The sequence below is a fragment of the Antechinus flavipes genome, chromosome 1 (genome assembly GCF_016432865.1).
Source record: "Antechinus flavipes isolate AdamAnt ecotype Samford, QLD, Australia chromosome 1, AdamAnt_v2, whole genome shotgun sequence".
Classification (NCBI taxonomy): domain Eukaryota; kingdom Metazoa; phylum Chordata; class Mammalia; order Dasyuromorphia; family Dasyuridae; genus Antechinus; species Antechinus flavipes.
In genome coordinates, this window is record NC_067398.1 from 620,684,132 (window position 1) to 620,756,220 (window position 72,089).

Consider the following 72,089-nt stretch of genomic DNA (forward strand, 5'->3'; position numbering starts at 1 on the left):
ATTATGTCATATTTAGATCCTTCTCATCTTAACCTACTTCCTCTACTCCCTCACTGCTTGCTGAGTTTCTTTCTTTCTTTCTTCCTTTTCCTTTCATTGAGTTGTTTCTTGTTTATTGCTTTAAACCATAATAGTCTGCCCTACATTCATGTTTTCTTTCCATGTTTGGAAGACACACCCCTGTTTTGAATTGGACAGTAAAATGCTTTGTCACATTTTCCTTTGAAGTCAAGTTTGTAATGGAAATAAGCCAGAGCATCCTTTAACATCATATCCTTACTTCTAAGTCCCAAGAAAATATGAACTGGCACTAATGCAACATTAGTGGGACCATGAATTGGTCCAACCATTGTGCAAATCAATTAAGAATTGTGCACAAATAAAATGGTTAAAATGTCAATAATAATAAAAATAATAGCATGTATATACTAAGGCCTACAGAATACTCTATATTTATTTCCTTGTTTGATCTTCACAAAAATCCTGTGAGGTAAATGCTAAAATTCTACCTTTTTGCAGAGAAGTAAACTGAGGTTAGATGACTTACCCAGAATAATACAACAAGTGCTTCAAATATTATTTCAACTCAGATCTAGTACTCTGCCCACTGTCACCTAGCTGTCTGTCTCATTGCCTCATAGATCCCATTGCTGGGCATACAAACCAAAAAGTTCAATGACAAAAATAAAGATTCTGTATACTCCAAAATAGTTTTTGTCAATTCTTTTTATAGTAGCAAAAAACAAAACCAAAATAGATGTCTGACAATTGGGAAATAGCTAAACAAATAAGTTGTTATATATACATATAATGGACCATTATGTAGCAATAAGAAATTATGTTCATATTCATCTTTCATTTCAGGAGAGTATCAGTGACATAACGAAATGATGGGATTATATTTAAGTGAGGCAGAATTGCACAAAGTCCCCGGCTTCTCTCTCTATTCTAAAATCTTCAAAGTCCAATGACAGGACAAAAGTCAAGATACTGATGATGGCCTGAAACTAAGTGAGTGACCTTGGTGTCTTATGTCTGACCAAGCTAAGTGCCCCATAGTGCTTGTTTCAGCTATATCCGTGGCTGTTGGAACAAATTGTCCTTATGCATTCATTCTACTGAGAGAGGTCTTCACATGCTTGGGTTTTTTTAACTCATTCATGATCCCTGTAAATTATCTTTGACATAGTTTTTAGCCTGGCTGTTGAAACAGTTTACCAGAATGCAGCCTCTGTGAACACTGCAGTTTTTGGGAGCCATAGGTGAGAGTTAGATGTAGGTAGATAAGTAACTCTAAAAAGGGCTCAGCAGACCCTCACATCTCTCTGAACTCCTCAGCAATAAGAAATTATTAATATAATAAAAACAAATATGAAAAGACATAAATTAATGTGAGATAAAATAAAGAGAATCAGGCAAACAATATACACAATGACTACAGCAACATAAAAAAGGGCAACTACAACAAACTAATGGAAATACAATGTTGTGAAATGCAAATAATCAAGATTGATTTCAGAGGGGGAAAAAAAAGATGGTTACTTCTTCCCAGAGGTGGGAGGCCTTTGGGTGTGGAATATTCCTGATAATATCATCATTCATATTCCACTTAGTTTTGCTGAAATCTTTTTCTCTCTTTTTTGGTCTTTGTTATAAAAGTTGGCTCTCTGGAAATGAATGAAACAAGTGCCATGGTGAGAAATATAAGTGACATAAAAGCAAAACCATCAATGAAATTTATTTCAAAAATATTGTAGTAAAATTTAAAAATCAAGAAATTGTGGTCATCTTAGATTGGAAGGCAAAAGAAAAATGGGATGGCAGAAAATGAGATGGAAAGACAGTGTCATGGAAAGACAAACATGAACTTGGAAATGTGTAAACAAACAAACATGAGAAAATAGTAGAAGATAAAAGATCCAGGAGTGCTATTGTCCATGTAGTCTAAAGATTTGGACCCAATTGAACAAAAGCAATAAATAACAAATATAAGGCATAAATATGATGCTTTCTAGACACCACGACTCTGACAGGATAGTCTTTCCCATATTGTGACTGTAATTCATACAGTTTAAAGTAATATCCTAAGTTGAGGGGCACTCTATACAGAACTTATGGTTTCCAGAATTTGGACCTGGGTAATAATATTTTACTGAAAATTTTAACAAAAACATTTCTTCCAATGGGCAGTTCTCTGTAGATAGAGCTAAGAGACTTTAAATAACTTAGACCAATATCTTAGTTTTATTGATGAGGAAGATGAAGGTTAAAGAGGGAAAAGTACTTTTCCAAAGTCACACAGGTAATGAATAACAGGGCTGGAATTTGAATCCAGATTCTGATTCCAGTGCCAATGACATTTATCATGTTGCTTTTTCTAGCTCTTTGTTTTAGCAATTCACGCTTGATCTTGATCATTCTTATTCAAAGAGCCCTCTATATTTACAGTATTAGATTCATTTTAATCCTGTTCCATATCCCTTAGGAATTATCCCTCTGAAGTCAGTGCCAGCAATTTGATTCTGAGGAGGGGGGAGCTCACACAGGTCAATGGGTCACAATATCCTGCCTAGGAAAATATGAGAAATAAATTCCAAGGGTGTTTACAGAAGTTCGTTCTCCTGAGACTCCTTAAATTAGGATAGACAACTCCCACACTAAGAAGAAACCACCTTATTTTCCCCCATCACTAGAGGAATGGGAACCAATAGTTCTGTTTCCTGATTTTAGTGTATCTGGGCTTTCTGTCTTTAATATCTTCCCACTCTAATTTTCTTTACATGCTGTTGCTATAGTAATCTTCCCAATGCACACCTTTAATCATATCACTCTCCTATTGAGAAATTTTTAGTTTCTCCATTGCCTATCATAAAACTGGCTATTCTGGCTCTTTAGTTTCCATATTCCACTCCATTCTGCATATAGCTTTCTAGAGTATTGCATGATTATGTCTTTTCCATCCAAAAACTTTAGTAGTTTCCCATTTCTTATGGAATAAAGTACAAAATCCTTAACTTGACATTCAAGGCCTCCCACTGTCTATTTCCAACCTATCTTTCTACTTTATCTCATGCTGCCATCCCCTCATTCTATAGTAAAATCAAATGAACTTACTTGTTCTTTCTTGATTTCATCCTGCCCTCTTCCCAGTGCCTTTGCTATCATGGAATATCTACCCCATGATTTCTCCCAGCTAAGGCTATTTTAAATTAAATTGTCATTGAATTCAATTAACTATTTTTTGTTTCTCTTCCATTTTGATTTTCTCTCCCACACCCACCCACCCACCCACCCACCCACACAGATGTCAACCAGTAAGTGTCTATTAAAGGTTGGTCACAGTATACTGAAGGTATCAAGAAGGCAGAAGACAGTCTACCTGCTACCATATAACTCAATGTCTACATTAAATTCTTTAACTTACATCCATCACTTCTCTGTCAGGAGATGTGTATCTTGCTTTACTATGGGCTCCCTAGAACCATCATTGATCTTTCATTGATTGGAGATCTTAAGTCTATAATCTGATCTTCATTATACTTACTTGCATTCGTGCTCTATTCCCTAGTGGGCCATAAACTGCTTTAGAGTAGTGACTATACTTTATTGATTTTTACATGACCAGTCCCACCAGAGTGTTTCATAGAGTATGTTCATAAATCTTTGTTAACTGAATTGGTAAAAATGTTCCCATGTTTAGCAGGTGACCAACAAAATGTTTCAGAGATAAGAAAAATATAATTCAATTCAGCAAAACATTTTAAGCATTCACTCTATGTGAACACTTCAAAGACAGGCAGATCAATTAGGATATTATGACTATTTGAAAAGAGAGGAGATTAGTGTCTGAATTGAATTATAGTTTTGTGTGGATAGAGAAGGGAATAGATTTGAGAGATGTTATAGAGGTAGCAAAAATGGGGGGTGTTCAATCCAATCTAGGATAGAGAGATCATATAACATCTCTTCTTTTCTCCTTTATTCATTTCCCCATGTTAAGTAGTTATGTATAGGTATTACAAAGTTATGGGGAATGAGGGAATTTTAAAATTATAAGAGCTGAAGAAATACTTTGGGTAGCAGTGGGGCAGGGCATGAGGAGACCTTTGCAGAGACAAAATCTAATTGATTAGAACATCTTCCAGACTCAAGGGAGGGATAAGAAACATGCAGAAATCCTTATAGATTGTACTGTCTAGTTTACTGGAACATGCGAGTGTCTTGGAATTCAGGTCAGAAAACTCAGTCCAGGAATAAAGATTGTGGTTTTGCTTGGCGCTTCCTTTCTGTCACATCTCTCAGGAACTTAGCTGTAATAGGAACCCTAATAGAGACTGATTTCTATCTTAGATCCAACATCCACTTTTCAGAAATTACAACTCCCTTGGTACAAATTGGCTCTCCCCATTTAGTCTATATGAACAGAAAGGGCAATTAGATTTGTGTGATGCTTGAAATGGCCTTTCACCTTCAGAACTGGCCGACTTAGCCTAAGGGCGACACAAGCTGTCCAGAAGCTTGTCCTAATTTGACTCCCTATTTCATAAGATTTTGATAATTGTAAAGGTCAAAGGGACATTGTTGAATGTTACAAAACTTCTTATTGTTCTAGTATTAGGAAACTCAAGCATCCTTCCAGCTCTGAAGCCTTACCCAGAAATCCCCTCATTTTATAGTATGTTAAAATCAGAAATTAGGTCTGGAAAGAATAGGAAAGATTAAAATCTGGTTCAAAAACATCATTTTAAATATAAGGAAACTGAGATCCAGAGATTGACTTTTCCAAAGTCAAAAGACTAGAACACAAGTCCTTTGGCTCATACTATATATAAATATATTTAGTACACTGCCCAACTCTCATGCATATTTGTTCATCACTACAAATACATCAGGTAATAAATTGGAAGTTTGTTGTCACTGAACGTCACAATTCTAGTTCTATCACTAAATTGTATGACATTAAGCAACTCATTTAAATTCTCTGTATTCAATGTCCTCATCTATAAAAGAGAGGTAATAATACTTGTATATAACAAGATTGTAGAACAAAATACTTTGTAAAATTTAAAGCATCATAGAAATTTGAACTATTATTAATTTTATTAATCAGATAGGCAGTTGGACTGAATGTTTTCTGAGACTTTTTAAATCTTTGATCATAATGGTTACTGAGAATACTGAAAAATAAACTCATTTCTTTTTTAATTTTTGTCTATTGTTCCAAGTTTTTCTCTCTCCTTCCCTTTCTCCCCGCTTTCCTAAATAGCAAGCGATGCATTACAGGTTAAACATGCAATTCTTCTAAACATATTTCCATATTTGTCATGTTGCACAGGAAAAATCAAATCAGAAGGGGTGGATAAAATAAGAAAGAGGGGGAAAACTAGCAAACAACAATGCCAAAAAAGGTGAAAAAAACTATGCTTTAATCCACATTCAGTCTTTATATAAACTTCTCATTTCTAAAGTGAGATTCATGTTTTTAAGACAAATTTTTCCCTGTTTCTCCCTACAAGATGTCTTAATCGATTTAATATCACAACACAGACAGACATTTTGTTTGGAGCAGTATTTTCCCATTTCTACTTGGATATTATACTTGCTTTATCATCAGATTTAGGAAGAAAGTCTTGGAGACTTTTTCTTCTGGATAGTTTCAGTATTCATTTTGACAATGGCCCAGAAAGTTTTCTAGCAAATTTGTTGCTAGTTGAGACCCATTTAATCAGCAGAATACATTGATTCTGTTACTCTTTCAAAGGCATGTGCTATTGATCTCATGTCCTTCTTAATTGCATACTTAGAAAACTGGCTTCTCATGGATGCCTTTTGGTTTTTAATTTGACATCTTCATTTCCAAACTCAGATCCTGACAACTGTCAAGTATTTCACAATCTGTGCTTTGATTAAATAACAAAAGTTATTTTCTGAGAACTCCTTGACTTGCTGAGCATTTTACTTAAACAGCTCTAGTAAGAGTATCTGAGACAGCTAGATAGAATGGATTAAATATTAGACTTGAAGACAGGAAGTCCTGAATTCAAATCCAAACTGAGATGCTCCCTCTCTATATGATTCTGGAGAAGTCATTTGGTCTCTCGATTGTTAGGTGTCCTTATATGTAAAATGAGAGTGATAATGGCACCTATCTTCCAGAATTGTTGTATGAATATAAAAGAAACAATATTTACAAAGAACTTTGCAAACCTTAAAGTTCCACATAAATGTCAGTTTACACCTCAGTTTACAAAGCTCATATTTTCTCACAACTGGTGTCCATTTATAGAAAGAGAATAATATTTGTCAGCAAATATTTCATGCCAATTAACATGATCAGATCTACCCTCTTTAAAAAAAACTATCATATAGTTCTTCCATGCTATCTAGTTATTGTTCTATATTCCTTCTCCCATAAACCAATTCCTAGGATAATCTACACTCATTGTTCCCACTTCTTCATCATCCTCTCTATCCTTACAATCTGCTTTTAAAGCCCTTGCTCCCGATCCCCACCCTCATTCTACAAAAACACAACTCTCTGAAAAGTTGCCAGTTGGGAAGAACTTATTCATTTATTGATGCCCATGAATTCCTCAGAATAATATTTTTAAATGGATAAATATCCTCCTCAATTCTACAAAAACAATTCTCTATAATGTTTCTGGTAATACTTAACAGACTTAGAATTGTCTAATTCAGGTGAACCAAATCCGGCTAGAAGCCTAATTTTGTGCAATCATGGAATTAGGAGTTTTTTATAAAATATTTTAAAATACAATAAAAATTTATTTACAATTTTTTTAAAGTTAGTCTTAGAATGTAGAAAGTTAGCCTGCTCTAGGGTCAAGACTCAGCCTTCTACTATAAAGTGGGACACTTGTTTGCCATTTAATCTCTTTTTAACATCTCACCCTCTAAGCCCCTATTTTGCAAAGACAACACTCTGCAAAGCTATCTGCAGTGATACTTTAACTATTAAATAATATAATGATCTGTGCATAGTTTTTTATCCTTGAGTTCCCTACACCTTTTGGTACTGCTAATGATTGGTCATACTCTTTTTGGATTCTTTAGTGCTTCTCTTTTTTTTTTTTGATTATGCTTTTCATTCTGCAGGTGTGTCTAATATTATATAAGTACATGTCTCAAAATTGCATATTAGTAGAACCACCTTATAATTATACTCTGAGAGAAATCTTATAATGCTTTATTTTAATAGCTATATAAATATAAGTCATAGATTGACTCAGAAGCTAGAGATTACAAGTCATACATGAGAAATGCTCTACTTGACAATATATGCCACAGTCATCTAATAGTCACCAGAAGACTTTCAATAAAAGATAACCCACTGCCTTCCAAAGAATACCATTCTACCTTTGGACAGCTCAATTAGTAGTGAAGGGTTTTTTTCTTATAACAAATTTAAATCTTTCTGCAACTTTTATACTGTTTCTAGTTCTTGCCCCTGGGAACAATAAAAATAAAAATAATTTCTCTTCTACATTGCATCCCTTCATATAAAAGCTGGCATGTTCCCCTGAGTCTTCCCTTCTCTTGTCTAAAAATCTTATTCCATAAGACATGCATAAAGAATGCATTGAGTATGAATCAAGTCTACTCTCATAGCCTGAGGGATTATTCTCATTGGTCTATTTTGTGATGAAAAAAGAACAAGTTGGATGTTCTCTCCTAGGATGTGCTAGTACATCTTGCTTACAATTTGGGGAAATTTAAGCCCTGTTCCTTCAAGTGATTCTAATATGACATGATTTTAACATTCTTCATCATGTTCTTGGTCATTCTTGTTATGCTTTTTAGCTTATTAATGTCCTTCATGAAATGTGATAACCAAGATGAATACATTACTCTACATCACAATTATAGCTAGATTTTTAAGGGGCCTATTCATGTGAATGGGAGAAAATCCATTTTTTCCCTCGAATTTCTAATCTAAATTTAGCATGTTTTTAAATTATTTTCTTCTAATTATTCTGCCCAGGGTCAATACCACAAAAATGATTCATAACTACTCTTTCCCTTAAGACAGAGTAGAATGGGACTATCATTTCTCATGCTCTAAACACTATGTCTATCAAGGCAAAGATTGAATTAGCTTTAATATGCCATACTGTTGATTATTATTTACTTTGAATTTCAATTAACCTCCCCCAAGACTTTTCCATATGAAGTGTTGTCTAGCTTCATTTTACCCTTCTAGTGCTTATGAAGTTGATACATTAATCCACATGCAGAAATTTATATTTACATCTTAAATTTCTTTGTACTTGATTCAGCTCATTCTAACTCATCAAGATCTTTTGGGATTCCAAATTCATTCCACATATTAGCTTTTTCTCCTAGCTTTGTCTCATCTGTAAATTTGATAAGCATGCCATTCATTCTTTTATTCAAAACAGTTAAAAATAGTAAACAGAACAGTAGAGTTGTACTTCATATGTCAAATATGTTTTAACTAGAGTTGGGAGCACACCAAGACACTGGAGAGTATTGCCTAATTGCTCATTTGGGGATATGTGAGAACAAACTGAAAGTTTCTTCTGCCCATTTCCACATGAACCAATTATTTACATATTTATGGGCCCAATTACTATTTCCAAGGGCTCATTAAGATATAATTTCTTTCTACAATCCTGGCAAGATTCCTGCTGGTGCAAACCATCATGAAAATAATTATTTTCTTACATCCATGATTTCTAACACTAATCCCTTGTCTAATCTTTCTCCCTTTTCTTCATTTATCCTTACTCTTTACTTGTCTTTTAATAGTACCATATCAAAACATAGTATATAGATAGGAGGGGAAGGGGAATTCAAGAAGAATTGAGCATAAGAATGACAAGAAAATAACATGACAGAGGAAAGAGTAGTCACTTTACCTTCTATTTCAAAATTAATCTTGCCTTTCAATAACTTTCCACTATTAGTTGAAGTTTTAAAAATAATGATTACTCAGTTCTCTTAGTTTTTTTTTTTTGGTTATGTAGTATATAGAATATTGTTTTAAAGGAACATGATATCATTTATCTTGCCTAAGACCCTCTATTGAGGCAAAGCTATAACTTATCCAAAGCCACACATCACTGTAGACAACAAAGAATGGTACATTGTGGTTAAAAAAATGCTAGAATGGAGTCAAGAATTCCAAATTTTAATTTTGCTCAATTTATTTCAGCTGAGCTTCAGTTTGCTCATTGTAAAATGGTTCCATGAATATTTGCCTTTCCTAACTCACATTGTGAGTATAGAGAAAGCAATTTGCAAATCTTAAAATGTTATTAAATTGATTTTACCCTTTGATCCAGCAATATCACCATGAGGTTTATTTCCAAATGATGAAGGATTAAGGAATTTATGTATTCTAATATGTTTATGGGAACTCTCTTTGTATTGGCAAAGAACTGGAAATTGCAGGGATGTACATCAATTGGAGAATAGCTGAACAAATTGTGGTATATGATTGTGGTGGAATATTACTGCACTTTAAGAAATAACCAACTCAATGATCTTAGAAAACTCTGAAAAGACTTGCATGAACTAATGAAGAATCTAGTAGAACCAAGAGAACATTGTATACAGTAACAGCAATATTGTTTTAGAAATAACTTTGAGCAGGGGGATTCTGGGAAGATGGTGGAGTAAATCAGTAAATTCAAGCTCTCCAGATTTCTCTCACAAACAGAATTTTGCTCCTCAGGGTGAACATAGACTGGTGAAAAAAACAAAAAGACTTGGAGCAGAGCAAGGGTCCCCCTGGGATAATCCCAAGAGACTTCAGGGTGGGGATAGACTTTATACTGTTGAAGTATTAGCACTTCCAGCTAACTCCACAGAAATGCCACAGGGGAGCCCCTGGAATGAGCTGGCTTTGATTGGAACATTAGCAGAAACACAGGAACTTTCTGTTCCTGTACTGTGTGGGGAGTTGGGGCCTGAATCCAGGAAGATTGGAGAAACTTCTACTGATTGGGAATGCCAGACCCAAATGTGCTGCTGAGATGCAGTCATGGGCAAAAACAAACCAGCACCCCTGGGTGAGTGCTGAAGCAGTGAGGCTGGGATGCTGCTGGCTGTAGTCATTTGCAGGAAGGTGTAGCTTTTGATTGGGATCCAGGTCAGAGAGGAGAGCTGAAATGAAGTTACAGACACCATTACTAAATGGTTACCATACCTCAGTTAGAGGTACTTACACTAATAGTTCACATTTTAAAAAATGAAGAAGCAAAGAAGAAAGAATTAAATGATTGAAACTTATTCTGGAAACAGGGAAGACCAGGGTTCATCTTCAGAGGAGAACAGTAAAGTTATAAAAGTCTCTTCTTTGCCAAAGAGTAATGTTACATGCCCAGAAAGAATTTATAGAAGTCAAAAAAGATTTTAAAAATCAAGGTAGAGAAATTGAGGAAAAATTAAAAGAAACAAACAAATAAATAGAAACCCTCTAAGAAAACAAGATTATGGGGGGGGGGGAAAGTTAACCAACTGGAAAAAGAGAGTCTTAAAGAAGAAAATAATTCTTTGAAAACTAGAACTGGGCGTGGAGGAGCTAGTGAAGCTACAAGAGATCAAAAAACAACAAAACAATATAAAGAATGAAAAATAGAATAGAATGTTAAACATCTTATAAGAAAAACAACAGATCTGAAGAATAGATCAGGAAGAGAAAATACAAGAATATTTGGACTGCCTAAAAATTGTGACCAAAAAATGAACCTTGACACAATAATGCAAGAAATAATCCAAGAAACTTGTCCTGGAGTAATAGAACATGAGAGAAAAGTGGATATAGAAAAATCCATCATCATCACTTCAAAGAGAACTTTTATGGAAAACACATAGGAATATTATTGCCAAATTTTGAAAACCTCCAGGGTCAAAGAGAAAAATTTTCCAGAAACAAACAAACAAAAAAAAAAAAAAAACAATTCAAATATATTGGAACTACATTTAGAATTTCAGTACTTAGAAGTAGCCTAAAGACTGCAGAGCCTGGAATACCTGATTACTACACATTCTGGCAATGAAAAGAACTAGGCCTATAGCCAAAAAACTATCATATCCAGCAAAATTATTTATAATATTGAACAAAAAAATGGACATTCAACAAATGTGAAGATTTTTAGGACTTTGTCTGAATCAAATCCTAACTTGATAGAATTTTTTTTTTATTATTAAAGCTTTTTAGTTTTCAAAACATATGCATGGACAATTCTTCAATATCACATCTTGCAAAACCTTGTATTCCAATTTTTTCGCCCTTCCCCCCTGCTCTCCCCAAAATGGCAAGTAATCTAGTACATGTTAAACATGATAGAAATACATATTAAATCCAATATATGCAAACATATTTATACAATTATCATGCCACACAAGAAAAATCAAATAGAACCCAGTAATTTTTTTACAAAAAGAAGCAAAATAAAATGTAAGCAAACAATAACAAAAAGAGTGAAAATGTTATGTTGTGAACCACACTCAGTTCCCATAGTCCTCTCTCTGGGTGTAGATGACTCTCTTCACTGAACAATTGGAACTGGTTTGAATCATCTCATTGTTGAAGAGAGCCACATTCATCAGATGATCATCGTATAATCTTTTTTGTTGTTGTGTCTAATGATCTCCTAGATCTGCTCATTTCATTCAGCATCAGTTCATGTCAGTCTCTTCTGGCTTCTCTGAAATCATCCTGCTGGTCGTTTCTTACAAAACAATAATATTCCATAACATTCATATACCATAATTTATTCATCCATTCTCCAATTGAGGCATCCATTCAGTTTCCAGTTTCTTACATTTTTGCACATGTGGGTTCCTTTCCCTCCTTTAAAATCTCTTTGGGATATAAGCCCAGTAGTAACACTGCTGGATCAAAAGGTATCCACAGTTTGATAACTTTTTGAGCATAGTTCCAAATTGCTCTCCAAAAATGGTTGGATCCATTTACAGTTCCACCAACAAGGTATTAGTGTCCCAATTTTCCCACATCCCCTCCAACTTTCATCATTATCTTTTCCTGTTATCTTAGCCAATCTGAGAGGTATGTAATGGTATCTCAGAGTTGTCTTAATTTGCATCTCTCTGATCAATGTTGATTTATAGCACTTTTCATATGACTAGAAATAATTACAATTTCTTCATCTGAAAATTGTCTATTTATATCCTTTGGACCATTTATCAATTGGAGAATGGCTTGAATTCTTATAAATTTGAATCAATTTTCCATATATTTTAGAAAGAAGGTCTTTATCAGAACCTTTCAATGTAAAATGTTTTCCCAATTTATTGGTTCTCTTCTAATCTTGTCTGGATTAGTTTTGTTTGTACAAAACCTTTTTAACTTAATATAATCAAAATTATTTATTTTGTGATCCATAATGATCTTCCAGTCACAAGTTCCTTCCTCTTCCTCAAATTGGAGATGTAAACTTCATAGAAAATTTAATATATGAGAGCCAATATCAAAGATTAATTTCAAGGAACTCAACATGGACAAATCATTTATGTATCATACATGGAAATGCATACCATATATTTAAGATTGACATCAGTAATTGGTTACTTCAAAAAATGATTGGGGCAGAGTTGAATATGATCTCATTCTAAAAAGCAATACTTTTTAAGAAAGGGTAAAAATACCAATAGGATATTACAATAAACAAATGAGGTGAACAGAAGAACTGATACAGAAGCATTAGATGTGGTAGAAGGGCTTGTAGTTCTGAAAACCTACTCACATCAGGAATGGGTTAAAAAATGGAACAGTACTTACATATATACCATAAAGGATATAGTGCCCTCCAAAATCTATAAAAATAAGGGGGAAAGGAATAGAATAAGATGGTAGTATAGAAGAATGTATACATTTTTGTCAGTGGGACAAGGTGTGTAGATTAATGGCCAAGGAATACAAAATGAGGTAGGGTATAAAAGAATATATAGAGTAATGGGAAAGAGATAAAAAAGGAGGGCAGAGAGAGAACATAAGGAAGTGATCCATGGGTGAAGGAGGTTAAATAATAGCAAGGCTAGTTAAGGAGCAGAATTAATAGGAGAATTAGTAGCATAAAAGATAAGAGATACTCACAAACACTACAACAAAGATCAGGAATAGAATTTATTAGAAAAAAAACTTAGGTTCATATTCATTGAATTTAGATAAAGCCAAAAAGATTCAATCAAGAGAGAAATCTATATTATAGAAATCTACATATTAATATTCTTTTAGATGCATATTTACATATGAATAAATGTATATGTATATTTATATATGTATTATATATATAGTATGTATGAGTACATGTGAGTAGGTATGCATATAGGTCTATATGGGTGTGTATATTGATATGTGTATATGTGTATAGGTCTGTGGATGGGTGTGAATGCATATGTATGTATTTATATCTGTGCTTTTATTGTAGTTGGCTTGGGGGATGTGAGGAGGAAATGAAAGGGAAAAAAGAATAAAGTAAAAAGTACACAGCAGAGAACAAAATAATTACCTATAAGGAAGCAAAGAAAAGATGGACATATGAATATAATTTCTTTTATTATTACACATGCTTTCTTGAAATGGAAATTTATTGTTATCATTTTTGAATTCTCCTTGATGCTGGGCACATGATAATGTTTTCTTTGCTTTTCTTTTTCTATCTTTCTTTTTCTATTCTATGTTTTTCTTATTTTGTATTTAGTTCAATTTTAAAAAATAAAGAATGACTGAGTGAATAAGTCATGTTGACTATTATAAATAGAAGAATTAACGCTGAAGTACATGTGAACAAAGATGCTATCTGCATTCAGAGACAGAACTGAGAAATAGAAGTATGTATAGAATGATTTTACATATATATGTATAAATACATATTTTATGTATTTACTGGTAGCTGTCTATAAGATGGTGAGAGAGGAAAGAATAAAGGTGGGGAATTTATATGATGACTTTATTACAATATTTAAAAGAAATAGCAAGTTGTACATAATGGATTTGCTTTTCCATGTGCAATCATCATTTTTATTATACTATGTTATGGAAATGCTTGTTTTATTCCATAAATTTAAAGATAAATAAATGGGAGGGAAAGAACAATAAAAAAGGTTATGAAAATGTATTGCTTGCTTTTGTTAGTGGCAGAACTAGAGGTTCTTCTAGTTCCTGGTCTAGAAATTTATTATGTTGTATCAAACTAGTCCTCTTTTGAAGTACTGAATGCACCAAGTACCAGGAATTCTGGTACTTAGGACTAGCATCATAAAACATACCTACAGCAAGCTGTTGAGAAAGGAAAATCAAGAGACTTAAGCAGGGAAAGACCCTGAATTTATGGGGCACAAGTCCCTATAAAGGAAGATATCTCAAAACATCCCTTCATGGAGAGAACCTAAAAGTGGATGACGTCATTCAGATGAATGAGACACTTCAAGGATGTCTGTCAGAAGAATTCACCTGGAGTAAAACCACTACAGAACAACAAAAGCACAGTCTGGTAGCTTCTTATTTCAAATAATTATTCATGCTAATTATATGCAAAGTAAAGGGTTTTTTTTTTGTTTTGTTTTGTTTTGTTTTTCTATCAGTTATAAGAGTACAAATACTATCTAAATAAATTTCAGCACACTAGACAAAGCTTCAATGCCCTGCCCTAGTTGCAGCAGCTGTCTATGCTTATATTCTTAGCATATGGTAATATTTTAAATTAATCAGAGAGATAAACACACACTATTGAAAACAAAACATCAATATTTTTCCTTCCAAATATCAAACACCTTGGAAACATGCTTGGGAAAAATTTCATAAGATTGGTAGGTTGTTGATATTCCACACTACGGCCAGAAATTCATCTTTTAAACACCATGGTGAATTTGAAAATAGTAATTTCTTTTTCTTTCAAAGCCTTTGTTTATATTGTTTTTCTTTTTCTGACCCTTTTGATAGGCAGGGCTATAGTTGATTAATGTTTCATGTCGGGGAGGAGAGAACTTCCACAAGAAAAAGTTATATATTCATTCATTATACAAATATATATATATATATATATATATATATATATATATATATATATATATATATATATATACTGTTATATTCTGAGGGAATTATGAAATAATGAAGATCTAGTCCTTCCCTGGAACTGTTTATAATCTGAGTGAACTGAAATATATATATATATATATACACACACACACACACACACATATATGTGATATAAATAATATGATACATGTATATAAGAATAAAAAATTTATTATGAGGTCAGATGAGCAAAATATCACTTTCTTGTTAAAGTTTTCCAAAAAGTTCTCTGGGAAATATGGCATTTGGTGGATTATAAGAATAACACACATACACAGCTATACATGTCTATAAAACATACCCTATATTTTATGTATATTTGTATGCATATAGAGACATTATATATCTATGTGTTATAGAAAGACAATTTAGCATACTGAAGAGTATGAAGTCAGAAAAACTTCAGTTAAATATTACCATTGATACTTAATAGTTATATGAACAAAGGGAAGTCAGACTCTACCAACCAAAATTTGCACATCTTTAAAATTGGTATAATACAGGGAGTCCCAGAAGTTTAAAACCACACTAAGACTTGTGGAATACCCTATACAAGGAATACCTACTTTACAAGGCTGTTGTGAAGTTCAAATGAGATAGTGAATGTAAGGTTCTTGGAAAACAACAAATCATGGGCAATCTATATCTTTAAAGATAATCTTCATGAGGAATTATGGTTTAAGAAATCCTTTATCCTGAAGCTAACCTGCTAGGGATGAGTTTCTTCAAACAGTTAAAAAGCTGGACTTTGGATAACACATTCCCAGGCTTTTCCCTGGCCTCACATACAAAATCTTTCCAACTTGATTGAAATTAATAGAGTTTATATTGCATGGATATAAACTTTGAGGACCCAGGGTCACCTCCACATTATGATGAGATCCTTGAATAGAATTTAGATGGAGGATAATTATGTTGTGATATGACACTATCAAATAATTTTCCTATGTTAATTGTTATGTATACAATGATATGAGCCATGTTTTTCCTCAAAGTACTTTCAGTTATTTCAGTTTTTATCTTTTTTATAATACAATGTTAAAACATTAGGATGAAAAGTAAAAATGATTTTATCTACTCTAAATGCTTGGTCTTCCTTATATTGACCATCTAAATCATTTGAAATCTGGGTGTCCTTTGCTTCACATTTTTATTTAATGTTGACTTGAAAATCATTATCACATATTTCCAGAACCAAAAGAAAGAGGCAAGTTCATTCAACTCTTGGAAGCAAAGAAGAGCATGTCCTCATATATAGCATGGTTGGAAGCTATTTTCTCCTCCTAGTAGATATGCAGATGGATAGTGGCCAGTTAAGGCAAAAATATACAATTAATATTATTAATTAATTAATTAAACAATTGAACTGAATATTTATATTTTAGCCTCATCCCTGCTACTAACTAGTTGTATGAATTTGGACAATTCAATTCAACTGACAGCATGAAATTCTCTACTATGAGTTTAGGGTGGAAAATTGCTGCATAGACAAGAAGATAATTGGGAAAATATTCTGAGAAGGGTGTAAAAGAGGTAAAAACCCTAAAAATTACAAATAGTTGCCAAGGATAAATCAATGACATAGTGATACAATGCTTTGTCAGAAAAGAAAAGAAAAGAAAAGAAAGTATTATTGCTATATATAAATACATAAACAAATCAATACATAATATATATATATATAGAAATCAATAGGCATTTATGAAGCACCCATATGCACTACCCACTATGCTAAATACTGAATATTTAAATACAAAAATGAAAGAATCCTGCTTTTAAGTAGTTTATAGTTCCATACATTAAAAACTTCCAATTATATTTGGGATAGTTAATACTTAGCAAAATCTTTATCCTGTTTTTCAAGGGAAAATAAAGTAATTAGATACCAAGAAAAGTTATTTCATGAAGAAGTGTTATAGGAATCTGAATTATTTAGTCTAGAGAGAAAACTAATTGTTTAAAGAAATCTCATTAACTTGTATCAGTTTATTAAAACAAGGGCATAATTTAAAGTGACAGTTACAATTCAGATGAATGGATGACCTACTGTTGTTCTTTGAGACAAATAGATAATCAGAGATTTAATTGAATGTTCATTTCTCTTTCTGGTTCCTTGCATTTTATATTATCAGGGTTTTATCGTGTTTGAAGCATCCCAGATTATTACTGGAGCAGCAATCTACATGTCATGATTCAAGGAAAGAGGGGAGGGAACAAACATTTATTGAGTACCTACTATGTGCTAAACAATTTACAAATATTATCTCATTTAATTCTCATAAGAACTCTAAAACTTAGATGCTATTGTTATCTTCATTTTTGCAGTTGAAGAAACCCATAATTGTTAAATGACTTTCCACAATCACATATCTATTAAGTATCTACAGTCACATTTGAATTTAGGACTTCCTGACTCCAGACTGAGCATTTTGTCCTCTGTGCTAGACAGTTGCCTAAAGTCATGCTGAGAAACTCTGTGACAAATATTATTTTTACTGTGTCTAAATTGTTTGTAATGATACTATTATTGTATTTTCATTCATTTGGATTAAAGGTTCACATTTCCAGTAGTCACCTCTTAATATCTAAACTCTCCCAGAAGGCCAACATAATTAGCAGAGACATTAAAGAGCATTAGTAGGAGCACAAGATTCAGACTTAGAAGACTTAGCTTTGAATCTCAGGTTTGCTACACATGTGATCATGTACAAAGCTTACCCATGCTCTGATACTCATTTTTTCCTCATTCGTAAAATAATGATAATACTTATTCTATCTGCTTCAAGGAAAGTTGTGAGAAAAATTGTTTCTAAACTGTAAAGTACTGCCAGGGGTCCTCAAACTTTTTAAATAGGGGGCCAGTTCACTGTCCCTCAGACTGTTGGAGGGCCGGACTATAGTAAAAACAAAAACTTTGTTTTGTGAGCCTTTAAATAAAGAAACTTCATAGCCCTGGGTGAGGGGGATAAACGTCCTCAGCTGCTGCATCTGGCCTGCGGGCCATAGTTTGAGGACCCCTGTTAACACAAACGTGAATAACTGCTACTTGATCAAATGACCCAATGCGTCACAAGATGCTAGCAGTCTTCTTAAGTATTTTTCTCATTAATATACTCTGAAATCTAATGACAATTGGACTAATTGATATTCTTCAAAGAAGAAATTCTATTTTCCAACTCTGAGTTTTCTTTTCATTTCTTTAAACTTTAATGATGTATTTTGTTCTTTATATTATCATAGATTTCCCCAGTATTCTTCTCACTGCCCTCCCCAGAGAGCCATATCATATTACAAATAAAATCTCTTTAAATAAAAAATGGAGACGAGAAAATTGGCATATCAAATTTATATATTGTAAAAATCTGAAAATCAGAAACATTTATTTTTAATTTTTCAGTGTATTCTATTTACATTATCATGTATATTGGGTTTTTATTTTGTTTTTGGAGTTTTTCTTACTTTACTCCTCACAAATTCATATAGAGCTTTCCACATTCATCATTTCTTTGTTGTTGTTTAGTTGATAAGACATAACCAAGTCTTTGTGACCATATTTGGGATTCCAGCTAATTTTACAGATGAGGAAACAAAGGCAAACAGGGTTAAGTGACTTGCTTAGAATCACACATCTAGTAAATGCCTAATGTCAGATTTGAACTCAGGTTCTCTTGATTCAAGGGTCAGTCCACTACATTGTCTATTACACTACTTAGCTGACTGCTATTTCTTACCACATAAGAATATATCATTTCATTCATATATTGAATTTTATCCATCCCTAATTGATTGTTATTTACTTTGTTTCTAATTATTTATTAACACAAAAAGCAGTACTATAAATATTTTGGTGTTCATGAGGATTTCTTCACATATACATGGCTTTCTTGGATATAAGCCAAGTAATTAACTGAGTCAAAAGGCACGGATATTTTTTAACTGAAGCTTTTTATTTTCAAAACATATGCAAGGATCATTTTTCAACATTGACCCTTGCAAAACCTTCTGTTCCAATTTCCCCCCCTTCCCTCTACTTCTACCCTAGATGACAAGTAATCCAATATATGTTAAACATGGTAAAAATATATGTAAATCCAATATAGGCAAACATATATATGCAATTATCTTTTTTACACAAAAAAAAAATCAGATCAAAAAGGAAAAAAATGAGAAAGAAAATAAAATTTAAGTGAACAACAACAAAAGAGGTGAAACTTCTATGTTATGATCCACATTCAGTTCCCACAGACCTTTCTCTGAGTATAGATGGCTCTCATCATCATAAGATCGTTGGAACTGGCAGGAATTGTCTCATGGTTGAGAAGAACCATGTCCATTAGAATTGATCATCGTATAATCTTGCTGTTGCTGTGCACAATGATCTCTTGGTTCTGCTCACTTCACTTAGCATCAGTTCATGTAAGTCTCTCTAGGCCTCTCTGAAATCATTCTGCTGATTGTTTCTTATAAAATAATAATATCCCCTAACATTCATATATCATAATTTATTCAGCCATTTCCAACTGATGGGCATCCACTCAGTTTCCAGTTTTTTGCCATTACAAAAAGGGCTGCCACAAACATTTTTACACATGTGGATCAAATAGTATTCAAGGTTTGACTACCTTTTGAGCATAATTCCAAATCACTCTCCAGAATGGTTGGATCAGTTTACAACTCCACCAACAATGCCTTAGTGTCCTGGTTTTCCCACAACCCTGCCAACATTTGTCATCTTTATTTGTCATCTTAGCAAACCTGAGAAGTGTGCAGTGGTACTTCAGAGTTGTCCTAATTTTCATTTCTCTGATCAATAGTGATTTACAGCACCTTTTCATATGACTAGAAATGGTTTCAATTTCTTCATTTGAAAATTGTCTGTTCATATCCTTTGACCATTTGTCAATTTGGAGAATGACTCTAAATTTTCTATACAGTTTAGAAATGAGGTTTTTATCAGAATCCTTGAATACAAAAATGTTTCCAAATGTTGTCTGCATTAGTTTTGTTTGTACAAAACCTTTTTAACTTCATTTAATCAAAATTATCTATTTGATGTTCAGTAATGAGCTCTGCTTCCTCTTTGGTCACAATTCCTTCCTTCTCAACAGAACTGAGAAGTAAACTATCCTATGTTCTTCTAATTTGCTTATAATATCATTTTTTATGTCCAAATCATGAACCCATTTTGACCTTATCTTGATATATGGTGTTAGATGTGGGTCAATGCCTAGTTTCTGCCATATTAGTTTCCAATTTTCCCAGTATTTTTTTTATCAAATAGTGAGTTCTTATCCCAAAAGCTAGGGTCTTTGGATTTGTCAAATACTAGATTGCTATACTCATTGACTATTTCGTCTTCTGAACCTAACTTATTCCCCTGATCAACTGCTCTATTTCTTAGCCAGTATCAAATAATTTTGATGAATGTTGTTTTATGATATAGTTTTAGGTCTGGCCATTTTCATTGACATTTTTTTCATTAATTCTCTTGAAATTCTCCAGATGAACTTCATTATTACTTTTTCTAAAAATTTTCTAAAGTTTTCTAAAGTTATAAAATAATTTCTTGGGAATTTGATTGGTATAACACTAAATAAATAGAATAATTTAGGAAGTGTTGTAATTTTTATTATATTAACTTGGCCTACCCATGAGCATTGCATATTTTTCCAACTGATTATAGCTGACTTTATATGTGTGGAAAGTGTTTTGTAGTTGTGTTCATATAATTCCCAACTTTCCCTTGGCAGATAGATTCCCAAATATTTTATACTATTGACAGTTATTTTTAATAGAATTTCTCTTTGTTTCTCTTGCTGCTAGACTTTGTTGGTAATATATAAAAATGCTGATGATTTATGTGGATTTATTTTGTATCCTACAACTTTGCTAAAGTTGTGAATTGTTTCTAGTAGTTTTTTAGTTGATTTTCTAGAATTCTCTAAGAATGCCATTGTATTATCTGCAAAGAGTAACAAATCGGTTTCTTCATTACCTACTCTATTTTTTTTTATTTGTAGGTCCTGAAGTGATAATTATTTTCATTGAGTTATGATCCTTAAAGAATCTAGTGCATTTTTTTTACATTTGTTCACTATATCTTTGTGTCCTAAAACATGGTCGATTTTTATGGAAGTTCCATATGATGCTGAAATTACATATATTTTCAGTATCATTTAGAAGATGTCATGAGTCTTTTAGCTCTAGTTTAGCAATTCATTCAGTTCTATATTTTTCTTTTTGCTTTTTTTTCCTTTTATATATATCTGAAAGGGAAATTAAAGGAAGAAGGGAGGAATGGAGAAAAGGGGGAAGAGAAGGGAGTGGGGGAGAGAGAAAGGAAGGGAGGGAGGAAAGAAAGAAGGAAGAAAGGAAGGGAGGAAAGAAAGAAGGAAGGAACAAAGGAAGGAAGGAAGGAAGGAAGGAAGGAAGGAGGGGAAGGAAGGAATGGAGGGAAGGAAGGAGAAAAGAAGGGAAGGAGGGAAAAAAACAAAAACAAAACCAGATGGAGGAAGGAAAAAAACTTTACTCTCTAGTCACTACTACATTGCTGACTTGTAACATAAATAATATCTTTTTTATGAATTTGTATGCAAAGGCATTTGGAGCAATTAAGTTTTAGCATAATACAATTTCTGCATATTTTCATAGGCTATTTCCCCATGCCTAGGATTATCTCCTTCCTCATCTCTGTCTCATTTCCTTTAAATCCCAACTACAATCCTGTTTTTCTATAAGGAGTATCTCCCAATGCCCCTCAATGCTAACACTTTTCTTCTGTTGATTAAATTCAATTTATTTAGTATATAACTTGTTTGTTCAGAGTTGTTTACATGTTGTCTCCATCATTAGTTTGTGAGCTTTTCAAAAACAATGACTGTTTTTGCCTTTACTTGTATCCAGTGCTTAACACAATTCCTGGTACATAATAGTCACTTAATGAATGCCTACTAATTGATTGATTCACAGTCAGTATCCAAAAAGTCCACCTTAACTTAGAAGAAAAGGATTTTGGTGCTTTAGGGGATTGTATGTTCAGTGCAAATCTGCATTATGATAAAACAATAAAAAATGCTGATGTAATTTTAAGTTTTGTTTATAGGAAGAGTTTTCAAAAGTACCAAGTACTCTGTCATTCTCCAACCTCATTTAGAGAATGGTAGAATTTGAAGAAGAGTATCATATGAAGGAGAGATTAGACTTGTTCTTCTTGGTCCTAGAGAACAGAACTAAAAGCAATAGGTGAAAGTTACAAAAATAAAAATTGAAGCTAAATATCAGGGGAAATGTAATAATGATTAGAGATGTGCAAATGTGTAATGTGCTGTCTTGACAAGTGATGAGTTCCCCTTCTGGGATATCTTCAAGCAGAAACTGGGGAAGCATTATTGAATATATCACAGAATATACTTAAAGGAATTTTTTAAGCATATTCATTAAACTTGATGGGTTGGGTTCCTCCCAATTCTCATATTCTATGATTCTATGGATGTTCACCAAATCTAATGAGATGAAATTTAATAGCTATAAATATAAAGTCTCACTTCAGTTTCAATGTTATTGTGGATATATAACATATCTCTCTATATATTATATATAACATCTATAACACACAACATTATATATATATATATGTATATATAAAAAACAAATCTATAACACATTATAAGTGCTATTTAGATAGTCAATCTTTTGAAAAATATCTGGTGAGGGCAGCTAGGTGGTGTGGTGGATAGAGCACCAGCCCTGAAGTGAGGAGGACCTGAGTTCAAATCTGGCCTCAGACACTTAACACTTCCTAGCTGTGTGACCCTGGGCAAGTCATTTAATCCCAATTGCCTCAGAAGAAAGGAAGGAAGAAAGAGAAAGGTAATACAATCTTGAGTTATGGTAAGAACAACATATGACTCAAATATGGGGTTAATACCTAACCCAAAAAGAGCCAAAATAGTGAAAGAAAATTTTAGCCCAATTTCTCTAATGAATATTGATGCAAAAATCTTAAATAGATTATTAACAGAGATTACAGCAATTTATCACAAGGATAATACACTATAACTAAGTCAGATTTATAACCAGCATTCAAGGACTGATTCAATGTTAGGAAAACTATCAGTTTAATTGACCATATCAATAACAACAAACAGAAATAATGACTATTTCAACTGATGGAGTAAAAGCATCTGAACAAGTATCTCTCCTTCATATGATACTCTTCTTCAAATTCTACCATTCTCCAAATGAGATTGGAGAATGACAGAGTACTTGGTACTCCTGAAAACTCTGCCTATAAACAAAACTTAAAAAGTAAAAGCACCCATTCCTATTTAAAACACTAGCCTAAGAATAAATGGAGTTTTCCTTAAAATGATAAGCAGTATCTATCTATCTTCTTGGTCCTAGAGAACAGAACTAAAAGCAATAGCAAGCATTAAACATAATAGGGATAACCTAGAAGCATTTCCAGAAAGATTAGGGATGAAACAAGGATGCCCATTATCACCACTATTATTCCATATTGTACTAGAAATGTTAGGGGCAGCAATGAGAAGAAAAAGAAATTGAAGGAATTAGAATAGGCAATGAGAAAACAAAGCTATCATTCTCTGTTAAAGATATGATTATATACTTAGAAAATTCTAGAGAACCAACTTGAAAACTACTTGAAACAATGAACAATTTTAGCAAAGTTTCAGGATAAAATAAACCCACAAAAATCATCAGCATTTCTGTATATTATCAACAAAACCCAGCAGCAGAAGATGGAAAGAGAAATTCCATGTAAAATAATTGTAGACAATATAAATCTCTGGGAGTCTACCTGCTAAGATAAACTCAGGAACTATATGAACAAAATTATAAAATACTTTTCACACAAATAAAGTCAGATCTAAATGACTGAAAAAATATCAATAGCTCATGAGTAAGCAAAGCTAATATAACAAAAATGACATTACTCCTTAAATTAATTTACTTATTGAATGCCATACTAATCAAACTACCAGAATTATTTTCTAAATCCAAAAAAATAAATAAATAAAATAAAATAAAATTCATCTAGAAGGACGAAAGGTCAACAATATAAAGTGAATTCATGGGGAAAATGCAAAGGAAGGTGATCTACTTGTACCACATCTAAAACTATATGATAAAGTGGCAATCATTAAAATTATTTGGTACTAAGAAATATATTAGTGCATCAATGGAGTATATTTTTAACTTTTTGTACCATTTTTCATGACATGTTTCATTGAAAATATGTTTAATATAATTGTATATATAAGCTATACTGAGTTCCTTGATGTTTTGGGAAGGGGAGAGGAAAAAAAGGAGGGAATTCAAAATCTTATAAAGATGAATGTTGAAAACTATCTTTACTTGTAATTGGAAAAATATTACTAAGAAAATAAAAAGAAAGAATACTGGAATATTGGGTTTTAGAAGGGAAAGAAAGAAATGCTGTCAGGGTAGAAGTAGCCAGAAGCTTTCCAAGACCAAAATTAAATTTGTCTATGACAGTTATATCTGCCTGAATCTTGGTAGATCGGAAATGTTTCCCTTCTCAGAAGGCTGCTATACTTAGACTTTTGAGGTACTCATTCATTCTACCTACCTTCCAACTCTCCAGAATGAAGATCATAATATATGTATGTGTATACTTCTAAAGCCCTCTGTCTATAAATGAGAAGATACAGAAACCATATTTCTTAGTTTTCTGAGCCCTTACATGACTTTATCTCTAGGCTTTTTTTTTTCCTTTAACATAATAGGAGCTTGCGGGTGAGTGCTTGATGTCCCTAGTGAGAAGACAAGTCACAATTGGACTTTGCATTTGCATAGCATTTTTTTTTTTTTGCAAAGCCCTTTCCAAATATGATTTCAGCCTCCTGTTCAAGGAAACCAATAAAGATGATTTCCTAGTTTCTGGCCATTAGGAAATTGTTGTGTCACACTTATGAGTCCTGTTTGAAGAAAATCATTCTAGAGAAATTTCATATACATTAATACAAAAAGAGCTGGTGTTAAGCAAAAGGATTAGGGGAAAGGAAGAGCAAAAAAAGTTGGGGGAAAATCATAATGAAGAGTGTCAGTCTTTGGTTAGATATTAAATGTAGTTTTTATTGTGTTGTGATCTGAAAAAAAAGCATTTACTATTTCTGCCTTCCTGCATTTAATTTTGAGGTCTTTATGTCCTAATATATGGTCAATTTTTGTGTAGGTTCCATGAACTGCTGAGAAGAAAGTATACTCCTTTCTGTCACCATTCAGTTTTCTCCAGAGATCTAACATACCTAATTTTTCTAATATTCTATTTACCTCTTTAATTTCTTTCTTATTTGTTTTGTGATTTGATTTATCTAAATCTGAGAGTGCAAGATTGAGATCTCCCACTATTATAGTTTTGCTATCTATTTCTTCTTGCAACTCTCTTAGCTTCTCTTTAAGGAAGTTAGATGCAATACCACTTGGTGCATATATGTTTAATACTGATATTGCTTCATTCTCTATAGTACCCTTAAGCAAGATATAGTTTCCTTCCTTATCTCTTTTAATTAGATCAATCTTTGCTTTTGCTTGATCTGAGATAAGGATGGCTACCCCTGCTTTTTTGACTTCACCTGAAGCATAATAGATTCTGCTCCAGCCTTTTACCTTTAGTCTATATGTATCTCCCTGTTTTAAATGTGTTTCCTGTAAACAACAGATTGTAGGGTTCTGACTTTTGATCCAGTCTGCTATCCGCCTCCTCTTTATGGGAGAGTTCATCCCATTCACATTTGCGGTTAAAATAACCAATTCTGCATTTCCTGCCATCCTAATATCCCCAGATTATACTTTTCTTTTTCTTGCCCTCCTTCCCTTCTTCCCTATTGATCCCACTAACGTCGCACAGCTCTCCCCTCTTTAGTATCCCTCCCTTCTCCCTTGGAATCCCTTCCCCTTTCTTGTACCCTTCCCTTATTACTCTTTTTCCTTATCCCTTTTCCTCTCCCACTTTTTAATGAACTGAGAGAAGAATCTGTGTAAAACAAATATGTCAATTGTTTCCTCTTTGAGCCAACTCTGATGAGAGTAGGATTCACACAATGTTCCTCCCCCTCTCTAAGTTCCCTCATATATGATAGGTTTCCTCTGCCTCATTGTCGCATGTAGTTTCCCTCTTTTTATCTCCCTTCTTCCCTTTTTCTGGCACTATCCCCTTTCCATTTCTACTTCCCTTTTTTATGTTATATCGGTAAAATCAAATTATACATATGATTTTTATGTATATTCACAACAGAAATATAATTCTCAAGAGTTCCTTTTACCTTTTTCTACTTCTCTTGATTCCTGTTGTTGAAGATGAAATTTTTTGTTTAAGTCTGTTTTTTTTCCTTAGAAACAGATGGAATTCCTCTATTTCATTAAATATCCATCTTCTTCCGTGGAAAAAAATACTCAGCTTAGCTGGATAGTTTATTCTTGGCTGCATTCCAAGTTCTTTTGCCTTTCGGAATATCTGATTCCAGGCCCTTCGATCCTTTAATGTTGAGGCAGCCAGATCTTGTGTGACCCTTATTGTGGCATCTCGGTATTTGAACTGTTTTTTCCTGGCTGCTTGTAAAATTTTTTCTTTAGTCTGGAAATTCTGAAGTTTGGCCACAATATTCCTTGGAGTCTTTATTTTAGGGTCTTTTTCAGAAAGTGTTCGATGAATTCTTTCAACGCCTATTTTCCCTTCCGGTTCTATTACTTCTGGGCAGTTCTCTTTGATGATTTCCTGTAAAATAGTATCTAGGCTCTTTTTTTCATCATAATTTTCGGATAGTCCGATGATCCTCAGGTTATCTCTCCTAGATCTATTTTCCAGATCTGTTATTTTTCCCAGTAAATATTTGACATTTTTTCCCAATCTTTCATTTTTTTGGTTTTGCTTGACTGATTCTTGACGTCTCAATGAATCAGTCATTTCTATTTGTCCAGTTCTAATTTTTAGTGAGTTATTTTCTTCATTAGCTTTTTTTACTTCTTTTTGTATATGTCCAATCGAGTTGTTTTGCTCTATGGAATTTTTTTCCATTTCACTAATTTTTTTTTTAGTGAGTCATTTTCTTTTTCCAATTCGCAAACTCTGTTTTTTACCTTTTCCAATTCACATTTCAGGAAGTTGTTTTCTTTTTCCACTTTATCAATTTTTTCTCTTAATGAGTTATGTGCCTTTTCTGTACTCTTTTGCATAGTTTCTCTTTTCTTTCCCCATTTTTCTTCTAGCTCTCTTTTAAGGTTTTGAATAGTCTCTTCTAGGAGACCCTTTTGTATTGGAGACCAACAATCATCTGGAGACTGTCTGCTATTAGTCTCTTCAGGGTTGAAAAGCTGTTCTCTTTCTGGGTAGAAACTATCAATCGTTCTTTTGATTTTTTTACTCATTTTGTTAAAGACTGTAAAGTCTGCCTTCAGAGCCAGGAGATTACCAGCTTCCTCTGCAGAGCAGTGAAAGGTATATGGACGAGTAGCTGTCCTGTAGACCGGCTACAAAAAGCAGTGAGGTACTGGAGTGCGCTGGGAAAGAGTTCCCCACCAGAAAGTAACTCAGGCCTGCAGGGCAGGGCTGGGAAAGTGTCTTTCAAAGAACCTCAGCTGTGTGAGATAATGACTGCCCTGGGGCTAGACACTTAGCAGTGAGAGTTTCACTTCCCAAGCCAAACCCTGCCCTTGGGCTGTGGGTATTAGCAGCTGAGCAGTGAATGGATTTCCGGGGAAGCACAGTCTGCTGGGGAAGTTCTATTGCCCCAGGCCGAGCCCCCCACACTGCCGATTATAGCTGCCCAGGCTGTGCCCCACTGTCATGCAGATTAGTAACTGCCCCCGCAAAAGCCCCGAACTGCCGGATGTGGCCACAGGCCTGCGGTAAAGTCTGCCTGAGTCACTTCCGGGTTTGAGGGGTTACAGCCAGATCTCGTTAGGTTCTGGTGTTTTTTTAGAGGACCCTCTGTTTTAGGCTTTAACTTCTCTGCCAGTTTACTGCTTTGTAATCAAGGTAGAGCAGTTAGCCTATAGCAGAGTGGTCCCTATAACTTCTCTAGCCACAGAGATCACCCCCGCCCCTGGTCTGCTCAGGACGCTAGCCTCTCGCTGCCTGTGCTAGTCTGTTCCTGGCCCCTCAGGACAAACCTTTCCTGGCGAGCTTCCGGAGCGGCTGGTAAGTTGTAGTGCTTCTTATCTTCATGAATTTAAGCAGTGAAGAGTTATTTTTGAGGCTGGATTAAATATTTGGTTATGAGGGTAATGAGAGGAGCTTAGAGAGTCATGTGTGCCTGCTCCGCCATCTTGGCTCCACCCTGGAAGTCCCCTTTGGTTAGATATTGAAAAACAAAGTAGGATAGACTAAAGATCTCAGTACTAGGAGTTAGTAAAGCAATAAGCCCTACCTCTGGTTTTATAATCTTGGGTAAATCACTTTAATAACTATAGTTATATGAGAAAAAAAAACATTGGGTTTCAAATCAGAGGACTTGGTTTTAAATCTCAGCTTTATCTTTTACCACATAGGGGACCCTGAAAAACTTGTTTTGTTTCTTTTGGCCTTAGTTTCTCACTTGTAAAATAAGACATTTGGACTGGTTGACCCCTAAGCTTCCCTCTATATCAAAATCTAAAGAGAGGCAGCATAATAGAGAAAAAAAAGTTCAAGATGTAGAATCATAAAGCCCTGTTTTTAAATACTGTCCTACATATTTATCAGTTAGGTTACCTTGACCAAGTCACTTAATCCTAAGGATTTCAGTTTCTTGATCTCTAAAATAAGATGATTAGATTTCATGACCTCTAAGATCCCTTCCAACTTTCAATTTATGATACATTAACCGCCTCAGAATTTAAACTATTGTGAAAAAGATTGAACGAAGAGCCATCCCTTTTTCATAAGGCTAGTCTAGCAGTATTACCTGGTCTAGTCCCTACTCAACTAAGTAAAAGCAAATGAAAATTTTACTTAATTGTACTTAATTTTCAATTACTTTTTTATTTATCTTTTACTTGGTTTTCAATTACATAGGGCTTTAAGTTTGAAAAAAAAATGTCCTCCTTGAAGGAACTCTATGAGGCAAGTAGTCCAAGAGTTATTAATTCTGCTTTACAGATAAGGAAATTAAAAAATGAAATAGTATACTAAGGTTCGTTCAGCTAGAATGCAAAAGCTGCAATTGGAACACAAGTCTTTTAATATTACTGATGTTCAGCAATCTTTCTGGAATACTAGTAGTTCTACACCACTTTACAAATCAAGGAAAAATGGAGAAAGGGGAGAAAGGGAAAGAGTGTCTTATTCATGGTCAAACCTCATCCACCCCAAGAAGTGTTTCATGAGGATGTTAGTCTCAGGCCACTGATTTTCTCCAGAGAAGTAATGGTTTCTAACCAACAGGAAAAATGAGCAATCATCATAGACCCGCTTTGTAGAGTTGAATAAATCCTTGATTACATCAGATTGCTGGTAGCTTGACAAACAGGCATTAATATCCCATAATATGAGGATTAATCATCTACCTATTGTAAATAGAGGTGTCATTGACTTTATAAGTTTGTACATTGTTTCATGAGCTCCTAAAGATTACATCACCTGGTAATCAACTTTGATGAGTTCCAAATCCTTAACCAGCTTTGTTCTTAGACAAAGATCTGCAATTTCTTATTAGGTCCATTCTTGAAGATCCCCTGGGTAAGGCCCTGTATAAAAGCTTGTGCACAACCTTTGAGAGTCACCATTTATCCAGGAAGGATAATTATAATGGAGCCCAGCATTATAATGAAATGGGCAATGAAGAATAGTGGCAGGTTAGAGTTATGACTTGATCACATTTCCCCTCTCTTCTGTACTTGGTTTTTAGGTATGGAATGACAGATCATTATCTTAAAATTCAATTATCAAGTTTTCATTTCTATGGACAGATTTTGTCAGATGCTTTGTAGGGGAGAACATTGAGGGAGGAAAAGTACATGGATGAGGTCTCTGTTCACTCAGAATGGTCACTGTAAGACAAAAGACAGTCTCAAACTTGGTATCAGGTCTAGGAACTGGATAGGTAATATCATTTCTAATTTTTAATATCCTGGCTCTATTTCTCCACATAAAGTTAAATAGTACAGTAATATAAAAGATAGAAAGCTTTATGGGATATAAGGGATCATGGGTTCATAAATTTAGAGATGTAAGGGACCTAATGACTTATGAAATTCAATCCCTCTATTTTATAGATCATAAGCCTGAGGTTGAGAGATGTCATGTGATTACCCAACATACCATAGATAACCAGATTGATATTATTATGTAATTATATAATACTGTGATTGGAAATCCTTCAAGTAAACAGAGACTCGAGAAGGAATGGTCCAATTTTTAATTAGTCAAAAAATATTGAATGGAGGGAACCAATATATCTAGATCTAAGTTCTGCCACAAAAGAACTGTGTGATCTTGAAAACCTCATTTAGTAGATTTATAGATCCTAAGGTGGAAAATTCCCTCTCATTTTACAAATATGGAAACTGAGACTTATGGCTAAGGTCATGTAGAGACATATCAGAGTAAGAATCTGAACTCAGGTCCTCAAAACCCAAAGTCAGTACTCTTTCTACTCTAAGTCTCAATCTTCTCACCTATAAGATGAGAGAAAATTCTTTAAAATTATGACTAAAAACTAACCACCACTACTTCCATGTAATTAGTAATAATAATAATAATAATAACACATTTATGTAATACTTCAAGTTAAAAATCAAATTTTTTCCAGTAACTCATTGATGAGTGATAATGCTTATTTCATCTCTGTTTAATTTTATTGCTAATCTATTTAATTGCTTATCAGGAAAACAAAATCTCTCCAGTTTCAGGTGAGGAAAATGGGGCTCAATCATGTTCATGACTTACTCAGGGTCGTGATTAGTTTCAGAGTTGTTATTTACTCATATTTACTGTAGCTAGAAAGAAAACATTCTGTCTTGATATGAAAAAGCAGCTCTGATATGTTTACCCACACTTTACCTATCATTAGGTAGCATACCAGTGGCTAAACGATGGGGTACAAAAAAATCTAGAGGATGCTCTGTAGATATCTTCTTTTCCCTCACTCATACAAAATTCCCTTATCTCCTTTTCCCCACTGAGAAGCTGCTTTGCACTGTAACAGGATAAAACAATGCTTAGGGGCTCAGAGAGGATCACGATCAGGTTGGAGAGTCTTCTATGCATTTATGGGGGAGACTGGAAAGAGAGCGATGGGGGTGGGAAATATGTCAATGAATTTGCTTGAAATTAGTTCTCTCTTCTTCCTTGGGCGGGGTGAGGGGTGGGGGTGGGGGGGGGCAGATCATGGAGAATTTTCCAGCTTTCTCTCTAGAACATATACTTAAAACCTTTTTGCTACTTGGCACCTCCAGACGCGTTTTAATTTCTGGGTGCAGCTTTCCATTCTGAGCACATTACGACATAGCAGTGCATTACATTACCCATCTGTTCCAGCACAGTGTCTTCAGGGCTTGAATGTTGCTGTGCATTGTAGAGAAAAGGTTATCATTAATTTGCTTTGGAAAAGGAGGACTTGGATCAGCCAAATATGAAAAAAGAAAGATGCTCCCATTCATAATGCAGGTTATATTTCCTCCTCTGCAGAAAGGAAGATTTCACTACAAGAGCATTCCTGCTGCAGATCAATGGATTCTTTCCAAATAAGTACTTGGTCCATGGCCTGCCGGAGCTGTCAGAAGCAGGCCTATATTCTAAATCATCCTGGGTTCCACTGAATCTTGAATTGAGAAATATAATTTTCTCCTTCCTTATTCCATTCTCTGATCAAGAGATGCCTATTTTCTTTGCCAAGGCCAACACTCTACACATTCCCTTGATCCAATCTTTTCTCATCTTCTCCAGCAAATGGTTCCTATTGTTATTTTTTCTCTCTTTCTTTCGCTGCCACTATCTCTGTCATCTGCCTGTCTTTTTTCTCTCGTCTCCCTCTTTCTGTCTTTCTTTCATTGTCTTTTCTGTCTGTCTCTTTTGATCTACCCCTCTTTCTCTTTCTCTTTTTCTGTCTCTCTATTTCTGTCTTTATCTCTGTATTTCTCTTGTCTATCTTTCTCTGTCTCTGTCTCCCTCTCTCTCTGACCCATTTTCTCTCTGTTTCTCTGTCTCTGGTTCTAGTTCTTTATCAGTTTGACTCTGACATCCACTTGTCTCTTTGTCTCTCTGCCCATCTCTCTCTATCTCTGTCTCTTTTCTCTGTCTCTGTCTCTGTCTTTGTCTCTGTTTTTCTGTCACTGTCTGTCTCTATCTCTCTCTGTATATGTCTTTGTCTCTGTCTCTTTTTTCTGTTTTGGTTTTCTCTTTCTTCCTCTTTCTCTTTCTCTCTGTCTCTATCTCTTTCTGTTTCTGTGTCTCTGTCTTTCTGTCTTGATCTTTGTCTTTATCTCTGTCTCTCTGTCTCTTTCTCTGTCTGTCTGTCCTCTCTCCCACCCTCTCTTTCTCTGTCTCTTTCTCTTTTTCTGTCTCTCTATCTCTTTTTCCTCTCTGTCTCTCTCTGTTTCTGTCTCTCTTTACTCTCTGTCTCTTTATCTCTTTCTCCTCTTTGTCTTTCTCTGTCTCTCTCTCTGTCTTGTTCTCTCTTTCTCTCATATTTAGTTTCCCCCATCTACTGTCTCTTTCTCCTTTACTTATGAACCTCTGACTTTTCCATCATTAAAATAAATCCTTATTTGATCCAGCGATTCTGCAATCATCTTATATATCTCTCTTTCTAAAAAAGTCTACATCTTGTGACTTGATTGCTACTCCTGTCACTGTCTTCTAAACTTGGTGCATTCCGATTTTTGATCTCACCATTCAATTGAAATTACTATATCTGGAGTTACCAAAAATCTCTTAATTGTAAAATCTGATAGCTCTTTCTCAATACACATTCTTTTTTATTTCTTTTGTAATCCATGACGCTGTCAATCAGTCTTCTTCTAGCTATTCTCTTTGTTATTTGTTAGTGGGAATTCCTCTTTCTTGGTTCTCCTCCTACTTGTTTGACCACTCCTTCTCAGGCTGCTTTATTGGATGAAATAGGCAAACTGGAGTTAATATACAAATCACCTTTGATCAAGTAGCAGATAGAGGTCAGTATGCAGATACTTCAGCACAGATTAATTACCTCATAGCAGCATATGAGCAAATTGCTTCTGCTCTATAAAAGCATGAGGTTCTCTCCAGGAAAAGATAGAGGGGAAGCCGCCATGAAAATAGAGCAAGGTCCCAAATGAACCCTTTGCTGATTTTGTGAGATGTTTGCAGATAGCTGTCATACAAACAATTGGAGAAAATGTAGCTACAGGAATTATGATAAGATAACTGGCTAAGGAAAATGCTAATGAGGTTTGTAGAAGAATTATATAGGGACTACATAAGGATGCTCCTTTAGAGGAGATCATAAGACGTTGGGCCACAGTGGGCACAAATGTCTTTTATACCCTGGCTATGATGTAGAACATGGGAAGAAAGGGTCCCTCTTGGCAAGGGACTTCCAGAGAGATTCATCAGTGCTTTCAGTGTGATAAAGTAGGACATCTGAAAGCTCAGTATTGGCATAGAGATAGACTGAGAGGACAGGGTGAGAGAATAAAACCCAAAATCCTAAGTCCAAAATGCCATAAGGGCTTCCACTGGGCCTTATAATGTAGAGTGACCCATGGAAATGAGAGGCGGGGCCCAGCTCCAAGACATTAAACAAAAAACAGATGGGGCATGATGGCAGCTGAGGTTACATCCAGAAAGTCTTTAGAAGCTCAAGAGTCTGATTTTATCAGTCAGCAGAGAAGCAATCAGATAAGAGAAAGGGATTAGAATTGGGGAGAATACAGGCTTTTTAACTCAACAGAAGGGCAGTGTCCAATGAGAGCAGCTCCAATGTAATTGCCAGGTGATGTGGAGAAATCTAAAAAGTAGTAAATGGAAGGGACCAGATAGGTTAACTGCTTCGGAGAAAGGGTTTGCTTGTATTTCTACAGATGGAGAAGGAATCAGATGGGTGCCAATAAGCCATATTTGCCTTGTCTATCAGAGAGAGAGAGAGAGAGAGAGAGAGAGAGAGAGAGACAGTGAAAAACCTCAAAACAAAAGAGAAGCCCTAAGAAACATCTGACACTGAAAGAGCATGGCTGATAATGAGACTGTTGCAGGACTTTAAAACCAGCAGGAATCACTGGATTCCCTAAGATGAATAATTGTTGATAAGATTGTTGCAGGACTTCAAAACTGTCAGAAATTATTGGATTCTCTGACATATGAAGTAATGGACAATAGATTGGTTTTGGACTATTTATGGACATGTATAATTCTTCATGCTGATTCATGTTGTTTGTTATGTAATTATATGTAATACCTCCCATGTTGATGGATTTATGTATACCTGTTTCAAGTGAGACCCTTCAGAAACCTGCTAATTTGATTTAATTCCCCATTTTCTTTGGCGTTTTCATCTCTTTTCCTGAGAAGTCAGGGAGGGCATGATCACCTCCTTTTTTGGTGTTTTCACCCCTTTTTTGAGGAGCCAGGGAAGGTGTGATCACCTCCTTTGGGGGGGGGGGGTTCTCACCTCCTTGAGAAGTCAGAGTGGGTGTAACCACCTATGTTCTAAAACAAAAGAAAGTGGGAGATCTTATGGAATTTGAAGCAAGGGTTCTTACAAGGTGCTAAGTCAGTGGAATTAACAACTACAATGGTTATCTAGTTTAGCATGGTGCTTAATAGTTCTCCAAGTTCAGTATGATAGATTTAATCTTACAACAAATAATGGTTTCCTAGTGATATAATGATTGGTTTATACTTAGAATAGAGCATATAAGCCAGGAAGGATTCAGAGAGAGATTCATTTCCATCTTCATCAGCCTTGTGGTGGCTGGCCTGGCCTCCTGCATATTCTCCACTGAAACCAAGTACCCTCTGAGGGCAAGGAGAAAGCTAGCTGAGCACCAGGAAAAGGAGACAATAAAGGATTTGGACTTTAACACCTGGCTAGTCTTGTGGTGATTATCTGCTGAAAGGAAGACTGCCCAAAGACCTCCAGAAAACCAAAAAGAACATTATAACTCTCTATAAAATTAACTCCATATAGATACATATTTTATTTATATCTATAAAGGGAGATATGACTGTATATAAACACTACAACTTTTCCTCTCGCTTCTCTTTCTCATTTTCACATTACTGTTTATCTCCTGTTCAAGATATCAAAGAGAACATGAAGTTCCAAAGACATATTTTCAAAATCTCTAAGAGCCAATTACCATGAAACAGGAGGACAAAGAGAGAAGAAAAATTAATTAATTCATTCCCTAATGATAATTAGTTCACATCTATTTAGCCTCTTACATTCAGCTACTCCTGAAAGTCACTTTATGAGGCAGGCAGTGCTAATATTTCTACCATTTCACAGATGAGGAAATTGAGGTTCATGAAGGTTAAATTATTTGCCAAAGATCATGAAGTTGAAAGCTGGGTCTTCTGATTCCAGGGCTATTTATATGCCATTCACACAGCAAAAAATCACTTTGAAAAAGAAATGGAGACTTTAGAAAAATTCTGATTCCTACTAGAGATACCATACTTTCTCATATTTCTCTTTCCTTGTTCTCTCCTTAACCTCTTCTCTCCCATCCAGGAAACATTTTTATGGACAGTGAAGCTTAATATTTTGTTGTTTTGCTTCATTTTTTCCAAGGGAGCTACAAATCCCAGTTCTGACCATCATTTTCCTTTTCCTGTACACCAGCACCTGTGTGGAGGTCAGTCACCAATGACAACTTCCTCTGCTTCTGCTGAAAGGCAAATCAGCAACTGAAGAGATCCAATGTCAGAAGAATATGTCTCTGTCACTTCATCCCCCTCCTGCCCATAACCCCTGACAATCTAATCAGAATGTGTGCACAGCTGTCCTGCTTCATGTCACTGGGCAAATTAGCCTATATTAAGGTTTTCTAATTGTTCTTCATTGAGCTGTGACCTAAATTTAGTAGTCTGGAGAAGTCTGCTCCTGCCAACAGGATATCCCAGAGAACACCAGAAAGTTCCTGCATTAATACACAAACTGAGAGGGGGGGAAACCAATTTTGTTTTTTCCTCCTTCTTTTGTTTTCTTTCTACCTTTTCATGCTTGGAAATAAGAAGAGAAAGATCAGTTCATGCTCAAGCCTTAACACCATGTCAAATACCAAAATACACATGAAGTAGTACAAGTATAACATTCTGCAGAAGTAACCAAGTCTAATGTATAGAGTACAGGATACAGGTCCGGGAAGACCTTACTACCTCTGTGATTCTAGACAAGACATTTCACTTCTCTGTGCCCCAGTTTTCCCATCTGTAAAAATAGATAAAATCAGAGGTATAATCTTCAGTGGGCTCTGGTAAGGAACAAATGAGAAAATATTTATATTTAATAAACAGTTTGCAAGTCTCAGAGCACAATATGGCTGTAAGAAAGTATGGCTCTTTAATCAAAACTGCTACCATAAAGAAAAGTATCCCAAGTGGTCAGGGTGGCTTAGGGTAGGGAAGAGAACAAATTAACTGAGCTTATTATGAGAAGGAAAAGGAGAAAGCATATGGGGGAGGGGAGAAGAAAGGGAAAGTCCTGGAGTGAGTATCCACTAATGGTATAAATCAAGAAATGCTCATTCTGACATTCAATAGTCACGTGACCATAGCTAAGTCATAGCTGATAATAATCATGTGTTCTAGCTACCAGAAAGGTACTATTGAGGTACTAATGATCATATATGGGAATGTATTAATAAATAATAATCAAATATGGGAAGCACAACTTTGAACACCCATCATTTAAGGGGAGTATGAGAGAAATTCTCTTTATCATTTCCCATCTGCTGCTTTCCCCAACTTCTTGCCTCCAAAAAATCATTTTTCTGCAAGATGAAATCAGCTCTGAAATTCACACCTCTTCAAATAATTTCCCACAGCTTTTGTTGGACGTTGTCATGCTTCTGTCCCTGCATTGAGTAATTTTCATCTTCCTCCATTCCCCCCCCCACCCTGTTGCCTTTTCCATTAGAATATGAACTCCTTGAGAGCAGGAACAGTCTTTTAAGTTATAATTTAGCACAATTATCTGTCACATATTAGGTATTTAATAATTGTTTATTCATTATTGTAATCATTGTCACTCAATATCAAACACAATTTTCAGATGAGTTATGGCCAGGGCAGCCACACAGGAAGATAGGCACTTTTCTAGTATTGATTACTTCCTATTAAACATATTGCTTCTCTTAATATAGCCAAAGATTCTTTTCACTTTTTTATGGCTTCCATTTCACCTTATAGGCTTATAATAAGCTCATAGTTCTATTGAACCTTACATATATTTGTCTGTTATGGGCCAGAACTCTGAAACAAGGATTCTTACAAGGTATTGTCAGTGGAATTGATGAGACAATAGTTATCTAGTTTAACATGGTGATTAATAGTTTTCTAAGTTCAGTATGATTTATTTAATCTTGGTTTCCTAGTAATATGATTGGTTTATACTCAGTGTATAGCATATAAACTAGGACTCAGACTCAAGCCAGATTCATTCACTTCATCTCACAGCACCATGGCTGGTCTGACCTCCTGCACTTCCCCCACTGAGACCAAGGCTGTTCTGGCAAGGAAACTAGATTGTGAAGGAGATGATAAAGGATTTGGACTTTAACATCTGGCTATTCTTGTGGTGATTACTGAAAACCAAACAAGAACATTACATTTGTCACACAAACTATTATCTACTCACTCATATGATGTCTTGATGGTTTTAAACCATGAGTAACACAAAGAAATCTTATGAGTGGACACTCCTCCTCCTTCTCCTACTCTGGCTCTAACTTCAAACTCTTCTTCCTACATTATAGGGCTCTTCTTATTCACAACCTGTTCAAAGAATCCCGATTAAGCTCACTTTTTCATCTGTCCCTGTCATCCGGGAATATCCCTAGAATTCCCTTTCCAAGAAGTTTCAGGCATTGAAAAAACTACTTAGAGGAAAGAAAGAGAACAAGCACCTACTATGTGCAGGCACTGTGGTAAATATATTTTTTTAAATAGCATCTCTTTTGATCTCTAAAACAATACTGGGAGGTAAGTGTTATTCATATCCTCATTTTACAATTAAGGAAACTGAAGCGTACAAAATCTAACTGATTTGTTCAAAGTCCTACAGCTAGTAAGTATCTGAGGCCAGATTTGAAATTCAGATTTTCATGACTCCAAGTCCATGTTCTATCCATAGCTTAAACAGCTGAGAAGCCCTATAGCCTCCACCTATGTATGGGTCCTTTGGGTTTGCCTCAGTTACTCTCAGAAGAACATAATTCCTGCCCCCTTTTAAGTCAATCATACTGATTATATATAATATACATATAATTATATATAAATATAATATAATATAATATAATATAATATATATATAATATAATTATAAGAACAAGAAGAAAAAGTTTTTTCTTGCATTCCATGTCCTCCTACTCTAAGCCTAAGAATTAGAAATCTCAAGCAGAAGAAGAGTCATAACCCCACACAAGCACCTGAGAGAGCAAAGCCTCAGAGTACTTGCTAGTTACCTCTAAAACTCAAATCAGAGGATTTAGAAGTGTCCATTAACTTGCTATTACCAGTTGTTTGAGTATTAGCAGACAATTAGTGTCCTCAAACTGCTGCCTTGGACCTGGTTTTGGTGTGAAATCAGTGGAAAAAGAAACTCATCAAGTTGTCCTGTCTGAATACTGACACTAGTTAGTGATTGTTATTAGTCTTGTACAACTCTTCATGACTCCATTTGAGGTTTTCTTGGCAAAGATATTGGAGTGATTTATTATTTCTTTCTCTAGCTCATTTTACAGATGGGAAAACTGTGGTAGACAGGGTGAAGTGACTTGCCCAGTGCCCCAAAACATTATGTATGTGAGACTAAATTTTAACTCAGTCTTTCTGACTACAGGCTCAACACACTACCCATTCTCTACCTAGCTACCCTTTAGTCAACTGTGGCATTAAGGAAGAACATAAAGCCAGTCTGAAACAATGTAAGAACCAATTAGTCAATTAAAAAACTATCTTGAAAATAACAAGATTCTTTCTATTGACTTACATGCATTTTATATGTCCCATCAACTTTGTGACCTCCATCAGTACAAATTTTCTGCAAGTAATTCTAATCTGAAATAATTTTCATTCATTTTCTATTGGCAAATCGATTTCCAATCAATTGAAAATAGGTTATGGAGACTGGGCCTTAGATTTCATTAGTATGGTGGGAGGTCATATACAAGTTAGATGAGATATGGTCCTCTTTTAATACAGTTTATAGTCTGATAGGGGAGCTAAGACCTGTCCATAGGTTTGAATAATTACTAGACCTGTCATCAGTAAATTCTCAGAGGATTGAACTCTTTCTATCAATGAAAGTTGGCACCTTCTCTGAAATTTACATTTTTAAAGAATTATCTAATGGACATTAAGAACCCAGGTTTACAAGTGTCACCAGTAGGATCATCCTCTTGGCTTGAAGCCCAGCTCTTTTTTTTTTTTGTTCCACAATGATATCTTTTCAGTCAATTTATAAGTATTTATCAGCCTCTCAAGAGTTAAATGCAAGGCACTAAACTAAGCATAGAAGAGAAGGAAGAGCAAGAATGTGATCCCTGTCCTCTTAAGAAATTTAAAGTATTTAATTGAGGGAGAAAGGGTTCGTGCAAACAAAAACTATGGTAAGACCTTCACATCATAAGGCTCAATATTACTTTTAAACTTTTGAAGGACCCAAGTATTGACATTAAAATAACTGGGCCACTTTAAACAAGTCAGGCAAGTCTTTTTCTGGGCTTCAGTGTTCTCACCTCTACAGCAAAAAGTTGAACTAAATGATTTCTCAAATAATAGTAAAAATGACTCATTTTCATAGCTCATTAGTATTTATAAAACTCTGTTTTCATAAGGGCAAGTATTATCATATCTGGCAATTGAAGACCCTGAGAGAATGAGGGGTAAAATGAGATTCACAATCAAGCAGAAAGTAAATTATGGACCCAGAACTTGAACTCAGTCCTCCAGATGCTAATTCCATGTTCCTTGCAAAATTATGTTCAGCTCTAGTATTATCCAATTCTGCAATCCTGGCTCTGTCATTCATTAGCTATGACCTTGGTTAAGGGGTTTAAGCTTTTCCACGCCTCTTGTTTCCTTATCTGCAAAGGAAGGATACCATGAACCAAACAAGGATGTTGTGAGGGTCAAATGAGATAATAGAAGCTGAGGTGGACAGGATTGTGCAAAACCTGTAATCACCCCTTATGGCATCCACAAGAGATCAACAAGTTAGAAGCAAGCCACTACATCTCAAGGCAAACAATTCCTTTCCAGGGCTGTTATACCTTACAATCCCATTAATAAATTCTTATTTTTTCCCATTGAAAAAGCCTTTTTGTTGGTTCTCACAAAGAGTATTCCCTCTCTCATTTCCATATCTTTATCCATCTCACTCAAAGCTGGGATAAATTCCCTCCTCATTCTGCCTCTTAGATTTCTGGTTTCCTTTGAAGCTAAATTCAGACCTTGTCTTGCATAGGAGGCCTTTACTCATTCTTGACCAGCTAACTAGTAGTATCTCCCCACCAAAATTACCTTATAATTTATTTATATATGCATAAATATACATAGCTGTACATGTAGAGAGATTATAAATATTTACATGTTTACAAATTGTCTCCCCTCCCCCAAAAGTTTCCCTGAATGAAATTTTTAAATGTTTTTGGTATTCTCTGTCCCTAGCACAGTGCCTGTTGTGTAATAAATACTTGATAAAAGTATTGTGTTTGTGTGCTCTAAACTTTCTGTATGAAGCCTAACTCTTTTTTTGTATCTCCTTCCTATCACTCCAACTTGGCTGGATTGAAAAAAATAGAACAAAGCCAAGCTCAAGTTCACTTCCAAGTGATAGATAGTTAGATGTTCTTATTAAGTCTTCTTTTCTCCTCATGGCATCAACAATTCCTTTGATCTCTTACATTATGATTGTAAGGTTCTTTGCCTCCTTCATTGTCTTCCTCTGGATTCTGTCCAACTTAACATTGTCTTTCCCATAATATGGGACATAGAATTGAACATAATATTCCAAATATGGTCTGACCAGGGAAGAGCACAGAGGATTTTGATGAGCTCATCTGTTCCTATGGGTTCAAGTATCATCCATCTTCATGTAGATACTCCCATTCTATATATGGAGCTCTAATCTCTCTCCTGAATTCCTATCCCATACCACCATAAGCAGATGATAGAAATAAAAATGCTTTGGCAAGTATTACACACTATACATATGCAAGGTATTATTATCCAAGTGTATAGACATGAAGACAAGTGATCAAGATTTTGGCCCAATCCCACAACAGACTTACAAGTAGCAGCTGACCCCAGCATTTCCTTTCCCAGTAATGCTTTACGACTTCCTTCCAGGCTTGTGGCTACTCCATGCAGAAACCATGGCAAGGTCTATGAAAGGAAGGAAGAAGGACCTTGTTAATTAGCTTTCTCTTTTGGATGACGCCACTACAATCCTGATTCATTTCCATGAATTGAAGAATTAAAAAAATATTAAAAAGAAATAAATGGTTGGTGTTTCTGCCAAGAGCTCAATGAGAAAAGTCCCTAAGATCACAGATTAGAACAAAACTGGAATTAGGGAAAATAATAAAAGGAACTTGGCCATCCAATTTGACCTGTATTATCATCTATCTTCGTGAATGAAGTCATAATCCAAAATGGAAATGAAAAGAGGGAAATGATTAATTCCTATAAGTGGTTCCCAGTGGTTTTTGTTACATATGAGTAAAAGAATGTTGATGCCATACATATATAAGTTATTAGTATGATATCTTTGCATGTGCCCTTGGACAAGTAAATACTCTTAAGTCTCAGTTCCCTTTTTTGCAAGATGAGGATAAACATACATGCACTCCCTGCTGGGGGCTCTAAAAATAATAACTAACTTTTATATAGTCCTATAAGGTTAACAAAATATTTTTATATGTTATCTTGATTTTCAACACTATGATATAGATACTATTTTTTGGTCCATTCTAGAGATATGGAAGCTAACACTAGAAAGGTTAAAAAAAAAAAAAGACTTGCCCAGGGTCACATTACTGCTACATATTTAAATAATGAGTTGAATACAAGAAGCCTTTCTTGATCCTCCTTGTGGATGAAGTCATCATCTAAATTGGATATGGAAAAGGGGAAATGGCTAAAATAATTTCCCTCTTTTGAATGTTGTAAAGTACTTTATATGTCTCTCATGTACATATGACAATTTTAGTGCAACTCTGCCTCACTTAAATCCAATTCGCACATATTACTTCCAGAAAAAGATATATAATGTCTTATGTTTATCTTTTTAGGAGAGGAAGATTTTTATACATTAAAAAAATGGAAGAAATTGATAAGACAAAATGATGGAGTTAGTTACATAAAGGTAAAATGATTTTCCAAACAAAAAGCATTCTTCTTCAAATTAAAAGAAAAGAACCAAATTGAAGAAAATATTTTAAGCAAATGTGTCTGATAGAGTTCTTCCATTCAGATCATATAAGGGATGGATAGATGCATTATTATAAAATAAACAATGCCCATTTCTCAATGGAGCAATATTCAAAGGACATGAAGGAAGAACTACAAACTATAATCACGTGAAAAGATCATAAAGATTTAGTAAATAGAAAACTGCAAATTAAGGTAAATAATATCCCATCTTGTTAATTCTTCCTACCCCCTTTTTTTCTGAAAACAAGAAAGGATACTCTGATCCATGATTTTCTTCAAGATAGAAATTACCCAGGGTTGAAATTTCCTTCACTGAAGGTTTCTGTACTTTATTGTTATAGAGAGTTGTCTCTGGCATTAAGAGAATAAATGATTTGCTTACAGTCATACAGGTGATATGTGTTAGAAGCAGGACTTGAAGAACAGATACAGATAGATAAATGGATGGATAGATGACAGGATTGAATGATACAGATATAAACATAGACATAGAAATTTCTATGGCTGGTATATTGGGAACAAGAAAAATGGGAAGCCACAGCCATGAAAAAAATTAAATGATGGCTGAATAAATTATGCTATATTAGGACAATGCAATTATTACTTGATATAAATTATGATATATTAATTCAGTGTTCAGCTTGAATGTCATTATCTACAGGAGAACTTTCTTAATCCTTTTAATTACTATTCTCTTTACCTCTAAGGTTACTTTACTTCTGCTCTATATGTAGCTTGTATATACCTCCATGATCTCTCCCTCATTTAAATGGAAACTATCTCTATGTCTTCAACACTAGATACATTGCTTAACATTTACACAATTAATTATAGCTAGCTCTTATACAGGACTTTGAGATTTTCAAAGCACTTAACTTTATCCAAGGAGGTGGGTGCTATTATTCTTCCTATTTTATGACGAAAAAACAAGGCAGCAGAATTAGACAGCTTGTCTAGTGTCACACAACTATTGAGTGTCTGCACCTGAACTAGGTTTAAGTGAGGCAGAATTGCACAAAGTCATCAGCATCACTCTTTCTTTCACAGTCATGGAAGGCTAGTGACAGGACAAGTTAAATTAACCCTAATTTAAACTCAGTTCTTTTTGGTTTATATATATATATATATACACATATTCACTCACTAATGAATGGATAAATGAAAAAAATAGCATTTTTAATCCTTATTATGTGCCAAATATTATATAAATATTGAAAATGCAAAACAGGAGACATCCCCTGCCCTCTAGGAGCTTATATTCAAATGGAGGAGGCAACACATTTAAAGATATGTTGGCTAAAGAAAGAATGTTTTTATCTGGGAAGCAATAGAGATGGTGGATAGAGCCATGAGTTCAAATTTTAAAAGTATCTGAGAAAGGAGTGAAACCCAGATTTTTGACTCCAAATTCAAACTTCTTTTTGATTATCTTATTCAGTAATTTCATATAGTATCTTCTTATGACCTTTTTGATTTCTTTTAATTTAATATTGACCTTCATCTTTGTTCCAAACAATCAAAAATCTGGCTTATCCACAGAAAACTGTTTACAAAGTAGTAATCTATCATTTATTATATTTTAAGACAAAATCAATCTTAGTTTTTTATGATGATAATTCATATTTGCATATTTACCATTCTTGAAAAAATATTCTGGATGTATATGTATAAAGCCTCTAATTGTTCATTTTTTGAACTCTGACTTGTTTCCATCTTTTCTTTGAATACACTAAACATGAACATAAATACTAGCTTGACTTTGGAACATCAAGTTCTTCATAAGTTTTTTTTTTAATTTCTTCATCCTTTGCAATAGACCAAAGAAACACCGATTTTTAAAGCTCGAAGAGACTTCAACAGTTACCTAGCTCAACATGAATCCTGGATTCTAAACTATAACACACCTCATATACAACCATTCTCACTCTGTTTTTCTTTGTCTTTTGTTTTTGAAGAGGACCCTGGGGTGATGTTTTAATTTGCACCTGAACTAGGTTTAAGTGAGGCAGAATTGCACAAAGTCATCAGCATCACTCTTTCTTTCACAGTCATGGAAGGCTAGTGACAGGACAAGTCAAGATGGCTGGTGATGGCAAAAATGGAATGGATAACCCTGATGTCTTTGATGTCTGAAAGCTCTAAGTCCTTGATCAGTGTCCACTTCAAGTGCTTGATTAGTGTCTGCTTTAGTTACCTTCATTTTGGAACAAATTGTTCTCATCCATCCATTGTGCTAGAGAAATCTTCACTTGCTTGGAACAAATGTTCTCCTCACACACTAGGTTTTATTCTCTGCTATAATAACTTCCAAATAAAGGGAAACTTTCAATTCCATTTTTGGACAACTCTAATTATTAATAATTTTTTTGTCACTGACATCAAGCCAAAATTTATCTCTTTGCAACTCTCAAGCATATCTATTAGATTGGCAATCTGGGGCCACACAGAAGACATATCCCTCTTCTGTATAACTTTTAAAATTTTATTTGAAAATAGCTAACATGTTCCCAACTAATTCTTCTATTTTCATTCTTCTTCAGTTCTTTTAATAAAATGCCTATGACATTGACTTAAGGCCCTATACATCCCTCATTGTCCTCTCTATATAGTCTCAGATCATCTGTCCTTCTAAAACTGTGGTGCTCAGAGTTGAACTCAGTATGTCAGATAAGGGCTAAGTAGAGCAGAATATAATTGAACTATAAGTTTCTTATTCCTAAAAGCTATGTCAGCCCTGAATGCAACTCAAGATCAAATGGACTGAATTTATTTAACATTCCTCGAAACTGGTACCTACTTGAACTTAAACATAATGAACAATTGTGATCCTAAAGAATAAGTGATGAAATAAATTTCTCCTTTGATAGAGAGATGGAATTCTGGATACAGAAAAATGAAAACATGCTTTCAGACATGTTTGCTATGGATAGATAGTTTTTGTTTAATTATGTGTGTGTGTGTGTGTGTGTGTGTGTGTGTGTTATTATTCTTATCAGAGATAAAAGTGGAGGATATCAGAGGATAAGGGGGAGAATGGGAAATGGCTCTTGCATTTTTTAAAAAGCCATAAATTTTTTAATAGGAAAAAAGACTAATGACTAACTGAACATGAATAGTGTATTAAAATAGTTTGAAAGCTTGTCATGGGAAAGAATAGATTTATTCTGTGAATTTCCAGAGACCAGAACTAGTACCAATAGGAAAAAATAAAAGAAAGTCCAAGTCATAGCATCATAGTATATAACATAAGAAGAGATCCTCAAGATTATGTGTTAAAATACCTTTTTTTTATAGATAGCAAATGGAAACCTACAGAAGTTAGGCAATTTGAGATACTCACATATCTGGAAAGTAGAAAAAATATATAGATATATATGTAAAATAGCCCAAATAAGAATTCTACATATAAGATTGATTATTACTGAGAACTCCAAGATAAGGAAATTCCCTTTAGTAAAGCAGGGTAGCACTTTCTCTTAACTTATTATCTTAGACAGTTTGCCTCACTAAGAGATTTAAATAATTTGTCCAGCCGATACACAACAGAGTCAGAACTCGAACACGGTTCTATGAGATCTTTAAGCCATCTCTTTTTCTAGTTTGCTTATAGTTTATACTGAGTAAGAACTCAAAATAATTGAAGAACTTCCTAGCATTTGGTGTTATTCAGAAATAGAATATAGACTCTTATGAGCTTCACAATTCTAGCATAGAGGGGATGATCATTTTCCCCATGGAGAGAGAGCCCTAAGATTTGATAAGCACTAAGAAAGATGAACATGTAGGATATAAGTAGTCTCTTATGTATGTGCTTCGTATTCTTAGCCATAGGCTATGCACTGCAGTGGTATCCATTTACATTCACATTTGCTTTATCATTGTGAAGCCATTCGGACAATGGATCCTTCTGCTGACATCCACAAAATGCAAATAGAGAGATGCTGGTTTGCTTCAGTTGTTGCCTCCTGAGGCTTCAAGGAGCAGATCAATAAAGAGCCTTGGTTAAAACTCTGGCTTCTGAGAGAATGTATCTGAATAGACACCTGAATGAGAAAAGGAAAATATAAAAAATAAACAGAGGATTAAATGGCTCCAGAGTTCTGTGAGGTTGAGAGAGGATTTGACAGAAAAATTAAAGAATATAAAACTGAGGCAGTCTGTACTCCCTCTAGTACTGGAAATATATATATATATGTAAAGGTTTGCACTTTTTTTTCTGCCTACAGCTAAAATAGCCCTTCTCAGAATACTGCTCATGTGGGATATGTAAGAAAGAAATATTTTTATCAGTAGGTTTATAAGAAGTCGGTTTCCACTCCTGAATACTCAGAATTGTGTTGGGTGGGAGGGAGAACTGTGGGAAGACTAGAGCTTGGAAAATGCACTGTCATCTTCATTTTCCTCACACAGATGCTCTGGAGGTGGGGAAGCTCCCGGTATGCTATTTTTTTCTGCTAAACTATCAATATGCTTTCAAAGCACAATCTTGCATGTTATTCAGTAGCCTGAAGCCCTGTAAATACACCCAAAGACCGAAATCATGAAGAGAATAATAAGTGGGAAGCTGGCTCATTCACAGATTCTGCCTTGGAGACAAGCAGACTGGATGAAGCTGCCTACATGATGCTAGGAGTAGGGGAGTGATTGGCATGGAGGGACAGACCTCTAACCCCTACTTAAAGAAAGACTGCCTTAAAGAGGAGTGCCTTTTTTGAAATATAGTGAAAGAAATATGGTAGTTTCTTTCTATAGCTTATAGAGAAGAATATAACATGAGGCATAAAATGATAGACTTGGCTCTCAGAAGTTTTTAGTCTATTGCGGAAAGAGCATTGTGTCTATATACAATCAGAATACTAGGTTTAAAATCTCAACTGCCTTTGACTGTCACCTATGTAATTTGGGACAAATCAGTTCCATCTGTATCTCATTTTCCTCATCTGTTATATTAGAGCATTAGAGTTGATGTCCCTAAGGTCCTATTCCTCTAAATCTATGATGCTATGTTCCTACAACTTCCCTGGTTCTATGAGATCCAAGATTTTATTATATAATCAGGGTTCCAAACTCCTGAGTGACCTAAAATTCCTGAGACTGTTTCTTTATCCATAAAAGGGATGATAATAATACTTATAGTGTACACTGAGATTCAAATCAGACAATATTTATAAAGTACTTTGCAAAATTTATAGTCCTAAGTAAATGTCATTTGTTATTAGAACCTTCAGTGGTCTTCTTTGTTTTGAGTCCTTTCACAAGTACAAATTAGAACCAATCCCTATCCAGAGGGATTTTTGCCCACACTTTTCCAAAAATCTACTGTAGAGCCTCTACTCAAAACTTCAGAGGACTTTCTTGGAGCATTTTACTACATCCTGAATATTATGGTAATGTTCCACCTTTCTATCATTTATCTTTCTTTTTTGAGCTCATACATGTTGAATATTATGCTACATCTCTTCTATAAGTCATAATCAATAATATGCTCTATCCTAATCTCACTTAGTACACATCTTTATATTACCCTTGAGAACCCTGTAAAGCAGATACTGTTACCCTCAGTTACCAATTTTCATTCAGAAAAAATGAAACTGAGGGTCAGGGAGACTAACTTTCACATTGAGTGACTCTCAGGTCTTCCAAACTGCTAGGAGTTATGGAATGGAGAATTATACCCAGGTCTATTGACTAATACCTACACTAATTTCCAATAATGGTAGTAAATATTGATGGGAACAAAGAAAATTATTGGACTAAATAGTTGGGGGTTTTAATGTTAACAATAATGAAAATGAAAAGGATAAAACTGAAAATGATCTCCCTGTAATAACAATGTTCAAAAAGCTCAGTCCAGGAGTAGGGAGAAAAGAAAGTGAAAAAGTATCCATTAAATATCTACTATGTGTCAGGCACTACATCAAGTGCTTGACAAACATAATTTATTTTGAGCTTCACAATAATCCTTGGTGGTAAATACTATTATTTTCATTCTTACTATTACTATTATTATTCTTACTTTACATTTGAGAAAACGAAGACAGAGAGAGGCCAAATGACTTATTTAAGGTCACACAATCAGTAAATCTCCAAGGCTGAATTTGAACTTAGGTCTTCCTCACTCTAAGATATGATATTGCTTGGAAGAGATAGCAAAATATCCCTCTCTGGTTATTTGCATGTTACTTTAGTGCAGAATACAATTCAAACTACTAAACTAAGTAAGTGAATATCTTAGTAGGTTATCACAAGAGATGGTTAAGTGGATGGGATGGGCTTGTTCAGAAATAAAGGTGGTATAGAAACAAAAGACATCCCTATTTTTTTTTTAATATCATGTTTTATTTAGCTTCATCCCATTATTTTTTAAAATTATAACTTTTTTTTGATAGTCACACATTAAAATTAATATATAACATAACACAAAGATTGTTAATAGGCACATATTAAAATTAACACATAATATATAACACAAAAGTATTAATAGGCACATATTAAAATAAACATATATAACACAAAGGTTTCTAATAGGCATATTAATAAGGGCATTTTGAGTGCACAGTGGCTAGAAGGCTGGGCCTGGCATCAGGAAAACTTCTCTCTGGTTGTTGCTCAGTTGTGACAGCCATGTGACAGCCTTGTTGTTCCCATTTATCCTTTTCTTGGCAGAGATCTTCCCTAGTGGATCCAGTGGATCCATTTTGTCAGATAGTCGGAGGTAAAATGACTTGTCCAGGGCTAGGCAGGATGTGAGGCTAGATTTGAATTCAGTTCTTCTTGACTTCAGGTCCTGTGCTCCATTTCTTTTTTGTGTGTGTGAATGGGCTGGGGAGGAGACATTTGGTCACTCCAAATACAGGATTTGGAGGCACAGGTCAAGGGCATGTTACAATGTTCCTGACCATGGGAAGCACAATGGCAAGTGAAAAGAACATCGACTCTGAAGATAGAGGACTTGAATGAAACACTTGAGTCTTGCAGTGTATCCTTCAATTTCTCATCTTTGTTGAAGTAGTTGTAGGAGGAGTTGGGTTGAACTGTATTTTCTTACTTTACTATGTTGTCTAGTTTCTCCTTTCTCTACTTCTCTTGATTCCTGTTGTTGGAGATCAAATTTTTTGTTTAAGTCTGTTTTTTTCTTTAGAAACAGATGGAATTCCTCTATTTCATTAAATGTCCATCTTCTTCCATGGAAAAAAATACTCAGCTTAGTTGGGTAGTTTATTCTTGGCTGCATTCCAAGTTCTTTTGCCTTTTGGAATATCGGATTCCAGGCCCTTCAATCCTTTAATGTTGAGGCAGCCAGATCTTGGGTGACCCTTATTGTGTCATCTCGGTATTTGAACTGTTTTTTCCTGGCTGCTTGCAAATTTTTTTCTTTAGTCTGAAAATTCTGAAGTTTGGCCATAATATTCCTCGGAGTCAATTTTTAGGGTCTTTTTCAGAAGATGTTCGATGAATTCTTTCAATGCCTAGTTTCCCTTTCAGTTCTATTATTTCTGGGCAGTTCTCTTTGATGATTTCCTGTAAAATAGTATCTAGGCTCTTTTTTTCATCATAATTTTCTGGTAGACCAATGATCCTCAGGTTATCTCTCTTAGATCTATTTTCCAGGTCTGTTGTTTTTCCAAGTAAATATTTGACTTTTTTTCCAATCTTTCATTTTTTTGGTTTTGCTTGACTGATTCTTGATGTCTCAATGAATCAGTCATTTCTATTTGTTCAGTTCTGATTTTTAGTGAATTATTTTCTTCATTAGCTTTTTTTACTTCTTTTTGTATATGTCCAATTGAGTTGTTTTGCTCTATGGAATTTTTTTCCATTTCACTAATTTTTTTTTTTTAGTGAGTTATTTTCTTTTTCCAATTTGCAAATTCTGTTTCCCTGCACTTCTTGGGAGTTTTTTATCTTTTCCAATTCACATTTTAGGAAGTTGTTGCTCTCTTGCATAGCTTCTCTTTCCTTTCCCCATTTCTCTTCTAACTCTCTTTTAAGGTTTTTAATAGTCTCTTCTAAGAGAGCCTTTTGTATTGGAGACTAACAATCATCTGGAGACTATCTGCTATTAGTTTCTTCAGGGTTGAAAAGCTGTTCTCTTTCTGTATAGAAACTATCCATCGTCCTTTTGATTTTTTTACTCATTTTGTTAAAGCCTGTAGAGTCTGCCTTCAGAGCCAGGAGGTTACCAGCTTCCTCTGCAGAGCAGTGAAAGGTATATGGATGGGTAGCTGTCCTGCCAGCTGGCTACAAAGAGCAGTGAAGTACTGGAGTGCTCTGGGAAAGAGTTCCCCTCCCGGGAGTAACTCAGGCCTGCAGGGTGGAACTGGGAAAGTGCCCTGCAAAGAACCCCGGCTGTGTGGGATAACGACTGCCCTGGGGATAGACACTGAGCAGTGAGAGTTTCACTTCCCAAGCCAAAGCCTGCCCTGGGGCTGTGGGTATTAGCAGCTGAGCAGTGAATGGATTTGCTGAGACTGGAAGTGTCTGCCCCGAAGCACAGTCAGCTGGGGAGGTTCTATTGCCCCAGGCTGAGCCCCCCACTCTGCCAATTAGAGGCTGCCCAGGCTGTGCCCCCGTGCTGTGCAGATCTGTAACTGCCCCCACAAAAGCCCGGAACTGCCTGATATGGCTGCAGGGCTGCAGTAAAGTCTGCCTGAGTCACTTCCGGGTTTGAGGGGTTACAGCCAGATCTCATTAGGTTCTGGCGTTTTTTAGAGGACCCTCTGTTTTAGGCTTTAATTTCTCTTCCAGTTTACTGCTTTATAATCAAGGCAGAGAAGTTAGCCTATAGCAGAGTCGTCTCTATAACTTCTCTAGCCACAGAGATCACCCCCGCCCCTGGTCTGCTCAGGACGCTAGCCTCTCTCTGTCTGTGCTAGTCTGTTCCTGGCCCCTCAGGACAAACCTTTCCTGGCAAGCTTCCGGATTGACTTCAGCTGGTAAGTTGTAGTGTTTCTTATCTGCATGAATTTAAGCAGTGAAGAGTTATTTTTGAGGCTGGATTAAATAGTTGGTTATGAGGGGAATGAGAGGAACTTAGAGAGTCGTGTGCCTGCTCCGCCATCTTGGCTCTGCCCCCGGAAGTGACATCCCTATTTTTTAAAGAAATTTGCTAGAAAGGTTTATATGTATTTGAATTAGAGAAAGAGAATAAATGGGCACACAGAGTGAGATTTTATGATATAAAGTCTAGTAGGTATGTGCTATATTGATCATTTTTTAGATTCAGTTACTTAAATAGGCCTTTTGGTCAACAAGAATTTATTAAACCATTAGAGTGATTTGGATAGAGTGCTAGTCTAGGAATCAAGAAAATCTGAGTTTGAATGGTACCTCATTGTGTGACCTTGACTAAAGCAAATAAATGAATGAATGAAGCAAACAAATAAACATATGGATGAATGAATGAAAACAGTCTGCTTCCATATCTTATGAGTAAAATATAAATCATAATATCATCAACTCTGTATAGGCTTGTTGTGAAGATCAAATAGTATAATATTTGTAAAGCACTTTATAAACTTTAAAACAATATATACATAAATGCTAGATATTATTATGTGGTAGGGCAGCTAGGTGATGCAGTATATAGAGCTCAAAGTTCAGAGTCAGGAAGAACCTAGTTCAAATTCAGCCTCAGATACATTTTAGCTGTATGATCTTTTTTGCTTCAGTTTCTTCTACTGTATAAAATGAGCTGGAGAAAAAAATGAAAAAAAAAAAACATTCCAGTCTGTCAAGAAAACCCCATATGGGATCACAGAGCCAGAAAAACCAAAATTGTTGAACTTTAACAACAGTTATTATGTGCTAGGCAATAAACTAAGCACCAAGGATAACAAAGGCCATTGCTTTCAAAGACCTCACATTCTAATGGGGAAGCAACAAATAAATAGTTTTGAATATGTATGGTACGTATAGAATGAACAGAAGATTATTTCAAAGAGGAAGTCCTGGGTTATGGGGGAGAAGAAACTGGCAAAGACACATAGAAAGTGGGAGTTTAACTCAGTCTTAAAGGAAACTGGGGATGCTAGGAGATGCAAGTAAAGCAGAGAACATTCTAAAAATGGAAAAATGTGACTGAACACGCTTTGGACAGGGTATATGGGTCTAGACCACATTCATGACACTAGTCAAATCTATCGCCTATTGAGCTCTACTTTGCTATGAGCAAAGGAGTACTTCTCAAGCAATTACAATTGCCAATTAAAAAGAATTGTAATCAACAGCCATTAGGCAAATGTCTGCTCTATTACAGTCTTCCCTGTAGCAACTATCATCATTTAGAAAATATTTGTAATTGATTATTACAGAAGAACTCTCCTGATTTTTCATGTAGAATGGAACCTTTGGTTATTGAATATCATGCCACTGTTTGCAAGCTTTTGCAGTTTTAGCAAATTGTAAAAGCCTTGAGCTTAGTCAGGGATATACTGTGCTTGCCTATCTGTGGACAAGCCTAGATGACACAGAGATTCTAGTCACCTAGTGATGACCATAACAACACACAAAACAGACAAAAAATAGAAAATTATTCTCATTTTCATAGTATCTGCTTCCTTGGTAATTAAAACATAGCAGTAAGTAAGTAGAGCTAAGAATCACATTATTTGTTAATACTCTTCAGGTGTACTCTTTGTCCAAGGTCTAATAACTTGATATATTACTAGGAAAACTGAATAATACATACGCTGACATTTCCAAAGTAAATTTATTTCATTTTATTTATTTTTTCTTTATGAATCATGTTGGGAGAGAAAAATTAGAACAAAAGGGAAAAACCAGAAGAGAGGGAAAAAACAACAGAAAAAAAGAAGAGAACATAGCATATTGATTAACATTCAGTCCTCATGGTTCTTCTTCTGGATGCAGAAGGTATTTTCTATTCAAAGTTTATTGGGATTGCCTTGGATCACTGAACCACTGAGAAGAACCAAGTCTTTCATAGTTAATCATCACACATTTTTGCTGTTACTGCCTACAGTGTATTCTTGGGTCTGTTTGTTTCACCCAGCATCAGTGCATGTAAGTCCTTCCAGGCTTTTCTTAAATCACCTTGTTCATCATTTTTTATAGAGCAATAATATTCCATTACCTTCATATACCACAATTTATTCAGCCATTCCCCAATTCCCAAATAAATTAAATCAGAAAATATAAAGAAATTGCAGCTAAATTCTTAAGTAAGTCAGAGAAAATAGAAATCTTTTTTATTAATCATCTTTAGATATTACTAATGATTCACTTGGAAGAAGTGTCATAAAATATTATCAAGGACATGTCTTGAAAATCATTTAAGCCTGCTTAAAAAGAGGCATAGGTATTATTGAAAAACAAATCTGAGAGAAGTTACAGTTGCTGCTCTCACAGAGCTTACTTCTTAGGAAGACAATGGAATACAAGTGGGGAGAAAAGTCTTGAATCTAGAATCAAAAAATCTGAATTCAAATATGACTTTGACTTTGGCCATGTTACTTTATCTCAATGAGCATTAAGTTTCCTTAGCTTTACAATGAAGGGGTTGGAAAAGTGATCTCTAACATTCATTCTAGCTCAGTCTATGATCTCTAACTTCAAGATATATATAAACAGCACAGAGGTCTAACAATAGAAGAATGGTAAAGGAAGAAGACTTTAGTCTTAGAATTAAATGAAGGAAGTTTGAATCTAGTAGCAAGACCTACTAATTTTGTGATTTTAGTTGATTTATGTAAGTTTTCCAAGCTTTAATTTTTTTATTTGTAAAGGTAAAGAATCCTTCTCTCTCTAATTCTAATTGTTGAAAAGAAAAGTGCTCTGTAATTTTTGTCCATCAAAATATGTAACAACAGAGATTCAAAAATACATTTTCATTTTGTGTGCTATAATAGTGAGTGGCAACATTGTGCAATATAAAAATTATTGGAGTTGAAGTTCCAAGATCTTCAACTCTGGCATCAACATTGTCCCTTCACCCATCTAAGCTTCCATTTCTTCTTCTGTAAAATGAATGAGAGCAGTTGGACTAGCTACTGTTTAAATAATTTCCTTCCACCTCTAAAAACAATCTATGATTTGGAGTTATTACTTTGTTGTGGTGAAGAAAATGGTTTAGCATACAGGGTTAAATGGAATGAGAGCTCTGGGTATTGCAAATGGTATTTTAAATTATTCCTTCAAGTTAAAAGGAATTAAGACCAAGGAGGTCATATGTACCATTCTAGTTATCATTATATAAGGATTAAGTGAGCTTTTAAGAACACAAGGAAAATTATAAGAGAAACGTGGTGAATTTATCTCCTATTGCTTGCAATAACCTTTGTGGTCAGAATGATTTATTCCATTTTTATAGACAACCTTCCTCTTTAAGAAAACAGTATCACATACAATGTTGAGCTTATAGAAGGCACCCAGCAAATACAACACAACACTTTGGAAAGAGGATTTTGGAATTAAAACATTTGAAATTTAAAAAAAAATTTATTTTTTGTTGTAAGTCTGTCTAAGCTATATAACCACTAAGTTTCTTTAACTGCAAAATGGTGATTATTATGCTATCTATGCATCACAGGATTTCTAAGAGACTTATGGAATAATATATGCAGAACTGAAATAGATTTTAGAGATTATCTTATCCAATCTCCTCATTTTACAGATGACGAAACTGATGCTTCCAGAAGTTACTACATTTGTCAATTATGAAAGATCACACAAAATATTTGTAAACTAACCCCCAAACCCCTTAGTGGGATATTCTGTTCTTACTGGTGGAGATCATTGCCTTGAAAATGCTTAAGGAATGAGATGGGGGAAGAAAAAATAGAAAAGTGAAGGATGGAAAAAAGAAATCCAGTCCCTTGAGTCTCTTCAGCTTCTTCTGACCTCCAGCATCAAAAGGAAAAACTTAGGGAATTCCAACTTTTCTTCAGGGTCATAAAGGGAGAAAAATGTTGGGAAGAAGCCAATGTATTGAACTTCATTCATGTCCTTATTCTCAGATTGCTACCCTATAGACTTCTGGGAATTTCATCTTGGGGTAGGACTAATTTTTTTGGTCAAGCTGAATTACCTCATACCCAATAAGAGAGCTCCTTCAATGTCTATTGTCTCATATAGTTTCAAAGTATACTTTCTCTGATTTCTGGTTTATATTTTTTTATAATTTATTCTCATATTTATTTCTGTTCTACATTCTAACCACGTTCTACACATAAGCACATATACAGATACATGTTTGTATTTGTTTATACATATATGCACACACACATATATATAAAGGATATATATGTTTGTATGTGTGTGTGTATAGATAGATAAATATATGTACATGTCCATATTCTATGAGCAACAGACTAGGTAACTAAATGTAGACAGAGTTAGTGTTGAAATAAAAGAAAACTTACAACAAAATCAGTCTGACAGATATTTAGTGAAAAGCACAATAACCATTATTGAGTTGCATGTTAATTAGTTATATATCATGAGTCATTCATGCAAATTACTATAATTAGTATGACTTTTACCATCAAATCTCAGAGGGAAGGAAGAAAAAAACCAAGCTCAGCAGGAAACTGCTCTCAGAACACTCTAAAAACTCTTGGCTTCATAACTGAGAGAGGGTGAGAAGGGAGGATTGAGTTAGGAAGTAGTCATAAGAATGAAAATGCACAGGACTTGGATGTTCTGAACTGCTTCAATGGAAAGTGTTGCTTGTTAAGATGTTAAAATCCAAGTTAAAGTATATACCCAGTATCCAGTTTGTTTTATAAAGAATTTCAAAGGTCAGTTCTGTAATAGAGAACAATTTTGGAGGGAAGAAGTGATGAGATGACCAGACTTGAAATTTTATTGGTATAGATATTGACAGTGAGAAAATTCATTCTGCCACTACAGATCAGTACTTCATCTGGGACATAAATAAGAAGTAAAATGCCTTGATTGTTGTTCAGTGGTTCTCAATCTTCATGATCCCATTTGGTGTTTTCTTGGCAAAGATATTGGAACAGCTTGCCATTTCCTTCTACAACTAATTTCATAGGTGAGGAAACTGAGGCAAACAGGGTTAAATGACTTGCCCAGGGTCACATGGCTAGTAAATATCTGAGACAATATTTGAATTAAGGAAGATGAGTCTTCCTGACTCCAAATGTGGCACTTTTAGTCCATGCACCATCTAGTTAATGACTTAGCCTATTTCTATCTATTAAAGGCAAGACTTAAATATAGATTTTTCTGTCCCTGATGCCAGCTTTTTATGCAGGATAATATGTCTTCTTCTCACTAGAATATTAATACTGAAAAAAAATGAGTATTATATCATTTCTAGCATTTCAAGATTAATATGAATTAATTAGAAAACTCAAGCCAGAGGCAGTTACAAATAGGAATAACAGTGATATAGCATGGGCAATCAGATGGCACAGCAGATAGAGCAGTGGGAGCAAAGTCAGGAAGATTCATCTTCTTGGGTTCAAATCTGGCCTCAGATACTTACTAGTGTGTGACCTCGGCACCTCAGAAGGTAATGGCACACCACTACAGTATCTTTGCCAAGAAAATCCCAAATAGGGTCACAGAAAGTTGGGCATAACTGAACAACAACAACAATAATGACAACAGAAATGGTATGGTGGATAACAAGCTAAACTTGTAGTAAGTAGTCCCAAAAGTGTAGTGGAGCCAGCTTAATGAAGATTGGTAAATTTTCAGTGTGAACACTTATATTTCAGAAAATGAAAAGTAATTTTTAGAGCTTAAAACCCAGAAGAGAAAGTTAGAGGACTATGGGAGTCAATTAGAAGGCATTAAGAAGTCAGTTGCTATGGGAAAGGAGGTTAGGAACTAGAAGTCTTTAGAATTGGAGATGAGAAGTGGCCAAAGCAAAGAAAGTGGAAATCAGACTTTTGAGGGCTGAAGGGCTCTGAAACATCATTTCATCATTTTGCATCTAGAGAAAATTAGATTTAATAAGTTGAAATACTTAAGGTCACACACAGTCTTTCAGTAATAGACCTGTGCTAGAAACCAACTTCTAAGCCAGTGCTCATTCTATGATACCGAATGACCATTTAGAGGTTGGAATCTGGCTCACAGGGTTGCTGGCAAGTGCATGGGACATCTCTAGATTTGAAATGAGAAGACTTGAGTTTGATTTCAGGCCTTCTATTTACTATGTGATTTTAGGCCAGGTACTTTTCTTCCCTGGGTTCAGTTATCTCATCTGCAAAAGCAAAGAATTTGGATTAGAGGATCTCTAAAGTTTTTTGCATCCTCTAAAATTCTGCTATTCCGGGATTTTGAGGATGTGAATCCTGATGAAGCAGACCTTGATGATGATGGGAATTTGGAGATTTATAAACCTTTCTTCCCAAAGGACATCAGACTGTTTTCTGACTCAAAGGATTCTTGAGATGAAATAACTAAAGCCTTTTCCCCACATATATGATTCATCCTGGTAGATCAATCCTTTAACAATGAGTATTTGATGGGACTAAACTTGCCCCATTGGGAGTTATACCCCACGGCCTTCTTAACTTTGACCTGGTTTCTGATTTGCCTCTCTTCTAGGCTTTTCAATAGTCCCTCAACCTTGTATCTGCCTGTATAAATTAACCTGGCTTCCTAGGAACAACTTTCCCATCTAATATGCCCATTACTTAATGCTATTGTCTACTTAAACTCATCTTTGTTTAGAATTTCTTAGTCTTAATCCCCCCCAAGCCTTCTTGACCAAACTCTTGCCATTCACCTGTTTTAGTTAGTCAGCCTTTCACCTGCTCACCTGTGCAAGCCACACATATAAATTCAGAACATTTTTGGTAATAATAATAATAATAATAATAATAATACTTCATCAATAGTCTACCACAAGCATTGTAGAAGTCATCCCTTCTAGGACATCTCCATAGGTTAACTCCAGGCTAGAAAAATAGAAAAGGAGATGAGAAGGGAGAGAACATAATTGTGGTGTTCTTGTTCTTTTTCTATAATATAATCCTTCTCTCTGGGAGCAGATTTCTTGGGGAGGTTTTCTGGAGGCAGCCTTAGTTTCAGTTCAGAGTAATAATCACTCCAAATACAGCCAGCTGATAAAATCCAAACTTTTATTTTCTCCTTTCTTGATTCCACGAACTCTTGCCGCTAATCTTTTGCCTCTGCCAGCCTCGGCTTCTCTTCTTCCAAATATCTCCAGCCAGCACCAAGGTAAAAGTTGAAATGAATCTGACTCCACCTCCAAGAGTGGGCTTGTGGGCTTCCTCCCAGAGTGCTCTGTGGCCCTAAGAGCTTCTTGCTTATATGAACTCTCTAAAGGTGTGAACACAAGCATTGTTTCTATCAGTTCCACTTAGTACCTTGTTTCAAGTTCTGGCCCATAACATCTCCTTGTAAAATCAGATCAATCATACTGAACCATGCTAAATTAGATAATTATTGTCTCTATCAACTCTAATGAGTTAACACTTTGTAAGGATTCCAACACATAATGATTCACAATCATATAGTATTTGAATGTTTGCTGAATAGTACTTATGTGTTAATATCTCCATTTAACTAAGTGACATGAGTTAAGTGACTAGTCACATAGCTAGGAATCCAATACAATTAAAATCAGCAACCATTTTCTTGATACATACCAAGTATCTATTCTTCTACTAGATGCTGGCAGTACAAATGCAAAAAGAAAATTTCAGAAGGCTGCATTCTTCTGGGAGGGAAATAACATGTATACATATAATCAGATATAAAGTATCTACCAATAAGTAAACATTATTTGTGGGGAAAGAGTCGCTAACAACTGTGGCAATTAAAAAAAAATAAAACTTTATTAAAGGAGCATGTAAGTTTTGAGGGGTATTACTCCAAGACCAACACTCTTCCAACTATACACCCTTGATCTTCTGAAAGGAAAGAAGTAAAGAAAAGAAGATGGAAAGGATACAAAGAAAAGGAAATGGAAATTAAGGATTATGGAAGATGGAATTAAAATGATGTGTGGTCCAAATAAATAAATATACACATATTTCAGAAAGAGAGAGAAAGTATTCCACAGAGAAAACAAAAAAAAATTTAATCTGCATTATTATAATTTTCTCCATCACTTTTTTAAGTCTAGAAAATAAAAAATAAAACAATAGCTCAGGCCTTTACTTATAGTGTTTGCAAATTTCCAAAATGTAAATAAAACTTTAAACTTTTAATAGTTATTCCAACTCAGTTCAAGCTGGCTTTAGCAAACCTCTACCCTAAGCCATACTGATATTCAAAGTTGTATTATTTTGATGTAGCTGATTATGTGTGTGTGTGTTTGTATATGTATATAGATAGATAGATATAGATATAGATATAGATATATGGATTTTATGAGCCAGAACTCTGAATTTGAAACAAGGATTCTTACAAAGTGCTAACTCGGTGGAATTGATAAATACAATGGTTATTTAGCAGGGTGCTTAACAGTTCTCTAATTCAGTACATGTTCTTAGTACTTAATATAGTTCTACAAGATTCACACCTATGATGAGAGAGCATTTAAGCTTGGACAAATTCAGCTAGGTTTATTCAGAGGCCAGAGAGGACAGAAGGCTGGAGGCTGAAGCACAAGCCCTTGGACTATTCATTCATCCCATCTCACACCACCTCCTCCTTCCCTTCTCCACTGAAACCAAGACTCCAGAAGGCCCCCAGAAAACTACTTGAGCCCCAAGTGAATGAGATAAGACTTTGAAAGAGACAATAAAGGATTTGGACTTTAACACATGACTACACTTGTGGTGATTACTGAACTGAAAGGAAGGCTATATCCCAGAAGCCCCCCAAGAAACCTGCTCCCAGAGAACATTACATATGGAGAGTAGTGATTTGGGTGTAACATGAATAGGGAGGAAAGCCACTGGCTTCATCCCCACATCCTTAATCTCTGACGCTCAAGATAACCTACATGGCCAGTGACAGCTTCAAAATGTGATGAAAATAGAAATGAACCTTTTCAACCAAGACAAATAATAAATAAAACTAGGGTGGTTACTGAGGTAGAAATAAAGCAGGTCAAATGAAAAACTATTTGGCAAAAGAGTTTATGCTATCTAGTTGACACAGCTGTAGAGTCTGACTCTTAGAAGAGATGAAATAAGCCTTGACAAAGGGCTAATTCAAAAACAAACAAAATAAAACATAACAAAAACTTAGAGGAAACAGAATAGCAACAAATGATACAAAACAAGACAAAAACTTGTAGGAAACGGAATAGGAACAAATGGTAACATAGTCAGAAGATATAACCAACAGTTCACAGTCCAGAAAAGGAACCACCTTGAAACTTAACACAGTCTAGATAATGCTATTAGCTGACAGTAGATATGGAAAGGAAGTATTCTAGTAGGTACCTAAACCTAAGAGCATATTTTAGAGACTACTAGACAGGTCATTTTCTTTTCCTATGTGTTCCTTGGCTAAGGACAGTCCCTCTCCCAGCAATGCCAGATGGGTTGTTTTTTCAATCCCTTTATTTTCATTGTTATTTACCTTGACCTTACATTTTAATTAAATTATCTTTTTCTTTGAATTAATGAGTCCCCTGCTTTGATCTAGCAAAAGAGAAATATCAGAGGGGGCTTATTAGTTTTTCTTTTAAGTAAAGGCTTTCTTGAAATGTGCCTTGAATCTAGGTATAAGTTTCAAGGTCCTACATTTGTGAAGGGGCACAGAATATATTTACTGCATTTATGTTTACATTATATGGCTGTTCACAAGACATAGCTGAGCTCATTAATGCATTTGCATTGCAAAACAGATTGGGAGCTCACCCTATTGAAAAACCCTTTCCCTGAGGATGATTTTGAATTTCATATATCAGTATTGAGAAAATCATGTATCTTTAAGAAGATAAATCTAATGCACCAAATACTGCTGAATAGGAATCATTCCCTATGGACTTATACAGTATATTTATCTATTCATCAGCTCAATTTCTGAACACTTTGCCAAGGCATCTTTGCCCCCTGAAAATAATAAATCCACCATTAAAACTAAACAATTATGCTTACAACACAATATCTGCTTTTTGCTATTATCTATCCAGAAATGTGGGTGTAGTAATAGTAATTACTATACATGTGTGAGTACCTAAAGAGCATATCTGAGGTAGCATCCAATAAATAGGCTTTACATCCCTTTACATCCAGTGTTTTCTACATAAAATTACCCAACTTGTATATTATTCCTCTCCTCAGATATCCTCAATGGTTCCCTACTTTCTCTCAAGTAAATTCCAAACACTTTAGCCTAATACAAGGTTTTGCAAAATGTGGGATCAAACTATTATTCTGGCACTATGTTCTATTATTCTTCTCCATAGCACTCCTAATGTCTGCAAAATCTTACTACTTTCTATTCCTAGGATATATATTCTTCATGTACATTCTTTCCACATATTCATACTTTTGCCTATGATGCACAAGAAAGAGAGAAAGAAAGAAGAAAAATGGAAGGAGGAAAAAGGAGCCAGGAAGAGAGGGAGAGAGAAAGAAAGAGAAAGAGAAAGGAAAGAAAAGAGGAAAGAAGGATACATTTAATTATAGATCAAACATGGTGCAAACTTTTAGAGATACAAATAAAAAAGCCAAAAAAATTCTTGCTCTCAAAATGCTCATATTTTAATCACGAAAGTAAACATATAAAATTAAGTTCTATTTCAGAAAATATGGAAAGGCCCTAAAGTCTAAAGGACTTGGAGCTACAGATGGCAAGACTTAGAGGTCCTTAGAATACATCAGTAAAGCAACTGACTGAGTCAGGCATTTGGAGGATATAGAGGCAGAATACATAGTAGGAACTGGAGAACCTTAAGATTCATTTGCAGGGCAAATGACATGGTCAGATTCTTCTCCATTTCACTGAAAGCAATAAAATGACTCCAATTGTATGCAATCTGTGTAAGAAGTCAAGCATTCCTGGTGGATTATAAGCATCTTAATGATGAAATAGTAGCTAGGAAAAAAAAGACAAGAAGAGAAGGAGTCCAGTTAATAAGTCAGCATGCATTTATTAAATATCTGACATATGTGCAGAACTGGTGATTCAACTTCAAAGAATAAAATAATTCTTATTCTCAAGGAGCTTAAATTCTAATGATTATGATGTCTATTTCATAATCTGGGGTGACTTCCTATAAAAGCAAGTTATCAATGCAATAAAACGTAAATCTGAAACCAGTCACAGGAATTGGGCATCTACATGGGTAGATAAGGAATACACTTGAATCAAATTCGACAAGAATAAAAAGTACAATAGATACAAAGGGGAGGGTAGGAAGTAAAAGATACTGAGGAGCAAAGTAATAACAGGAGTGGAGTCCCAAGAGGCTTTATCCCAGGAATTTGATATTTATATGGTATACTTTTTTCCCAAAGAGGCAAAATACTTCTCCTTAATGGTTTAGAAACATGGATCCCAACATCTAAGTATTGTGTAGTCTTCTACTACTGTATGGATCACAAAGACCCCATTCCAAGATCTCATCACCATAATCTCATCCTTTTAAAGATCTAAATTTCATGAGGTCACTGCAGATGGGGTAGGCAAATATACCCAAAGTTACACTGCTTCCCTATACTTAGGTGAAGAGGAATTATGTTTCTAATGCAGAGCTCATATGTATAATCAATTTGGCAGCAAGAGTGAGACTCATTGAACACTGAAGTTCTCTAGGAATTAGTGTCTTGTGGCAGAAATGTAGCCTCGTAGTTATATGCTCCTGTTAGGTCCTTTTAGAGCCATTGGTCTGACTGAACAGGAATGTGAATAGAAAGATAAATGATAAAGAATGTGCCAATTCTAGACTTGGAATCTGAAGGGCTGAATCAGAATCCCAGATCTCAAAAATCCTATTCTTTTTTTTATTGATAATTAGTTTTCGAACCTTAATATTGATTCTTGAGCTGGAAAGGACTTTAGAGATGATCAGGTCGAATTTTCCTATAACAAATGTAGAAATTCAATCCAAGAGAGGTTATCTGACTTGTTCAAGATTATAGAGGTAATAATTAGCATACATGGGATTCCAAATTAAGTGTTCTGATACCAAATCCTTTTTCTTGTTATACTATATCATGCTACACACACACATACACACATACACACACACACACACACACACACACACACACATATACACACACATGCATTAGGCTTAAGAGAATTGTGAGGATGGGAAAGTAGGAGTCAGTAATTTCTAAGGTGCCTTATAACTCCAAATCTATGATAGCAAGTTGAAAAAAGTATAGTAAAAACTCACTTATTCATGCTAATTAAGAGAAAGTCCTATTGAATTAATGAAAAGTTTGATTGAAAGAATGTCTAAATGTGTACATCTGTGTTTCTTCCCAGCATATTCAATAATTCAAACTAGGTTAACAAAATGTTTCCCAGTGGAAGTGATTAATAGAGACACTAGTTTTAATGAATCATTGATAGAAATCATTTGCAATTAACAGCAATTGCATATAAATAGGGCTTCTTCAGTCAGGCTACTTAGAAACAGTTTTGTTCCCTTAAATATGTTAAATACTCACCTGGAATTACATTTACTCTTTTAACTCATAAACTAAACAGACTTCATAAATCTTTTAGGCAGGAATCCTGTCTTGTTCTCTTTGTTCCTTCCTATGGCTAAATATTCCTATCTTTATGGATATTCTAATACACTCTATATAAAAGAATTGTTTCTTTTCCTATTGGTCATCTTGGAATTTTTAAACAACTCCTCCAAAAAGGCACAAACCATGATTCAATAATCTGAGAATATGAGAATGGTGGATATAGGCAGAGTCCCTGATATTCATTGACTATGCAAGGTAACTGTACAGATGAGGGAAGGGAGTGGGTTTCATCAATGGATGGCAGGTCAGAACAAAAGAGGAATATTTATGGGTAAGAGGAGTCTAATCTGGGAATAGTTTGGAAACACTCCAAGCGTATGGAAGGAGACCAATGTGTACTAGTCTTTTCAGAAGGTACAAAGCTTACAAGAGACCATCAGTTGATAGTCTAGAACAATATAGATAAAAGGAAAACAGTATGATAGGGTGCAGAGCCCAACTATTGGAAAGCAGTTGATAATTTCAGGCAAAAGTGTAAGTTGAAATGAGATGATTCAAGACAATTGTAATAGACTTGTGATGGACAGAGTCATCCACATCCAAAGAGAGAACTATGGAGACTGATTATGGATCAAAGTATAGTATTTTTCATCTTTTTTGTGTTGCTCTTGTTTTATTTTTTTCCCCTTTCTCTGTTTTTTCTTCTTTTGATCTGATTTTTCTAACTCAATGTGATAAATACAGCAATATATTTAGAAGAATTGCACATGTTTAACTTATACTGGATTGCTTGCTGTCTAGGGGGAGAAGAGGAAGAAAGGAGAAAATTTTGGAACATAGAAGGTAAATATGAAAATTATCTTTACATGTATTTGGAAAAACAAATAGCTATATTAAAAATTAAATTGTTTGCTTTTCCATTGAGAAAAAAAGCACAAGTTAAAATTAGGCTAGGTTCAAAAGATAGAAAATTAGTTTAGTGTATAATTGAATTGTAAGTTGAAAAACTTGGGAGAGAGAACAGAATAGGATTTAGTAATCATCTCTATACAGAGGCACTAATTGAAACCTTAGAGATGAGTGAGAGAGTAAAGAGAGAGAAATAAAGGAAGATGGAGAGGGAAAAGAGAGAAGATCAGGAATGGCTTTTGAAATAAATTCCACATAAGGGGGAAAGTGTATGAGGATCCAGCACATGAGATTATACAAATATAGCAATATTCTGGAACTATATTTCCAAGCTCCACTGTCACTGCTAACTTAATCCTCAGAAAATACTGCTCCGTGTCCCCTTAGGGTCTCTGAGTAGTCTTGGAGTTTTGTGGTAAGGTTTTTCATCTTTTCAGTCTTTCCATCCATAATACCCCATCAGTGTATTTCTCTTCTCCCAATTTTAATTAGTAAGTAAGATTTAACTAGTTTTTAACTAGTTAAAATAGCTTACCATTTATTCTTATAATACCAGTTTAGGAAAAAAATGCATCATGGATTTTTTCACTTTCAAGCTTAGAGAAAATCTCTAGGGAGTATCTCATAGCTTGTAGCTTCTAGAAGTCCTTATACTGGAGTCCTCAAAAGTGCCCTTAGGTATGGTATAGCTTTCCTTCTAAAATGCTTGCCAGACTTGATACTGATTTTCCATATCATATTCAGTCCATTCTCAGATAAAGCCACTATTTCCCTAAGGCATTAATTAAAATCATTTCCAATTCTGAAGTCCACAAGATTCTATTCCAAGGGTAGGTGCAAACCAAGAACAGAGTTGATACCAGGATTCTTTTGACCTCCATCCAAGTAATTCCTCCTCAAGATCTCAGTTTTAAGACTTCTACCAATATAATTCTAGATGCTCAAATTCCTGGGGTTGCAATTGGTCTGTTATTTTGTGAAAAATCCACAGATAATAGTCAATATCTTCACACAATCCCAAAACATCTGTGCAACATCAGTGTAGTTCAGCCAGTGGCTTTCTAGTATATATAAATTGATCAAGGATTTTCTTATACTTAACGGTAAAGCCTCTTATTGATTGACTAATTCAGTTGAAATGATTAGGCCTTATTCATACCTCTGATTGATTGTTCATTACCACCTGACAAAGGTATCAGATCTAACATTCTGACATTTATTTTAGGTCAAGTGAGATAATTTATTGATTGATTCAATCAATCCCACCCTTACCAAAGACTTTTAATGAGAAAATAGGAGAAGGACCAGGATAGTGGGTGGTACTTTGAAGCTGAGAATAACGTCACATGAAATTATCTTAGCACATATACTCTTGACAGTAGAAGATAAATCCTTATGAGGACACTCCACTAGTATAGATTACAATTCCTTTATAATTTAAGTTGTTCAGTTTTATATCCCAAAATCTCATTTTCCAATAGTCAATGTGATAACAAATTTCACCAAACTTAACTAGACTGATTTTCCAGCAATAAAAATTAGTGGCAGACTTTATGCACTATAGCGTAGACTTAAAATTCATAGAGATGTGACTTGAAATTTTGGTCTCAAAATCTCTACTTCTGTCTAGTAGTTTTTCAGTCATGTCTGCATCTTTGTAACTCCACCTGGGATTTTCCTAGCAAAGATACTAAAGTGGTTTGCCATTTCCTTCTCTATCTCATTTTGCTGATGGAAAAACTGACCAAGTAAGCTTGGTAAGCTAAGTAAACTTGACATAGCTAGTAAATGAATAAAGCTAGATTTGATCTCATGATTCCTGATTCCCAGTTCAGTGTGCCACTATGTCACTCAGCAGTCCAGAACCCTAATGTACTGTTAAAAATTGAATACCTTCCCAAAGAGATTTTGCTTTATGGGTTATATATCTATCAATATTCACCATGGTAGAAATAAAAATGTTTTAGCAATATCACAAAAATAGTTTTGACTTCATTTGACGTCATTCTCATTGGAGGGAAAGGCATCCAAAAAGTTGACAGACTTGGGAAGTGAAAAACTTAGCTGGCTAAGAAAATTGTTTCTGATTGGGATTTAAATTTTTCAATCAGGTCTTTAAATATAGGAAGGGTAAGCTCTTGGTCAGAGATAGAACAGAACAAAATAAATCCTATAAGAATGCATTGGCTTTGCAAATTATGGAACTAATAAAAAGTGTGTGTGTGTGTGTGTGTGTGTGTGTGTGTGTGTGTGTGCATGCACAAGCAGAGGAGAATTCAGAGTAAGTGAAAACTCGTATTCAAATTCAGGTCCTATGACTTCAAATGTAGCAGTTTTTCCATTATACCAAGCTGCCTTCTCCTATCCTCTCAGTGTATAAAGGATTTGTATTTCTTAAATACTAGGTCTACTTTCAAGAATTTGCTAACTTACTGTGGAAATTGTAGTAAACAGAGCACTAGCACTCATTAACAAGCCCTGAATTCTAATTTAGCTTCAGGTATTTACTAGCTCAGTAAACCTGGACAAGTCATTTAATCTCCATTTACTTCAATTTCCTCATCTGCAAAATGGGGATAATAGTAGTGCTTACCTCCTAGCCCTGAAAATCAATAGAAATAATATTTATAAAACACTTAGCACAATGTCTACAAAATAGTAGGTATTTGATAAATGCTTGTATCTTTTCTTCCTATGATCTGCTATTGGGATGATTGCCTGCAGTGTTTTTCGTCTTTAAAATAATAATGGTTCTCTCTGGGAGCAGGTTTCTCAGGGAGGTTTTCTGGAGGCAACCTTAGTTTCAGTTAAAAGTAATAATGACCCAAATGCAGCCAGCTGGTAAAAATGTAAACATTTATTTTCTCCTTCCAAAATAGCGTGGTTAGTTGAGGCCTATTTCTCTGCTTGGTTCTAAGAGCTCTTGCAGCTTTGTCCTTTGCTTTTGCCTCTGCTTTCTTCAGCCTCCAGCCAGCCAAGTGGAAAAATGGAATGAATCTCTCTTGCCTCTGAGAGAGGGCTTCTGGCTCTTAATCTCTCAGAGTGCTCTGTGTCTGTCCCAGAGTGCTCCTCTCCAATCTAATTCAGCTGAATTCCTTTGACTGGGCTTATATATGATCTCTTCTGAGAGAATGAGATTATGGGTTTTCTCCCAGAGTGCTCTCTGGCCCTAAGAGCTTCAAGGGAAGTGTGAATTCACAAAGGTACAAAGTTTACTTTGTGAATCTCCCATACTTGTGAACTCCAATGAGTACGTAACTACTTCTTGCTTAAATGAGCTCTCTAAAGGTGTAAATACAAGCATTGTATCAATTAGTCTACTTAGTACCTTGTTTCAGGTTCTGACCCAAAACATCTCCTTGTAAGATCAGATCAATGATACTGAACTATGCTAAATTAGATAATTATTGTCTCTATCAACTCTAATGACTTAACAGTTTGTAAAGATTCTAACAATTGCCCATGCTATCTAAATGAAACATTGAGGATTCATCTTAAGGAGCCCCAGAACATGTATTCTTTTATAAGATAAGGACAAAATTAAGGAAGCAATTCTCATTTTCTTCTCTATCACCTATGGAGCAAGCAAGGGCTAAATATATTTCAGTCAACGTTCTTGAACACTTATACATAGAATGGGAAAGCCCTGCCAACTTCTTTAATGTAATTCAAATATCAAAGCTGGCCAAACAGACATGAGAACTGTGCTAGAAGAGTCTCCTTGAATAACTTCTTTAATTCTAGTAAGGAAAGATAGCAAAAATATTGGATAACAGCACAGAGAATTGGACTGAATGCAACATGATAAAATTCAATAGAGATAAATGTAGAGTCTTGGTTTTTTCCCAAGTTCAGAAGAGGTAAATCAGGATGAAATGGCAGTTTATCTGAAAAAAAGAAGAGGAAAACAAGGAGGAGGAGAAAAAAAGAGGAAGAGGAGAAAGAGGAAGAGCAGAAAAAAAGGATGATGAGGATGAGGATGAGGATGATGATGGTGATGATGATCTAGGGAATTTGTGGCTCAATTAAATTAATAGAATGAGGTTTTTCTTTGAAAAAACAGTAAATGGCCTATATTGTGAGGCAAAGTACCCAGGAATAAATAGATGACTGGGAAAACATAATAACTTATTAAGAACTTATGATGTGCCAGTCTTTGTACAAAGTATTTTACAAATATATTTCATTCAATCTTCCCAACAGCGCATCCCTGGAGAACAGGTGCCATTATTATCCTTATTTTACAGTTGAAAAAACTAAGGCAGACAGAGGTTAAGTGATGATCTGGACCATACAGCTAGCATGTGTCTGAAGCTGAATTTGAAGTCAAGTCTTCCTGACTTAAGGCCCAAAACTTCAGCCACAGTACTTAGAATTCTTCTGTACTCTTCATTGGTCATATAGTATCTCACGTATTTATTAAGTTCTAGGAGCCACAATATAAGAAAGATATTGGTAGTTTGGAGAGGACACAGAAGAGGACAACAGTGGCAAATGACATTGAGTTTTTGAATATAAGTATCAATTGAGGGAATACAATATATTTAGCTTTAGACATGATTAGACTTGGGAGAAGCATAATAGTTGTATTCAAGTATTTGAAGGATTGATGTATTGGGGGGGGGGAGGGTGAAGAGATAAGATTTGTTAATTTTGGTTCCAGAAAGCAGAACTAGGGCCTACCAATGGGAATTTTAAAGAGTTAAATAGAGTTTTGATTTGAGTTTTGAAAAAAAAAAAGTGGAACCTAAAACAGCATGTATGTAACTTTTACCAAGTCTTCTGGCATCAGTCATGGCTCAAAATCTCACAATATGTGTGATTGTAACAGCTAACTTGTTCGAATTTCAGTTTAACTAACTATATTGTCTAATCACAAAACAAGAGAAGAGCTTTGTGAATTGCAAAACACTATCTAAATGAAAGCTATTATTATCCCAAGGAACTGTTCAAGGCAATACCTTCAAGAAGGTAACTATTTAGTAATTTGCCTTAGTACTCAAAACTATCTTTATGGCTTAAGATTCTGGGTGAATCCAACCCTAGGTAACAGGAGTCAGCAGCCCAGTGTGGCAGACTGTACACAGAACATGGAATCAAGTCCTGCTTCCAACACATGCTGCATGACTGTAACTAAGTCATTTTACCTGCCAGTCTCAGTTTCTTCATTTGCAAAAAATGGAATGAATAAAACCCAAAGCACTTTACTTAACAGGGTTAATATAAGGTCAAAATGAGATTTTATATATATATATATATATATATATATATATATAATGCTTTAGAAAACAAATCACTATATAAATGTCAGCTATTTTTTTATATTGAATGGCTATCATTAGTTTCTCAAAATACTTTTTACTAAGTCCTTATTTGCATATGGTAATTTATGAGACTGATTTAAAAAATAGTCCTTATTTAGGACAAGGATTTTTAACCTGAGATCTATGAACTTTAAAAAAAATTGATAATTAAAATTTAATATATTTGTTTTCATTGTAACTCTGTGTATTTTATCTTATGTACTTACAAACATTATTTTGAAGTGTATCCATGGGCTTTAACAGACTCTCTCTCTCTTTTTTCCCATAAACATACAAACTTAAGAAGTTAAGTTCTTAACTTCATCTATGACCTATGATCAATTTCTGAAATAGAAATAAAAGACATATAGACATCTCTATGTATTTGAAATTAATAAATATGTTTTAAGCTTCCACTATATTTGTAAGACTGTATTTCTAAGTATCTTGATTTGTTTCCTCACCTCATCTGACTTACAGTTTAGTTGGTGAGGGGAAAAGAAAATTAAATTGCAATAGGAATTCAATATTTGGCTGATAGTTAAATGGATATGAAAAATATGATAAATTTGAAAATATGCTACTCAATTGATTTCATTTATGAGTCAAGGGAAAGAAGAGATCATCTCCCAATAGAGTAGTTGGGAAAGGCTTTAGAGAGCATCTGGCAGCTGAAGATTTCCATCAAGGGATAAATGCTTTAAGTAGAAAGGAATAATTTGAACAAAAGCACCATTATCAAAAGGGGAATGACTAAAGTAGATATAGGCAGCAGTCCAGACTAGTAATGCTGAAGCAAGATTAGAGGGAATGGAGTTATATGTTTAAACTATGAGATAGAAGACTAAAAAATGTTTCCCATACGGTGAGATTATGAATTGCTGAGATTGTAAATCTAATCTTTTGACTAAGTATTCTAATATTCTAATACCTCTATGATCACATAGATATCAATATTTCCTTCAGTGATTCATATTGCTAACCAGGCATAACAACTCTTTTTTTTTTTATTTTTATTTAATAATTACTTTACATTGAAACCCGTTTCTGTTCCGATTTTTCTTTTCCCTCCCTCCCTCCACCCCCTCCCCTAGATGGCAAGCAGTCCTTTATATGTTGGATATGTTGCAGTATATCCTAGATACAATATATGTTTGCAGAACCGAACAGTTCTCTTGTTGCATAGGGGGAATTGGATTCAGAAGGTATAAATAACCCGGGAAGAAAAACAAAAAATGCAGATAGTTCACATTCGTTTCCCAGTGTTCTTTCTTTGGGTGTAGCTGCTTTTGTCCGTCATTTATCAATTGAAACTCAGGTCTCTTTGTCAAAGAAATCCACTTCCATCAAAATATGTCCTCATACAATATCGTTGTCAAAGTGTATAATGATCTCCTGGTTCTGCTCATTTCACTTAGCATCAGTTCATGTAAGTCTCGCCAGTCCTCTCTGTATTCATCCTGCTGGTCATTTCTTACAGAACAATAATATTCCATAACATTCATATACCACAATTTACCCAGCCATTCTCCAATTGATGGGCATCCATTCATTTTCCAGTTTCTAGCCACTACAAACAGGGCTGCTACAAACATTTTGGCACATACAGG